Raw genomic sequence first — 72,089 nt, forward strand, 5'->3', positions numbered from 1 at the left:
ATTCCTGTGTGGGAGCTTGTGTGATGATGGTTTAGGGGGGTGTATGGGTATGTGCAGTGGGCATGCTTTAGTGATGGGTGTCCATGCGTTGTTGTTGCATGCAGGGCTTGGTGTTGGGATGTGTGGTTTGTGATATTGGTACATTTGTGAGGAGTTGGAGTGATAGGGGTGGGGCGAGGGTGGGGGTATGTGATAGCATGCAGGTAGGGTGGGGGATGTAATAGTTAAGATTTGACTTACTAGAGTCCATTCCTCCACTGACTCCTGCGAGGCCCTCAGGATGCAGAATCGCCAAGACCTGCTCCTCCCATGTTGTTAGTTGTGGGAGAGGAGGTGGGGGTCCGCCGCCAGTCCGCTGAACCGCCTGGTGGTGTCTTGAGACCACGGAACGCACCTTCCCCTGTAGGTCGTTTCACCTCTTCCTGATGTCCTCCCGATTTCTTGGGTGTTGTCCCACTGCATTGACCCTGACGACTATTCTGCACCATAGCTCCATCTTCCTTGCAATTGAGGTGTGCTGCACCTTTGATCCAAATAGCTGTGGCTCTACCCGGACGATTTCCTCCACCATGACCCTGAACTCCTCCTCCGAGAACCTGGGGTGTCTTTGCTGTGCCATGGGGTGGTGTAGGTGATGTGTGGGGTGGTGTGTGTGGTGATAAGTGTGGTGATATGTAGTGGTGTCTGGTGTTTTGTGCGTGGAAGTTGTGTGGGTGATGGTGTTGTGTGCCTGTGGATGCTAGTTTGTTGATGGTGGTGTCTCTCTCTGGCCTTCTTTCTGTAATTGTGGTCATAGGGGTTTGTGGGTGATGTGGGCGTGTGTTTTATATTGTAATGGGTGTGTGGGAGTGGTGTGTGTATGTATATCAGGTGTGTGTATTTCGAAATGTCCAATGTGGTGGTGTTTTGGAGATGTGTGTGTATTTTGGGTGCGGCGGTGTGTACCGCCAATGGAATACCGCAGTGGATTCGTGTGTCGTGATAGTGTGGGCGTATTTCTGTTGGCGTGACGGTGGAGGTTTTGTTTTCGCCAGTTTATCACTGACCTTTGGTGTGGCGGACTTGTGTGGGTGTCTGAATTTTGTCGGATTCCGAGATGTGGGTCATAATAGCTGTGGCGGAATTCCGCGGCCGCGGTGATGTGTTGGCGGTCTTCTGCACGGCGGTAAGCGGCTTTTACCGCCAATGTTATATTGACCCCCATAGTCTCCAAAGTATTTGTAGCATTGTGTGACTAAATAAAGTACTTTATTTTTGTAACACTGAGTATTGTCTTTCATATGTGTGAGTAATGAGTGACTACAGTGGTATTGCAAGAGCTTTGCATGTCTCCTAGTTTAGCCTTGGCGGCTCTGCCTACAGCTACCTCTAGACAGCCCGGCTTCTAGACACTGACTACATTTCATTAATAAGGGATAACTGGACCTGGTATAAGTATAAGTATCTTTGGTATCCACTACAAACCAGGCCAGCCTCCTACATTGGTGGTGCAGCAGTGGGATAAGTACTTGCAATAGCCTTATCACTCTGTCACCGATGTTTTCCACAGGAAAGTATACTCTGTACTTGGAGCTATACAAAAAGTATACCTAGTATTTTCACTTGCATTCTAAAATTCAAAAAAATAGATAAAGTAGGTTTGTTCTTTCCTTTTACTTTACTAGAACTTTTCTATCAGTATGTCTTCCCCTGGGGCCACCCCTCGGGTTATCGAAACTACTTGTGAGAACCTAAACTTTAAAGGTTTGAGGGGGCCTTGCTTAGAGAGAAGCCTAGGGATTGGGAAGAACCCTCACAAAGATTTCCTTTTAAATCCCCTTCTCCAGGATGACCAAGAACAGTCTGGTCACCAGGTAGAGGAGTTAGAGGGGGATTCTAGCCAGGTAGAATCCGGAGAGGGTCCTGAGGATGCAGGGGAGGGTCCTTTCCAAGAGCTTCTCCCTGGGAACCCATCTAGTGTAGCTGGCAGTGGGAGGGGGTCACACACAAGTAGAGCTCCCTTCACACCTAGAGGCCAGGTTACTAGGGTTACACAAGTCAGGGAAAGATCTGCCTCTGCACCACACATCCAACCCTGAGAACAACTCCCTAGATATGGAACTCAGGAAGCTGAGGTTGGAGGAGGTCAGACTGAGGCTGCAACAGCAACAGTTGGCCTTAGATAGGGAAGCCCTAGCTGTGGAAAGGGAAAGACAGGGTTTGGGGTTAGTTCCCCATGATGGCAGCAGCAATAGAAGTTTCAGGAGCTATGGTGTTAGGGAGAACACATTTGACTCTAGAAACCTGCACAAGAGTGTTCCCCCTTACAAGGAGGGGGGTGATATCTACAAGTGGTTTGCTGCACTTGAAAGGGCCTGTAAAGTTCAGAGGGTCCCTCAAATACAGTGGACTACTATTCTGTGGTTGTCCTTCTCTGGCAGGGGAGAGATAGACTCCTTACTGTCAGGGAAGATGATACAGATAATTACAAAGTTTTGAAGACAGCACTCTTGGATGGATTTGGCATAACCACTGAACAATATAGGATTATGTTCAGAGGAACCAGAAAAGACTCTTCACAAGATTGGATAGACTTTGTGGACTGTTCAGTGAAGGGTTTAGAAGGTTGGTTCATGGCAGCAAATTGTCTGATTATGAGGGTATATATAATCTAATCCCGAGAGAGCATATTCTTAACAATTGTGTGTCTGACTTGTTGCACCAGTACTTGGTAGACTCAGATGTGACCTCTCCCGAAGAATTGGGGAAGAAGGCAGACAAATGGGTCAGAACAAGGGTTAGTAGAAAATCTCATACAGGGGGTGACAAGGACAAGAAGAAGGATGGTAAGTCTATTAATAAGGATGGGGACAAAGATAAAAAGTCAGAGTCTTCATCAGGTCCCCAAAAATCTGCTGGGGGTGGGCCCAAGTCCTCTTCAAACCAACAGAAAAAGCCATGGTGTTACCTGTGTAAAATCAAAGGCCATTGGGCAAGTGATCAAACTTGTCCCAAGAGGAACACCAAAACTCCCACCAACACAACCCCCACTGCTTCCACTAGTGTCCCTGTTAATAGCAGTGGTGGTGGGAAAAACTCTACTAATAGCCAATCTAAGGGTGTAGCTGGGCTCACTTTTGGTAATGTAGTGGGGGTTTGTCTAGTTAGGGAAACCACTGGGGCTGTTTTAGATGGTGGCATTGACCTTGCCACCCTGGTTGATTGTCCCCTAAATATGGATAAGTACAAGTAACTACCCCTAATAAATGGTGTTCAGGTTGAGGCCTACCGGGGCACAGGTGCCAGTCACTACGGTGATGGAAAAACCGGTAACACCTACTTGGTCATCTGTACCAAGTGACTGACGCCTATAACAACACTGTTAGCCACCCCATGGCTGTTGTGAATTTTAACTTGGGGGGGTGGTTACTGGTCCAAAGAAAATTGTGCTATCCACTGACCTACCTATAGAATGTCTACTGGGCAGTGATTTGGAGACTTCATCTTGGCCTGAAGTAGAATTCGAGGCTCATGCAGCAATGCTGGGCATTACTGGGCACATCTTTGCTCTCACCAGGGCTCAGGCCAAGAGACAAAGAGGACAGGGAAACTTGGATCCTGGAACAATGGACCAAGTGCTCCCAAAAACTAGAGGTAGAAAGGGCAAACCCTTGTCCACTATCCCTCCCTCTCCAGAAGATTCCCCTTTTGATGAGGAGGAGTCAATTCCTTGTGCAGAACCTACACCAGAGGAGCTCCAGTCTGACACAGTTGAGCTCTTGGGTGCATGGGGGCCTATCAGGGAGGAACTGAGTGTGGCACAGCAGACCTGTCCCACATTAGAGGGTTTAAGACAGCAAGCTGTCAAACAGGAAGTAGGACATGTCAGTGACTCTCACAGAGTTTACTGGGAGAATAATCTCCTTTATAATGAGGCAAGGGACCCAAAACCTGGTGCTACCAGGAGAATGGTCATTCCCTTTCAGTATAGGGAATTCCTCCTAACAATGGCACGTGACATTCCCCTTGCTGGACATCTGGGGCAAAGTAAGACTTTGGACTGACTGGTCCCTCACTTTCACTGGCCTCACATGTCAGAAGACTTAAAAGAGTTTTGTTGCTCTAGTGTCACTTGCCAGGCTAGTGGCAAGACTGGTGGCACTCCAAAGGCCCCCTTAATCCCACTGTCACTGGTTGGGGTTCCCTTTGAGAGGTTTGGGGTTGACATTGTTGGCCCCCTTGACCCTCCAACTCCTTCTGGAAATAGGTTAATCTTAGGGTAGTGGACCATGACACAAGACACCCAGAAGCCATCCCCTTAAGGACCACTACAGGTCCTGCAGTGGCAAAAGCCCTCCTGGGAATATTTTCCAGTGTGGGCTTCCCTAAAGAGGTAGTATTTGATTGGGGTAGCAACTTCATGTCTGCATACTTAAAAACAATGTGGACGGAATATGGTGTAACCAATAAATTCACCACACCCTATCATCCACAAACAAATGGATTGGTTGAGAGATTTAACAAAACTCTCAAAGGCATGATCATGGGACTCTGAAAATCGCATAAGGAGATGGGATTGCCTACTGCCATACCTCCTTTTTGCCTACAGGGAGGTACCCCAGAAGGGAGTGGGCTGCAGCCCCTTTTTAACTCCTTTTTGGTCACCCTGTTAGGGGTCCACTTGCATTTGTCAAAGAGGGGTGGGAGAAACCCTTGAAGCCCCCTAAATAAGACATTGTGGATTATGTGCTTGGCCGAAGATCAAGAATAGCTGAGTACATGAAAAAGGCCACTAAAAACCTTCAGGCAAGCGAAGAGCTCCAGAAGCAATCGCATGACCAGAAGGCTGTCCTGACTGAGTACCACCCAGGACAGAACTTGTGTGTATTGGAGCCTGTGGCAGCAAGGGCACTCCAGGACAAATGGAGAGGACTGTCAGGGAGACCAGATCCTCAGGGCCTGCGCACTTTCCCAACATGTCCACCACCAGACAGCTCCAAAGCTCCGATAGAAATACCACAGAGCCTGAGAGAGTCCAAGTAGGGGAAAAGGGGATTAGGTAGGGAACAGCTGGGTAGGAGATCTGTAGGAAGCAAGAGGTTAAACAACACAATGTCAAGATATAATCACATTGACTTTCAATAGACTATGGTTCTAAGAGTTCTTATACTGTAATCATGGATAACCTAAGAAATGACTATATCTGGAGCTCAAGAAATCTAGGTACCTGGAAAAAATCAAGAATGGGTTAATACATTGTTTCATATGAGCTTTTCATTAAATATCACATACTGTCTAGAATACAAGAACCTTCTAGAATAATGTTTCAGAACAAACATTGCATTTTTACATGAGGACAAAGGCTATCTGAAACATTCCCTGAAAACAATAGGAATTGTACTAGGGACTTAATATGCACAAAGAATGTCGCACTTTGAATTAAGCATCTTCACAGAAAATCCAAAAGCTCGGGATAAATGTGTGCACCTCAACAAACACAACACACCAAAGTTTTCAATGCCATGAAATGATCGTGTACACTGTCGAACTAAGAGCCAAGCGCTTTATGCCAAGGTTGAATCGCGCACACTGTTGCCGATTCAAACAAGAATATGTAAATGCCATGAAATGATCGCACACACTGTTGCTGATCTGAATGCCAAGGTTTACATTAGAGAAATGAATCGTGCACTCTGCTAATTCGAACAAGAATATGCAAATGCCGTGAAATGATCGCGCACACTGTTGCCGATCTGAACGTCGAGGGTTACATGCTGGAAATGAATCGCACACACTGCTGATTCGAACAAGAATATGTAAATGCCATGAAATGATCGCGCACACTGTTGCCGATCTGAACGTCAAGGTTTACATGCTGGGAATGAATCGTGCACACTGCCGATTCGAACAAGATTATGCAAATGCCACGAAATGATTGTGCGCACTGTTGCCGATCTGAATGTCAAGGTTTACATGAGAGCAGTGAATCGCGCACTCTGCCGATTCGAACAAGAATATGCAAATGCCATGAAATGATCGCGCACACTGCTGCCGATCTGAACGTCAAGGTTTACATGCTGGGAATGAAGCTCGCACATTGCAGATTCGAACAAGAATATGCAAATGCCATGAAATGATCGCGCACATTGTTGTCCATCTGAATGTCAAGGTTTACATGAGAGCAAGGAATCGCGCACTCTGCCGATACGAACAAGAATATGCAAATGCCATGAAATGATCGCGCACACTGCTGCCGATCTGAACGTCAAGGTTTACATGCTAGGAATGAATCGCGTACACCGCCGATTCAAACAAGAATATGCAAATGCCATGAAATGATCGCACACACTGTTGCGATCTGAACATCAAGGTTTACATCCTGGGAATGAATCGCGCACACTGCCGATTCGAACAAGAATATGTAAATGCCATGAAACGATTGCGCACTCTGAAAGTTTCACAAGTAGGCTCAAAACTCGAAAGTCTTTGAGAACGGGGTCGGGGGCCCAGCCCGACCTCCGCCTTACTGCCCTGCTCAAGGATCACCAATATAATAAGGGGCAGGCCTGGAATATCAAGGTAGGCCTCCGGAACAGGAGCTCAGGAAGTTGCTGCTGCTCTGCACATGGAACTCTGAATAGTGAGCATGTGGAGCTGGGCTGGCTCCCTTTTATAGAGTCTATCCCAGCCCACAAACCACACCCAGTCACGCTGCAGGGAAAGCTTCTAGAAGGTCCTAGAAAGGGACCACACCCTAACACACTCAGTAAGCCTGCAGCAATACCTTGCAAATGAACAGTTATTGCCAACATCATTAATAGTGTTCTTCAAGGTTAAACTCTGCAATGCAAAAGGTTAACATACTGCATATAAACACAATGCATGAATTATGCTCTTGCATAAAGCCTGGGTTTTTGCATTTTTGTCGCCCGTACACTGTCCTGATGTTGACATGGACCACATCTCATCGTGGAGAAGAAGGGTGAGGACACCTGTCTGGTGGACCTAGGCAGAAATCCTTGAAGAGTACTTCATGTGAACCGCCTGAAAACCTACTATGATAGGGCAGACTTGACCCTACTCATGGACACTGACGAGGGGCAGGAAGAAGAGAGTGACCCTCTCCCTGACCTCTTCTCCAACACTGCAGCTGATGGCTCAATGGAGGGAGTTATCCTTGCAGACTGCCTTACAGCAAAATGAGGACTGCAGGAACCTCCTAGGCCAATTCTCTGAACTCTTTTCACTTACACCTGGTCAGACCACTTGGTGTGAGCATACCATTGATACTGGAGACAGTATACCTGTCAAAAGTAAGATTTATAGGCAGCCTGACCATGTCAGAGACTGTATTAAGTCTGAGGTTTAGAAGATGTTGCACCTAGGAGTGATTGAGCACTCAGATAGCCCATGGGCCAGCCCAGTGATGCTAGTGACAAAGCCTCATTTTCAGAATGGGAAAAAGGAGATTAGGTTGTGTGAGGATTGTAGAGGGCTCAACACAGTCACCAAGACTGATGCTCACCCTATGTCCAGGGCTGAAGACCTGATAGATACATAGGCATCTGCCAAGTAGTTGAGCACTTTTGACTTGCCTGCAGGGTATTGGCAGATCAAGCTATCAGAAGATGCTAAACCTACAACTGCATTTTCAACCATTGTAGGGCATTACCAATTTACAGTTATACCCTTTGGCCTGTAAAATGCACTTGCCACTTTCCAAAGGCTAGTGAATACAGTCCTCCAAGGTCTGGAAGCTTTCAGTGCAGCATATCTAAATGATATTGCTGTATTTAGCTCCACCTGGGATGGCCACCTGTGGAACATTTTGGAGGCCCTGCAAAAGGCAGGCCTCACTATCAAGACTTCAAAATGCCAGATACGGCAGGGAAAGGTGGTTTATCTGGGACACCTAGTTGGTGGAGAACAGATTGAACCACTACAGGGGAAGATACAGACTATTCTAGACTGGTCTCCCCCTACTACTCAGACCCAGGACAGAGCCTTTCTTGGTCTCACAGGGTATTACAGGAGGTTCATTAAGAACTATGGCTCCATCGTTGCCCCTTTAATGACCTCACTTCAAAGAAAATGCCCAAGAAGGTATTATGGACAGCCAACTATCAAAAAGCTCTTGAGGAGCTTAAGCAGGCTATGTTTACTGCACCTGTCGGGAAAAGCCCAAACTATTCTAAGAAGTTTATTGTCCAGACAGATGCTTCTGAGGTAGGGGTTGGGGAATGTTATCACAACTTAATTCAGAGGGCCAGGATCAACCTGTTGCTTTCATTAGTAGAAGGTTGACTCCAAGAGAAAAGCGTTGGTCAGCCATAGAGAGGGAGGCCTTTGCTGTGGTCTGGGCCCTGAAGAAGCTAAGACCCTACTTGTTTGAGACTCACTTCATAGTTCAGACAGACCATAAACCTCTCTTATGGCTAAAACGGATGAAAGGATGTAGGAGGCTGGCCTGGCTTGTAGTGAGTACCAAGGGGTACTTACACCTTGCACCAGGTATCCCTTATTAGTGTAGAGGGGTGTCTAGCAGCTTAGGCTGATAGAAAATGGTAGCTTAGCAGAGCAGCTTAGGCTGAACTAGGAGACGAGTGAAGCTCCTACAGTACCACTAGTGTCACATGCACAATATCATAAGAAAACACAATACACAGATATACTAAAAATAAAGGTACTTTATTTTTATGAAAATATGCCAAAGTATCTCAGTGAGTACCCTCAGTATGAGGATAGCAAATATACACAAGATATATGTACACAATACCAAAATATGCAGTAAAAGCAATAGAAAACAGTGCAAACAATGTATAGTCACAATAGAATGCAATGGGAGCACATAGGGATGGGGGCAACACAAACCATATACTCTAGAAGTGGAATGCGAACCACGAATGGACCCCAAACCTATGTGAGCTCGTAGAGGGTCGCTGGGACTGTGAGAAAACAGTGAGGGTTAGAAAAATAGCCCACCCCAAGACCCTGAAAAGTGGGTGCAAAGTGCACCTAAGTGCCCCAGAAATCACAGAAGTCGTGATAGGGGAATTCTGCAAGGAAGACCAACACCAGCAATGCAACAATGATGGATTTCCTGACGAGAGTACCTGTGGAACAAGGGGACCAAGTCCAAGAGTCACGATCAAGTCGGGAGTGGGCAGATGCCCAGGAAATGCCAGCTGTGGATGCAAAGAAGCTGCCACTGGATGGTAGAAGCTGTGGATTCTGCAAGAACGACAAGGGCTAGAAACTTCCCCTTTGGAGGATGGATGTCCCACGTCGTGAAGAGTCGTGCAGAGGTGTTTCCATGCAGAAAGACCACAAACAAGCCTTGCTAGCTGCAAGGGTCGCGGTTAGGGTTTTTGGATGCTGCTGTGGCCCAGGAGGGACCAGGATGTCGCCAATTGCGTGAGGAGACAGAGGGGGTGCCCAGCAAAACAAGAAGCCCACTCAGAAGCAAGCAGCACCCGCAGAAGTGCCAGAACAGGCACTACAAAGTGGAGTGAACTGGAGCTCACCCGAAGTCACGAAAGAGGGTCCCACAACGCCGGAGGACAACTCAGGAGGTCGTGCACTGCAGGTTAGAGTGCCGGGGACCCAGGCTTGGCTGTGCACAAAGGAAATCCTGGAAGAGTGCACAGGAGCCGGAGTAGCTGCAAAACACGCGGTTCCCAGCAATGCAGTCTAGCGTGGGGAGGCAAGGACTTACCTCCACCAAACTTGGACTGAAGAGTCACTGGACTGTGGGAGTCACTTGGACAGAGTTGCTGAGTTCAAGGGACCTCGCTCGTTGTGTTGAGAGGAGACCCAGAGGACCGGTGATGCAGTTCTTTGGTGCCTGCGGTTGCAGGGGGAAGATTCCGTCGACCCACTGGAGATTTCTTCGGAGCTTCTAGTGCATAGAGGAGGCAGACTACCCCCACAGCATGCACCACCAGGAAAACAGTCGAGAAGGCAGCAGGATCAGCGTTACAAGGTCGCAGTTGTCGTCTTTGCTACTTTGTTGCAATTTTGCAGGCTTCCAGCACGGTCAGCAGTCGATTCCTTGGCAGAAGGTGAAGAGAGAGATGCAGAGGAACTCTGATGAGCTCTTGCATTCGTTATCTAAAGAATTCCCCAAAGCAGAGACTCTAAATAGCCAGAAAAGGAGGTTTGGCTACTTAGGAGAGAGGATAGGCTAGCAACACCTGGAGGAGCCTATGAGAAGGAGTCTCTGACGTCACCTGCTGGCACTGGCCACTCAGAGCAGTCCAGTGTGCCAGCAGCACCTCTGTTTCCAAGATGGTAGAGGTCTGAAGCACACTGGAGGAGCTCTGGGCACCTCCCAGGGGAGGTGCAGGTCAGGGGAGTGGTCACTCCCCTTTCCTTTGTCCAGTTTCGCGCCAGAACAGGGCTGGGGGATCCCTGAACCGGTGTAGACTGGCTCATGCAGAAATGGGCACCATCTGTGCCCATGAAAGCATTTCCAGAGGCTGGGGGAGGCTACTCCTCCCCTGCCATAACACCTTTTTCCAAAGGGAGAGGGTGTAACACCCTCTCTCTGAGGAAGTCCTTTGTTCTGCCTTCCTGGGCCAAGCCTGGCTGGACCCCAGGAGGGCAGAAACCTGTCTGAGGGGTTGGCAGCAGCAGCAGCTGCAGTGAAACCCCTGAAAAGGCAGTTTGGCAGTACCCGGGTCTGTGCTAGAGACCCGGGGAATCATGGGATTGTCTCCCCAATACCAGGATGGCATTGGGGGGCAATTCCATCATCTTAGACATGTTACATGGCCATGTTCGGAGTTACCATTGTGAAGCTACACATAGGTAGTGACCTATGTGTAGTGCACGCGTGTAATGGTGTCCCCGCACTCACAAAGTCCGGGGAATTTGCCCTGAACAATGTGGGAGCACCTTGGCTAGTGCCAGGGTGCCCACACACTAAGTAACTTAGCACCCAACCTTTACCAGGTAAAGGTTAGACATTTAGGTGACTTATAAGTTACTTAAGTGCAGTGGTAAATGGCTGTGAAATAACGTGGACGTTATTTCACTCAGGCTGCAGTGGCAGGCCTGTGTAAGAATTGTCAGAGCTCCCTATGGGTGGCAAAAGAAATGCTGCAGCCCATAGGGATCTCCTGGAACCCCAATACCCTGGGTACCTCAGTACCATATACTAGGGAATTATAAGGGTGTTCCAGTATGCCAATGTAAATTGATAAAATTGGTCACTAGCCTGTTAGTGACAATTTGGAAAGAAATGAGAGAGCATAACCACTGAGGTTCTGATTAGCAGAGCCTCAGTGAGACAGTTAGTCATAACACAGGTAACACATACAGGGCACACTTATGAGCACTGAGGCCCTGGCTGGCAGGGTCCCAGTGACACATACAACTAAAACAACATATATACATTGAAATATGGGGGTAACCTGCCAGGCAAGATGGTACTTTCCTACACAACCCCCCCCCAAACGAAGGACAATAAGACTAGCCATGACCTGATGAGTCTTCATTGTCTAAGTGGAAATATCTGGAGAGTCCATCTGCATTGGAGTGGGTACTCCCAGGTCTATGTTCCACTGTATAATCCATTCCCTGTAGGGATATGGACCACCTCAACAATTTAGGATTTTCACCTTTCATTTGTTTTAGCCAAAGTAGAGGTTTGTGGTCTGTCTGAACAATGAAGTGAGTGCCAAACAGGTATGGCCTCAACTTCTTCAGTGCCCAGACCACAGCAAAGGCCTCCCTCTCTATGGCAGACCAACGCTTTTCTCTAGGGGTCAACCTCCTGCTGATAAAAGCAACAGGTTGATCCTGGCCCTCAGAATTAAGTTGTGATAAGACTGCCCCTACCCCTAATTCAGATGCATCAGTTTGGGCAATGAATTTTTTGGAGTAACAGGGGCTTTTCAGGACAGGTGCAGAGCACATGGCCTGCTTCAGCTCCTCAAAAGCTTTCTGACAGTTTGCTGTCCATAATTCCTTTTTAGGCATTTTCTTAGATGTGAGGTCATTAAGAGGGGCTGCAATGGAGCCATAGGTCTTTATGAACCTCCTGTAGTATCCAGTGAGGCCTAAGAAGGCTCTCACCTGGGTCTGAGTTGTAGGGGGAACCCAATCTATAATAGTTTGGATTTTCCCCTGAAGTGGTGCAATCTGTTCTCCACCTACAAGGTGTCCCAGATAAACCACTTTCCCCTGCCTTATCTGGCACTTTGAAGCCTTGATAGTGAGGCCTGCCTTTTGCAGGGCCTCCAAAACTTTCCATAGATGGACCAGGTGATCATCCCAGGTGGAGCTAAAGATAGCTATATCATCTAGATATGCTGCACTAAAAGCCTCCAACCCTTGCAGGACGGTATTCAGCAACCTTTGAAAAGTGGCAGGTGTATTTTTCAACCCAAAAGGCATTACTGTGAATTGGTAGTGCCCTCCAATGGTTGAAAATGCAGTTTTTGCTTTGGCATCCTCTGATAACTTGATCTGCTAATACCCTCCAGTCAATTCAAAGGTGCTTAGATACTTGGCAGATGCCAGTGTATCTATTAGCTCATCTGCCCTGGGTATAGGGTGAGCATCAGTTTTGGTTACCTGGTTGAGACCTCTATAGTCTACACAAAACCACATTTCCTTCTTTCCATCTTTGGAATGAGGTTTTGGTACAAGTACCACAGGAGAGGCCCATGGACTTTCAGAGTGCTCAACCACTCCCAGTTCAAGCATTTTCTGCACTTCTTGTTTTATGCAGTCCCTGACATGGTCAGGCTGCCTATAGATCTTAATTTTGACAGGCAAGCTGTCTCCAGTATCTATAGTGTGCTCACACCAAGAAATGGTGCCTGGCACAGTAGAAAAGAGTTCAGAAAACTGACCCAGGAGATTTATGCATTGGTCTTTCTGCTCAGCAGTAAGACAATCTGCCAGTACTACACCTTCCACTAGAGCATCTTGTTCTGTGGAAGAGAAGAGATCAGGGAGAGGGTCACTCTCTTCTTCCTGTCCCTCATCTGTTGCCATGAGCAGGGTGAGATCAGCCCTGTCATAGTAGGGTTTCAGGCGATTGACATGGAGCACCCTAAGGGGACTCCTGGCAGTGCCTAAGTCAACTAAGTAGGTGACTTCACCCTTTTTCTCAACAATAATGTGGGGTCCACTCCATTTGTCTTGGAGTGTTCTTGGGGCTACAGGCTCCAAGACCCACACTTTCTGCCCTGGTTGGTACTGAACCAAAACAGCCTTCTGGTCATGCCATTGCTTTTGGAGCTCTTGGCTGGCCTGAAGGTTTTTACTGGCCTTTTTCATGTACTCAGCCATCCTAGATATTAGGCCAAGTACATAGTCCACTATGTCTTGCTTAGGAGCTTTTAAAGGTTGTTCCCAACCCTCCTTCACAAGTGTTAGAGGACCTCTTACAGGGTGTCCAAATAGGAGTTCAAAGGGGCTGAAGCCCACTACTTTTTGGGGTACCTCCCTGTAAGCAAAAAGGAGGCAAGGTAACAGGATATCCCATCTCCTGCGGAGTTTTTCAGGGAGTCCCATTATCATTCCTTTGAGAGTTTTATTAAACCTCTCAACCAGTCCATTTGTTTGTGGATGATAGGGTGTGGTGAACTTGTATGTCACACCACATTCCTTCCACATGACCTTTAAGTAAGCAGACATGAAATTGGTTCCCCTGTCTGATACCACCTCTTTTGGGAAGCCCACCCTGGAAAAGATTCCCAGGAGGGCCTTTGCCACTGCAGGAGCTGTGGTGGTCCTTAGAGGAATTGCTTCAGGATATCTGGTGGCATGGTCCACTCCCACCAAGATAAACCTATTGCCTGAAGCAGTAGGAGGGTCAAGGGGGACAACTATGTCAACCCCTACCCTTTCAAAGGGAACCCCAACCACAGGCAGTGGAATAAGGGGTGCCTTTGGAGTGCCACCTGTTTTGCCACTGGCTTGACAGGTTTCACAGGACTTACAAAATTCCTTTGTGTCCTCTGACATTCTAGGCCAATGAAACAAGGGGACAAGCCTGTCCCAAGTTTTCATTTGCCCTAAATGTCCAGCTAAGGGAATGTCGTGGGCTAGAGTTAGGAGGAACTTTCTGTATTGCTGAGGAATCACCAATCTCCTGGCAGCTCCAGGTTTTGGATCCCTTGCCTCAGTATACAAAAGGTTGTCCTCCCAGTAAACTCTGGGAGAGTCACTGACATCCCCATTTGCTTGTTTGACAGCTTGCTGTCTTAGACCCTCTAGTGTGGGACAGGTATGCTGTGCCACACTCAGCTCCTCCCTGGCAGGCCCCCCTTCACCCAAAAGCTCAGCAGTGTCTGCTTCTAGCTCCTCTGGTGTAGGTTCTGCACAGGGTGGAAATTCTTCTTCCTCAGAAGTTGAATCCACTGTAGAGGGAGGGATAGTAGGTAGTGTTTTACCTTTACTAACCCTAGCTTTAGGGAGCACTTGGTCCATTCTTCCAGGATCCAAGTCACCCTGTCCTTTTTGCTTTTTGGCCTGTGCCCTTGTCAAATCAAAAATATGCCCTGGAATGTCCAGCATTGCTGCATGAGCCTCCAACTCCACTTCTGCCCAAGCTGATGTCTCTAAATCGTTCCCTAGTAGACAGTCTACAGGTAAATCTGAGGCAACCACAACTTTCTTTGGACCAGTAACCCCCCCCCCAGTTGAGATTCACAACAGCCATGGGGTGGCTAAGAGTGTTGTTATGAGCATCAGTCACTTGGTACTGGTGACCAAGTAGGTGTTGTTCAGGGTGGACCAGTTTCTCTATTACCATGGTAACACTGGCACCTGTGTCCCTGTAGGCCTGAACCTCAACACCATTTATTAGGGGAAGTTGCTTGTACTTATCCATATTAAGGGGACAAGCAACCAAGGTGGCCAAATCAATGGCCCCCTCAGAGACTAACACAGCCTCTGTGGTCTCCCTAACAAGACCAACCCCAACTAAATTACCAAAAGTGAGCCCAGCTACTCCCTTGGATTGGCTATTAGTAGGTTTGCTCCCACCACCACTGCTATTACTAGGGGCACTAGGTGTAGCAGTAGGGGTTGTGGTAGTGGGAGGCTTGGCGCTTTTCTTTGGACAACTGGGATCTGTTGTCCAATGGCCTTTTATTTTACATAAATAGCACCATGGTTTCTTTTCTTTGTTTTGATTTGAAGAGGATTTGGGCCCACCACCCCCACCAGAGTGTTTTTGTGGGCCTGATGAAGACTCATTTTTAGATTTGTCCCCACCCTTGTCAGAAGACTTACCATCCTTCTTCTTGCCATCCTTGTCACCCCCTGTATGAACTTTTCTGTTCACCCTTGTTCTGACCCATTTGTCTGCCTTCTTTCCCAATTCTTGGGGAGAGGTCAGATCAGAGTCTACCAGGTACTGGTGTAACAAATCAGACACACAATTATTAAGAATATGTTCTCTCAGGATTAAGTTATACAGGTTTTCATAGTCATAAACTTTACTGCCATGTAACCACCCCTCCAAGGCCTTCACTGAATGGTCAACAAAGTCTACCCAATCTTGTGAAGACTCCTTTTTGGTTTCTCTGAACTTGTTCCTGTACTGTTCAGTGGTTAAGCCATAACCATCTAGGAGTGCATTCTTAAGAACTGTAAAATTATTGGCATCACTTTCCTTTACAGTAAGGAGCCTATCCCTACCCTTTCCACTGAAAGATAGCCATAGGATAGCAGCCCACTGCCTTTGAGGGACCTCCTGTACAACACAGGCCCTCTCAAGTGCATCAAACCACTTGTTAATGTCATCCCCCTCCTTGTAAGGGGGAACTATCTTGTGCAGATTCCTAGAATCATGCTCTTTTACAGGATGACTATTTGGAATACTGCTTCTGCCACCATGGGGTCCTAACCCCAACCTCTGTCTTTCTTTTTCTAAGTCAAATGCTTGTCTATCTAAATCCAGCTGTTGCTTCTTGAGCTTCAGCCTGGATTCTTCCACTCTCAATCTATTGAGCTCCCTTTCTAACACTCTGTCTTCAGGGAGGGTGGGTTGGGCATGCCTTGACACAGAAGAATAGTGTGAATGAACAGAGGGAGACCTGTCCCTAACAGATGGCACTCTAACACTCTGGCCTACAGAAGTAACACTCCTACTGTGATGGGAACTCACATTAGTACCAGCCATGCTAGGTGGCTTGCTAGGGGGCAGGCTGGGAAGGTTCCCTTCTAACACTCTTACTTGGGGATTCCCAGAATCAGAGTGTGAACCATCAGCTAATTTCTCTACAGATGTGCCAACTAAGGTCTCATCCTGTTCAATGAGCATATTAACTAATAGTTCTCTTGAGGGATTCTTCCCTACCCCTAAACCTCTTTCAATGCAGAGACTCCTTGCTCCTTTCCAGCTAAGGTAATCATATGCAAGTTTAGTCAGATCAACAGTTTGACCTGTACCAGACATTACAGAAAAGGTTTAAGGGACAGAAAAAGAAAGAAAAAGTTTCAGAACTTTTTAAAGAACAGAAAAAAAAACTTTTAAAAACTTTTTAAGAACTTTTTGAAAGTTTTAGAGGTACTTTTCAGCACTTAGCAAAGGAGTAAGAGAAGAAAAGCAAAACTTTTTGGTTAGGTGTACATACACTGAACTTGTTTTGTATATTTTTCTCTTATGAAAAGTACAATATGACAAAGTGGTAAGTAGTTGCAAGTACTTATCCCACCGCTGCACAACCAATGTAGGAGCCTGGCCTGGCTTGTAGTGAGTACCAAGGGGTACTTACACCTTGCACCAGGTCCAGGTATCCCTTATTAGTGTAGAGGGGTGTCTAGCAGCTTAGGCTGATAGAAAATGGTAGCTTAGCAGAGCAGCTTAGGCTGAACTAGGAGACGAGTGAAGCTCCTACAGTACCACTAGTGTCACATGCACAATATCATAAGAAAACACAATACACAGATATACTAAAAATAAAGGTACTTTATTTTTATGACAATATGCCAAAGTATCTCAGTGAGTACCCTCAGTATGAGGATAGCAAATATACACAAGATATATGTACACAATACCAAAATATGCAGTAATAGCAATAGAAAACAGTGCAAACAATGTATAGTCACAATAGAATGCAATGGGAGCACATAGGGATAGGGGCAACACAAACCATATACTCTAGAAGTGGAATGCGAACCACGAATGAACCCCAAACCTATGTGAGCTCGTAGAGGGTCGCTGGGACTGTAAGAAAACAGTGAGGGTTAGAAAAATAGCCCACCCCAAGACCCTGAAAAGTGGGTGCAAAGTGCACCTAAGTTCCCCAGAGAGCACAGAAGTCGTGATAGGGGAATTCTGCAAGGAAGACCAACACCAGCAATGCAACAACAATGGATTTCCTGACGAGAGTACCTGTGGAACAAGGGGACAAAGTCCAAGAGTCTCGATCAAGTCGGGAGTGGGCAGATGCCCAGGAAAAGCCAGCTGTGGGTGCAAAGAAGCTGCCACTGGATGGTTGAAGCTGTGGATTCTGCAGGAACGACAAGGGCTAGAAACTTCCCCTTTGGAGGATGGATGTCCCACATCGTGAAGAGTTGTGCAGAGGTGTTTCCGTGCAGAAAGACCGCAAACAAGCCTTGCTAGCTGCAAGGGTTGCGGTTAGCGTTTTTGGATGCTGCTGTGGCCCAGGAGGGACCAGGATGTCGCCAATTGTGTGAGGAGACAGAGGGGGCGCCCAGCAAGACAAGGAGCCCACTCAGAAGCAAGCAGCGCCCGCAGACGTGCCAGAACAGGCACTACGAAGTGGAGTGAACCGGAGCTCACCCGAAGTCACGAAAGAGGGTCCCACGACGCCGGAGGACAACTCAGGAGGTCGTGCACTGCAGGTTAGAGTGCCGGGAACCCAGGCTTGGCTGTGCACAAAGGAAATCCTGGAAGAGTGTACAGGAGCCGGAGTAGCTGCAAAACACGCGGTTCCCAGCAATGCAGTCTAGCTTGGGGAGGCAAGGACTTACCTCCACCAAACTTGGACTGAAGAGTCACTAGCCTGTGGGAGTCACTTGGACAGAGTTGCTGAGTTCAAGGGACCTCGCTCGTCATGCTGAGAGGAGACCCAGAGGACCGGTGATGCAGTTCTTTGGTGCCTGCGGTTGCAGGGGGAAGATTCCGTCGACCCACGGGAGATTTCTTCGGAGCTTCTAGTGCAGAGAGGAGGCAGACTACCCCCACAGCATGCACCACCAGGAAAACAGTCGAGAAGGCGGCAGGATCAGCGTTACAAGGTCGCAGTAGTCGTCTTTGCTACTTTGTTGCAGTTTTGCAGGCTTCCAGCGCGGTCAGCAGTCGATTCCTTGGCAGAAGGTGAAGAGAGAGATGCAGAGGAACTCTGATGAGCTCTTGCATTCGTTATCTAAAGAATTCCCCAAAGCAGAGACCCTAAATAGCCAGAAAAGGAGGTTTGGCTACTTAGGAGAGAGGATAGGCTAGCAACACCTGGAGGAGCCTATGAGAAGGAGTCTCTGATGTCACCTGCTGGCACTGGCCACTCAGAGCAGTCCAGTGTGCCAGCAGCACCTCTGTTTCCAAGATGGCAGAGGTCTGGAGCACACTGGAGGAGCTCTGGGCACCAACCAGGGGAGGTGCAGGTCAGGGGAGTGGTCACTCCCCTTTCCTTTGTCCAGTTTCGCGCCAGAGCAGGGCTGGGGGATCCCTGAACTGGTGTAGACTGGCTTATGCAGAAATGGGCACCATCTGTGCCCATGAAAGCATTTCCAGAGGCTGGGGGAGGCTACTACTCCCCTGCCTTAACACCTTTTTCCAAAGGGAGAGGGTGTAACACCCTCTCTCTGAGGAAGTCCTTTGTTCTGCCTTCCTGGGCCAAGCCTGGCTGGACCCCAGGATGGCAGAAACCTGTCTGAGGGGTTGGCAGCAGCAGCAGCTGCAGTGAAACCCCTGAAAAGGCAGTTTGGCAGTACCCGGGTCTGTGCTAGAGACCCGGGGAATCATGGGATTGTCTCCCCAATACCAGGATGGCATTGGGGGGGCAATTCCATGATCTTAGACATGTTACATGGCCATGTTCGGAGTTACCATTCTGAAGCTACACATCGGTAGTGACCTATGTGTAGTGCACGCGTGTAATGGTGTCCCCGCACTCACAAAGTCTGGGGAATTTGCCCTGAACAATGTGGGAGCACCTTGGCTAGTGCCAGGGTGCCCACACACTAAGAAACTTAGCGCCCAACCTTTACCAGGTAAAGGTTAGACATATAGGTGACTTATAAGTTACTTAAGTGCAGTGGTAAATGGCTGTGAAATAACGTGGACGTTATTTCACTCAGGCTGCAGTGGCAGGCCTGTGTAAGAATTGTCAGAGCTCCCTATGGGTGGCAAAAGAAATGCTGCAGCCCATAGGGATCTCCTGGAACCCCAATACCCTGGGTACCTCAGTACCATATACTAGGGAATTATAAGGGTGTTCCAGTATGCCAATGTAAATTGGTAAAATTGGTCACTAGCCTGTTAGTGACAATTTGGAAAGAAATGAGAGAGCATAACCACTGAGGTTCTGATTAGCAGAGCCTCAGTGAGACAGTTAGTCATAACACAGGTAACACGTACAGGGCACACTTATGAGCACTGGGGCCCTGGCTGGCAGGGTCCCAGTGACACATACAACTAAAACAACATATATACAGTGAAATATGGGGGTAACATGCCAGGCAAGATGGTACTTTCCTACAAAGGAGAAAACCCTAAATTGTTGAGGTGGTCCATTTCCCTACAGGGTATGGACTTTACAGTGCAACTTAGATCTGGGAGTAACCACTCCAATGCAGATGGACTCTCCAGATATTTCCACTTAGACAATGAAGACTCATCTGGGCATGGTTAGCCTTAGTGTCCCTCGTTTGGGGGGTTGTGTAGGAAAGTACCCCCTTTTGGGCATATTACCCCCATTTTCTGCCTGATGTCAGTGTGTTTTTGACTGTGTCACTGGGATCCTGCTAGTCAGGACCCCAGAGATTATGGTTTATGGCCTGCTTGTCAGTGTGTTTCACTGTTTTCTAAATTGTCACTGGAGTCCTGTTAATCAGAACTCCAGTGCTTATGCTCTCTCTGTTTCCAAATTTGTCACTACATACTAGTGACACTGTGGGCCATATTCATACTTTTTGACGCACAACTGCGCTAACGCAGTTGTGCGTCAAAAAATCTAACGCCGGCTAACGCCATTCTGAAGGGCCATGCGGGTGCCGTATTTATTCGTTAGCCGGCGGCGCTGCCTGGTGTGCGTAAAAAAAAATGACGTACACCAGGCAGCGCCGGCGTAGGGGAATATGGAGCTTGGGCGCCAAAAAATGGGGCAAGTCAGGCTGAGGCAAAATTATCGCCTCAACCCGATTTGCGCCATTTTTTTCGACTCCCAACCCCCATTGAAATGACTCCTGTCTTAGCAAAGACAGGAGTCATGCCTCCTTGCCCAATGGCCATGCCCAGGGGACTTCTGTCCCCTGGGCATGGTCATTGGGCATAGTGGCATGTAGGGGGGCACAAATCAGGCCCCCCTATGCCACAAAAAAACAAAATTAATACTTACCTGAACTTACCTTATGTTCCCTGGGATGGGTCCCTCCATCCTTAGGCGTCCTCCTGGGGTGGGCAAGGGTGACAGGGGGGGTCTCTGGGGGCATGGGAGGGCACCTCTGGGCTCCTTCCGAGCCCACAGGTCCCTTAACGTTTGCCCTGACCAGGCGCTAAAAAACGACGCAAAAACGGCTGGACGTCATTTTTTTTGACCCGCCCACTCCCGGGCAACATTTTTGCCCGGGAGTGTAAATACGGCGCACATGCCTCGGAGTCACTTTTTTAGACGGGAACGCCTACCTTGCATATCATTAACGCAAAGTAGGTGTCCACGCTAAAAAATGACGCAAACTCCATGGACTTTGGCTCTAGACGCGTCTAACACCATTCCGGCGCAAACAGAGTTTAAATATGCCCCTGTATTTCACACCAAATTGGCAGCTAGATACAATCAAAATAAAAAATCAAATAAAAATTTTTAGAACAGATGCAGTTTTTGGTAAATAGTGGAAAGTGAACGGAAGAAAGGTAGGATTTTTAGCCTGTTGCACCCTCGGTGTCCATTAGACTAAGATGCATGCCTTGGTGTCAAAATGAATATATAAGTGGTGATAGGTTCGGTACTACCATTAGTTTGAGTGGGCACACACATTAGATTACGGTGGTAATATAGATTTGCTCTGATAAGGATCCCCAATGTTGGGATTTGGTTGTATTTTGGGTTGACTCTGATATTGATACACACTATGTTTGTAGATGAATGATGGTGAAACCATGTTAAGTGGTATGATTTTAATTGTTGTGTTAATTTTTGTAGAGGTACCAGTGCCCCCTGGCAGTCCTGATGAGGCCATGACTGACGAGGCCGAAACGCGAAGACATTTTTCTAGTGGGATCAAGGGTTTGGAAGCCAATTAACTTATATGCAGAAGTGTTCTTGCACCATCTAATGCCTTTAAAAGACATTTAGGTATCTTCCAGCTGGGTGCAGTTTATACCCTGGATCACCACAACCTAGCGGATCACATCTATAGTTGTGTAAATAGTGACCACAATGCAAAGAAACGATGGTGGGCATATCTCTCCTTTTGTATATTCTGTTACATATATTTGTGAAGTGATCGTTATATTTATGTCTATACTATGTTATATTTATGTTTGTACTATGTGTGATGGAGTGTTTTATGACGAGCTTCTGTTGCCCTTTGTTAAAAGATCTAAATAAATAAGGGAAAGGAATTGTCCCAGAAATCAGGAGTGAGTACTGGTTTTCTAAAATAATAATTGGATTTGTCCCTGACTGCCCACATCATCAAGGCCCATTTTCCCGGACTTTGTGAGTGCGGGGACGCCATTTTAAGTGTGCACTGTACATAAGTCAATACCTATGCAGAGCTTCACAATGGTAAGTCCGAATATGGCCAAGTAAGGTGCCTATCAACTGGGAATTGTACCCCAATACAGTTTCCAGTATTAGTTGCACTGTCCCATGCACTCTGGGGGCTCCACAGTGAACCCCTAGTACTGCCATACCAGCCTTCTAAGGATTCCACTGCAGCCCCAGCTGCTGTCACCTCACAGACAGGCTTCTGCCCTCCTAGGGCTTGAGCAGCTCAATCCCAGGAAGGCAGCACAATGCATTTCCTTTAGGAGAGGGGTGTCACACCCTCTCCCTTTGGAAATAGGTGTTACAGGCATGGGAGGGGTATCCTCCCAGTGCCTCTGGAAATGCTTTGAAGGGCACAGATGGTGCCCTCCTTGCACAATCCAGCCTACACCAGTTCAGGGACCCCCAGTCCCTGCTCTGGCATGAAACTGGACAAAGGAAAGGGGAGTGGCCACTCCCCTGTCCATCACCACCCCGGGGGTGGTGCCCAGGGCTCCTCCAGAGTGTCCCTGGGTTTTGCCATCTTTGATTCCAAGGTGGTGGGGCACTCTGGAAGCATATGAGTGGCCAGTGCCAGCAGGTGATGTCTGAGACCCCTTCTGGTAGGTGCTTACCTGGTTAGGTGACCAATCCCCCTCTCAGGGCTGTTTAGGGTCTCTTCTCTGGGTGTTTATTCAGATTCGGATTGCAAGACTCCAGCAGGAGTCCTCTGCATCCTTTACTTCATCTTCTACCGATGGATCAACCACTTACTGCTCCAGGAGCTTACAAAACTGCAACAAATAAGCAAAGACGACTTCTGCAGCATTGTAACTTCAGCTCCTGCCAACAATTGCAACAGTTTCCAGGTTGTGCATCCTCTGAGGACTGCCTGTCTTCAGCCTGCACCAGAAGAACCAAAGGAATCTCCCGTGGAGTGACGGACTCACTTCCTGCTTCAGCAGGTACCTCTTTGCAGCGACGACCTGTGCTGTGGGTCACCTCCCCTAACAACGGGACCCTGACTGTCGAAGGGCCCAGCAGTCCAAATTTGGTTAAGGTAAGAGCTTGCCTCCCTGTGCCAGACAGTACGCCCGTGCACTGCATGTTTTCCAGCTGCTAGGGCTTGTGTGCGACTTTCCAAGAAGTTCTTCATGCACAGCACAGCCGAGGTCCCCAGCACTCTCTCCTGCGACGCACAGCTCCTGAGTTGTTCTCCAGCGGTGTGGGATCTCTTTGTGTAGTGCTGCATGGACCGCCATTTAAACCTCCTTTTACCCCATGCTGTGGGACTCCTGTGGGTGCTGTCTGGTCTTCTGAGGGCTCCCCAGGTTGCTGAGAGCCCCCTCTGTCTCCTCATCCTGAGTTGAGACCTCCAGGTCCCTCCTGGGCCCGGGCAATGCCATTTCCCACCAAACGCGTATCTTGCAGGAGCCAACACTTGTTGGCGGAATCCAGCAATGCCAACCAGCCTGCATTCATCCATTCAACATGGGACATCTCCTGCACCAACCAGAACCCTGTAGTTGTCTTATGTGGTGCATTGATGACTTTGTCTTCCAACCGGAGGTTCCACTTTTGCACCTTAATCCAGTTTAGCAGGGGCTCCAGTTCTCCCTGGACTCTTCAGTGCTTCTTGGACTTGGTCCCCTTCTTCCACAGGTCTTCAGGTCCAGGAATCCATTGTTGGTGTCTTACAGTCTCTTCTGGTTCTTGCATTATCTTTTATCACGACTTCTAGTTTGTTTTAGGAAACTTGCTGTGTTTTACTCCTGCTTTCCTGGGCTCTGGGGTGGGGTATTTTACTTACCTTTGGTGTTTTCTTACACTCCCTGTGCCCCTCTACACACTACACTTGCCTTGGTGGGAAACCACTGTTCGCATTCCACTATTTTAGTATCTGGTTTCTGTTCCCCCTAGGCCCGTTGCAACCTATTGTGATTTTCACTATTTGCACTGTTTTCCTGCTGTGTACTTACCTGTTTTTGGTTACTGGTGTATATATTGTATAATTTACTTACCTCCTAAGGGAGTATAGTCTCAAAAGTATTTATAGTATTGTGTTACTAAAATAAAGTACCTTTATTTTTGTAACACTAACTATTGTCTTTCGTGTGTGTGAGTACTGTGTGACTACAGTGGTATTGCAAGAGCTTTGCATGTCTACTAGTTCAGCCTTGGCTGCTCTGCCTACAGCTGCCTCTAGACAGCCTGGCTTCTAGATACTGACTACATTTCACTAATAAGGGATAACTGGACCTGGTATAAGGTATAAGTAAATACCTTTGGTACCCACTACAAATCAGGCCCACGTCCTACAATGGAAAGTGAACATTGAACCATTTGTGAGAGCTTTTTAGTTAACTCTTGAAGAACTTTCTTGAAGATCAAGAGTTGCTGTAAACAGTGCAAAGACTTCGAGATCGTTTTGTTTTTTATTTTGCTCGCTTTTGCTTTATATTTCTATATTTTTCTTTTTTTTCCTCCTCTGATTCAATAGAAGCCATGAATTCAGAACAGGGCTAATGGTAAATGTAAATATGTGTGCATTAGTTTAATTATAGTATGTATGAGTGCATGTATTTTATTGATTGTTGGAAAGAGTGTTTCAATGAAAGGAGAGGTGACAGCAACTCCAGTGCAGAGAATGACAACATCCAAACAGGATAAGTTCTATAAGGATGAGGGATTGCATCTTTTAGATGGTACAAATGGAAATTTGTCTTCCAATGTTTATTATAGTTTGCTGTATGAGTGAGTACGTGTATACAATGAATGTGTGCCATTGTTAGGTGTGTACACAAATTCTCGTCAGTACGAGAAGGAATCACTTATCACAGTTTGCCATTGACGTATGGCATTAGTTGCAGTTTATTATTAACACATTTGTGCAACCAAGAGTACATTCAGTACTTCTATTCTAATTATGATTTTTTTCTTTTGTTCCCATTAATCAGCATTTGAGCAGTTTTGCAAAGGTTAGAAACATAGATATAGTAGGAGGATTTTTTGAACCTGCACTGACTTGTGGCACAGCATATGCACAGTGGAATAACTTAACATGTCTTCTTACACAGGTAGAAAAGGAGGTCATTAATCTAGTAGATGACAGAAGGAAGGCAATTAAAGAAAAGATAGAAAATGGTATTGTTACCAAGAAGAAAATAGTTCACAACACACCTGAGACACAGGGACGCTTAGCTTTAGATTGGCAACATGTAGGGGAGCTTTACATATGTAGGCCACAATCAAAGGCTGAGAATACGTTTGTAGGAACAAGTGAAATGCTGATGTGTTTTTGCTTAAAAGTGTATGGGATTTTATGCTAAATGGACAAGACCCAACTGTACCTTGTGTCTATTATATCTGTGGTAAGACTGCCTATTACAAGTTGCCAAAAGGCTGGTATGGTACATGCTATTTAGAAGTGTTTTTTCTGAAAATCTTTCAAGTAGACAACATTGCCAATCCAGCAGCCATTGAAAAACTTAAAATTAGACTTAAAATAGGAGCAAGTGGTTCAGAAATTACTGAAGACATTTTTGGAGCTTTCATTCCATCAGTAGGTGTGATCTTGAATGACATAAAAATAAGGAAGTTATCAACGATTGTAGATAAGATGTCATCAGATTTTTCAGGTGCGATGCTCCTAATGGACACGGAAATGGTTGCAGCAAGGTATATGATTTTGCAGAATAACCATTGCTGCACTTATATTCCCTATAACAGCAGAGAGATAAGGAGATACCTATATAATTTGACAAGTCTGAAAAATAACTTGAATGACTTAAAGCAGACATATTTTTGGGAGACAATAGGTGAAGGATTCTCAAAGATAGGATCTTGTTTTGGAAACTTGAGAAATGGTTTTGTGAAAATTATCCTGAAACCTTTATTGATTGTGGCAGTGTGCCTAATTTGTGTACTTGGATTTTACATGGCTTGCAATTTCATGAAAAGGCAAAGAGTAAAGAATAAAAATAAGAGGGAAGAAATGGAAATGGAGAATATGAGAAACAGATATTATCAGACGATGAAGTGAATTGGCAATTGCTGCAAACCTAGATCCATGCATTATCAAACTGCAAGGTTTTGATTTTGTCTCATTGTGAATGAGAAACATTATTTTTTGACGGCATAGATTGTTGTCAGAGGAGGGACTGATAGAGACCAAATATTATTAATATATTGGTGGCATAGAAGTTAGCCTATGGTGACTAATTAACCTACATTTAAAAGCTTAACAGAGAAAATAACATAAGTTGTAAAATATGCATGTTTGACATATGGTGGGCTATGTGGCCCACATTCGTATTAAACACTACGTTTTAGCATTAAAGATTTTGCATTCATATTAAATGAAGTATTATTGTGAATTAATGTAAAGAATGTTATTGAAAGTATTAAATGAACATGAATTAATAGTACTTACATTGATTTAAATTAATTTTACTAATGCAAGTCACATGTGTGCAGAAAAATAAATGCACATTTAATACTATTCTAACTCTACAATAATGTTTGTAGCTAAATAATTTGCTTTGCATATTTGAATTGAATTGTAAGGTGTGAAATAGGTTTATTGATACATTAAGTTTATTAATCTGCATTAAGGCTTTTTTTTAGCTTGGCTAGGCCTGGTAGATTCATTTTGCTGCAGTAATGGAAAATCACTTGTTTATTCTGTTCCTCTGAACTGAATTCTCATTCCTAGGTTGCTGATGTGATGTTGAATGTCCTATTGTATTAACAATGTTGCATTATTTGTGCTAGCTGTCGAACAAGACAGGAAACATATGATTTTCATGAGAAATTGTATTAGTTCATTTAGTGTATCGTGAGAGAAGATCCTGAAATTTTCAAAAATTAGATAATGTAAAATGTTGTCAGAACTCTGTGAAATTATTGAATTGACAATGCACTTTTGATGAGAAAATCCAGAATAGTTGCGGATTTGATGGTGCCGCTTACAGCCATTGGACGCTGAATCTGTCACCTGAAATGAGCCCACCTAAAGGACCAATGAATGGATCATGCACATTTCCAATGATTGAGGAACTTTGAAAATCTGAAGTTTATCCTAAAGATTTTCGAGTTGCTGTGAGTTTGAGTCGGTCCTGATGTGATGAAGATGCCAAGCTGCTCTCTGCTTCTTCTGAATCCCTTTAACCCTTCATTGCCTTCTGATTACTAAAGCCTTAGTTTTAACTGCCCTATTCTGTTATGCGGTTTCAGTACTAATAAGCCCAACTAATTCTGAACTGCTGATCTGTTCTATGTGCAGCCCGTGTTCTGCACTGTCCTGATGCTGCTGAAAACTGACGCCAGAAGAAAGTGACCATTCTGCCCGACGAAGCATTGCTGTCTGCTGTCCCATGAGGAGAGGTTTACTCAATTGTGGTTTCTTGTTTCCTTTTCAGTTTAGATAATTACACCAGCATATTTTTATAAAGAGATGCCCTAGTTAGATGATTTTCCAAATTATGTTTGCCTTTCTTTTTCTTTTGCCCGCATGTGTTAGCCTTTCCCATACATGCAAGTCTACATTTGTGTTAGTGACAGGGATGGCCCAGCCCTGGAACCTGAATGTTAATCCTGTATTTGATGATTTACTGATGTCACCATCATCTGCTTTGAAATCTGAAAATATGTGCATATTGTGTTGTTGCTAAGCTATATTATTCTTTTGGAATGCTTAAGAGTGTTGATGTTTAGTAGGTTAATTTTTTTAGGCATTTTGGTCAGTCTATGGTTTTCATGTATGCTCATAACTTATTTTTGCGCACCATATATGACATTGTTTTTGGGATTGTAATAAAGCTTTGAAACTTTATTCAGTTTGGGGTTTGATTTAGAGTTAAATTGTTCATGGTGTCTAGAATTGTGTATGGTATAATGTCATTGATTTGTGATTGAATGATTCTGACTACTACACTCTTCACCAAATCCAAAGGTCTAGTCAACCTCGATTGGTGAGAATAGTGATGGTGTCTCACCAGCGCGTTTGTGGTTTCTGCACCTAAGGCGGGGAGAAAATCATCCCAGCACAAAGCGCCAACATATTACAGTATCTGGGGCTCTGAGCACATGTTCTTGACATGCAAATACCTATCTCTACACTGGACTGAGGTTCACAAATGGCTAGTGTTTTCAAAGTGAACTTCCCACTAGCTCTGACTCTTGCACTGTTAGGCTCACATGCACTCAGCCCTTCTCTAGACCTACCTGATAAAGATCTGGCGTTATTGAAAATATTGGTGACAGTGGCAATTAAGGTCATCTTATTTCAGTAGAAAGTGATAAGTAGCATTTCATTTCACAAGTGATGGGCATAGGTCACGTATCTCAGAAGCACACATAAAAACGTCACCCTCTCATCGGAAACGCTGTCCCTACCCAGTTTCTTTAGATACAATTGATAAATTTATATCCACCGTCTAACGGCCTTTTGTTTCACCAAGTGCCTTCCTTAGACTCAAGCTGGCTTAGTCACTCTTATCATATCACTTGTCCCCCCCATGGCATACAATGCCCCCTCTACTCTCTCTCATCTTTCTCTCCTCTTGCTACTGTTTCACTAGTCTCATTAACTTGTCCCTCCCCCCCGAACCTTTACTGACACCCATATATGACAGGGAGTCTTTTCCTGTCACCCTCTACTGTTTTTAAGGGGGAGCGCAAAGCGCTCTTCCCCTGCAGTAATCTTTCTTTGGGCTTCTATCCACGCCCATGTCACTCCAGTCACTTTCATTGGTTTGTGGGCTTGCCTTTTAAAATCTGCTTGCTTTCATTCCTGAAAAGCATGCATACGTCATGCCTTTTCCAGTGTTTAGCCCACCTACACAGCACCGTAAACTACTGAAAATATAAGAGGTTCGATGTTTTCAGCATGATTTCCGTACACTCTATCTTTTTATTTTCGACATAGCGCGATTGCACTCGGTTTTTCCGTTTTCATTTTCAGAGTGATCACGCTGCATTTTATGAACCGGGATCGCGCTTCGTGTTTTTCTTTTAATTTGTGTGGCAAGAAACGTCCGGTTAGGAGTTTACAACGCTAATAGCTCTAAAGCTTGCAAATGCGATACCCGTTGCATTGCAAGTGCTTGTTTAGTTCGTAGTTGTACTATTTGATAGGAATCATTATTATTCTGTCTATCGCACACGGTAATATGTTACTCGCCAAATATTCTATGGCTGATTGTGTTGGTAACATATTTTCCCTGTCACACCGGTATTATATAGAGCCTCAGAAATGTATGCTAATTGTGCATGCTAACTGTCTTGCTTAATCTTTAAGAAAATAATACAATATTTAGAAAAAAAAGACTTTGTTCTACCCTGAAATCCTCCAAATCCCACTTCGTATTTACGTTGATATCAACCGCGGGTCGGGACAACCTATTTCAGACTTTACTTACTTCGGAATTTGTCAAAAGACCACGCACAGACGAGAGTATGGTTTATGGATTAAGCGCGTGCCACGCTCAACAATGTTTTACTGTCGTCTCCATTTTTGTCATACTGAGGAAATCCGAGAAAGGGGGTCCTCGGCTTGTGACTAAAAATAGTGACAATATTTCATGCTCTGCTTCTAGATCCCTAAGGCGCCACAAGATGTCTGTGTTCCAAAATACAAAACTACCCTAAACTGTCACGAATTATATTTTTAAACCTGAGTATTTCGAGCCGCGTGAGCTGCATTGATAACCGATGCGAACAGCACACGCGCGTTGCTCTTTCATTGCACTCCATGGTGGTTACAGTGGTACAATTTGTCAGGCGGGCCGTTCTCCCAGCGTATGAAAAAATCTCCCATTTTGGTAACATCTCATACAACCCCTCACAATTCTCCCTAAAATAGAAACACCTTTCAGGTCAGGTCTAATATTACATATTGGGCGAACTCTCCCTGTCCCTGTCCCTGTCTCTGGTGTTGGCCCGGTGACGATGGAAGCAATACGCTCAACTCCTTAATCATGTGCTGTCCTCAGCTCAGGAGTGAACTCCGACAGCTTGCGCCTGAACGGGGACCACCATTAGTGAAAGAGCTGCAGATATAAGCGGTGGTTCCAACTTTTACTGGAGGTAGACTGCTCCTGAGAGGGGCACCTGTCTCCAGAGGGGTGCCCGGGGGTCCTTCTTACATGTATGCGCCCCTCCTCAGGGTCCCCTCTGGGGGCGGACTGTGTGTGCCCCGTCTATGTGGAGTACAGTCATAACTGTCTCTCCGTAACTGCCAAGTTCTCATTGGCCTTGTGTGTGGGATTTCAGTATTTCCAGTGTGAATATACGTGGTTTCAGTGACTGGATACGCATTATTATGAATAGCACAACTCAGTCACGTTCACAAAAGACCCCTCTTAGTACACTCTAGTGGTTTATGAATGGCATTAAAATGATTGTAACGCCCCTGTAGTGCGCATGGGAAAACTAATGTCAACGTATATTCAAACCAAGAATATATACCTGAACTTAATTACATAACCCTGCCCTCCGCGGTCTATTGGTGCCCACTCCACAGGGTATTTCATCACAAGAGCTCTCTTGGCAGGAAGAAAGATGACACACTTTATGGTAATAGTATCATTGGGAAAGTTCACCTCCCCCCACTCCTGCCAAGATTCCCAGGCCAGCGTGTGACTAGCTGCTGCAGTCCGGTGTTTTAAACCTTTAATTCTCAGATTTGCATTTGTGTTCATCGAGTCCTGGGGAAGTCAGCAGGTCTTCCCATGCCTCCATCTTTACTTGTCTGTCTCGACTACTCCAAGTCTGCCCTTTCGTTCTAGCCACATTCTTTGTCCTTTAGAAACGGGTTTTCTCACCCCACCCTCACATCCCCTCTCTCGGACATGCGTTTTACTATTCCTGTCTGAGAAACTGTCCCCGATTGCTCTCATGGATTGACCTGACTACTTCCCAGTGACAAGTCTCTGCGCTATTTCCGAGGTTATTTGAGTGCCTTGAGCTAGGCTTGGGATAAGAGATTATCATCGCTGGATCAAGTATCACACATCTACAGGTTGAGACTGTGCCCCTCGAAAACGGCCTCTGACTCAAATATGGTATTATTTCAAAACTATTTTAGTGTTTTGTGGATTTTATGCTGACACCAAGGGGCATATTTACGAGTTGGTTTGCTTTGCGTATGCACAGCACAACGTGGTGCATGCGCGACGCAGAACTTAGATGTGATTCATGAAGCCATGCAACTGGCTCCATAAATCGGGAGTAAGGCAAAGTTGCACAAATCGCTGCGTTGCCTTACTCTGCCCTGGGAAGGCATTCCATGGGCGCTGTGTGGGTGTTCCCATGCAACTACCATGGTTTTTGATGCATTCCCTGATTTACCAGGAGTGGTAGGCCTGGGAATGCGGCAAAAAGATACACCTTCTCAGGGGAGGTGTAGCAAGGAGAAATATTTTAGGATTATTTTTGTGCAGGAAGGGAAACCTTCCTGCACAAAACAATCCTGCATGCAACGCAGGCAGCCTTGCACCATGGTGCAAGGGTGTCTGCGTTGGTGCAATGTAGCCCATTGTGAACTGGCATTGGAGAATGAATAGGAATGCACCATATTGCCTTAAGTTCATTGCATTCCTGTCCTTTCTCTGTGAGGCAGTGCAGCGTAGCAAGGTGACTTGCTTCCCTGCACTGTCACATCCTGATAAATAGGCCCCTAAGTGCTTTGAGTGAAGAACCAGTCGCTGCACGGGGCTCAGTAAAGGGGCAGAGCGGCATGCAGCAAGGGGACTGGCAGGGGAGATAAAACATAGGAAGAAAAAAAAAAACGTACCTGACTCCATGCCGCCGCACCACTATTCTGGCTCCACTTGAAAGCACAGTCTCCCAGCCTTCCCTGCAGCCGATCCTAAGGCTGTTCTCATGCTCGTGGCAGCTTGAAAGCAGCATTAGGTTTGGCCAGAGCGCCCTGGCTTTGCGTTCCCAGGCAGACTGTGAGCTTGGGCCTGCTGTCTCCAACCCGAGAGAGCTCAGTGCACATGTGTGTTTGGCTAGCCTGAGACGGCCGGCCAAACACACATGCACCCTGAGGGGAGTGCACAGCACTCCCCCTCCATCCGTGTCATCCCCCATGGCCCGCCCTTTAAAAATAAAATGATAATTAACATTGTTTATTATCTTTGTATTTTTAAAGGTTTGCAGCTGCTGCTGCTGGCTGGAGGTGGAGGGGGCGATGCTCCTCTGCCATAGCAGAGGAGCCGCCGCTGTGAGGAACATGACCAAGTAAACCTGTCATGTTAAGCAAAGTAGGACCAAGGAGTCAGGTTGAAAAAAAATAGTTCAACACAGGAAAGGTGAAATGTTTCACATTGCAAACCTAGATTTACTGTTAGAGGAAACTTGTACTTTCAAATGAGAGCTTCAAATGCTAATTCAGGTTATTTTTCACCAGCTGCATGCCAGGCGGCCTCCCAGAAAATACAAGTGCACTGATTTGCTTAATTGTCATGCCACCCGATATTCTGTTACCTTGGCCAAAGTATTACTTTTTATATGGTAAGGAAATCTGGAGCAGAAGATCACCCTCTACAAGGAAGGGCGCGCACGGATTAAATTAATTTACACATCCTGGTCAGCCTTGCAAAGTCCTACATTGCATGACAATGTCGGGTCTTTGCAGGGTTGCGAGAAAATTACAAATGTGTGTCTAACCCGAGAAGCGTGGCAGTTGGCAGTGGCTTTGTCTTGGCTTGGGCACAATGGTCAAAGTGTACCTAATTTTATTACAAGACCAGAGGCTCCTATTATGCATTTATTTGCTTACTTTATTAAACAGCAGCCAAGAACTACAAATCCCAAAAACCCTGGGAGAAAATCTACCAGATAGCATCACAATGGGACGACCAATCCAACATCGAGTACACACATTGAAATCTTGACTAAGAGCAACAAGCCCTCTTTTCTTGCTGCTCGCAGTCAAGATAAATACTCTGCTCGAATTATTTTTAAAACATTACTGAGTTATTGTATTTTCGGTATAATGTTACTTGTTATAATTTTACTATCATTTATATTGTTTATTTAACTGCACACGCGCGTTCCTTACGGTCTTTTTCCTCTTTTGGCCTCGCACTCACGATGCTCCTGAACGTTCTATAATGTTCATTAGGCAGTTCTGAGGCATTATTCCCTCTTCAAGTGCGTCGCGTGTTGCTCCGGTGAAGCGCTGCCACCTTTCATCCGAAGCTGCCCTCCCCTAATGAGCTTCTCTGCTCGTTCTCAAACGGCTGGTGAGGGCTTTCCTTATCGTTGCAGGGACCGCCTCTAGGCACGCCCCCTCCCTCCTCCTTTCATTAAGGCTCTCCCATCGGGGTTTTCCACAGAATTAACCCTTTTCAGTCAGGTTGTTCTGCTTTTCAACAGCTTTTCTGGCATTCCTTTAGTTTTTGGTTAACCCTTTGCTTTATATATGTTTTTTCAGGGTTTTTTCTTTAATAAACCGCATTTATATTTCTGTAAATATGTCAGGTGATGAGCAAACTCAGTCTATGAAGGAAAATTTGAAACCCTTAATTAAAGACTCTGTTCAGCATGCAGTCTCTGTGTCCATGCTGGACATTTAAAAACATTTGGAAGCCTCTCTTTCAAAGATGTTACTGAACCCCAAAGATGCTCCTCCTAAAAGAGGGACGAAACGTGCGCCAACCCCTTATGTGCCTTCCAAAGGCATTTCTGTTTAAATTTGGGCATCCCACCCGAGATGCGAATTCTTCAGGGCTCCTTTCCTCTCCCCTTAATATACTCAATCTTAGAGACACGGACAGTGATGGGGATGACAATTTTGATGCCACACAAGCAAATAATGATGCTTATGATGATGGGCCTTTGGAGAAAATGTGTAAAATTTCTCCCTCTGTGCTCTCCCCTCATCTAGTGTCTGACGAGCTTGTTGATCATTTTGATGAACCCATGTTTGACCCTATGTCAATCCACCACCCACATTTTTCTGAGTGGTTTCCGTTTGGTCATGATTTGGATTATGTATCCTTTTATTAAAGGCATGCACTGGAGAAGTCCTCTAGGAATAAGTTGAAGTCCAAGTGTCCTAGGCCTTCCCTTCCCTTTAATGTGGCTGATACCCCCACAATTGACCCCAGCATGCTATTATTTTTTACTAAGTTTGGGAAGGAACCCAAGAAGGGGGTCGATAGGGCCTGGTCTTATTGCCAGGATCGACTTTTGGACCTAGTTGGACTTTTAACTAGGATTCTTGATTTAGCTGAAGAGGCAAAGATGGAGGGCAATCATATGGACCCTGAGGCGCTCTCGAACTGGGCTCAGAGAGCTATATGTATGCTGGGCAATGCCAATGCCTATATCTCCCAGGAGCAACGGAAAAGCCTGTTGTTAAAAATTGACCCCAAGCTTAGTTAATTGGCAACCAAAGAGGGAGGCCCTAATGCGGATGGCCTTCTTTTTGGAGACTCATTTATAAAAGAAATGAGCAGATATGTTTCTATGTTTACTTTCTTGGATAAGGCTCATTCTTCAATGAAGATTTTTTTTTCCCATCGGGTTTTTGGAAGGGCCGGCAAAGGAAGGGGTTGATTTGCTGGTCGTTATTCTTCAAGAGGGCAATCCCTCGGCAGAGGCTCCTTCAAGCAGGGCACACAGCAGGAATTCTGCCAGGGGTCCAAACCTCAATTCTATCCCTGACGTTTCAGTGGAGGCCGTAACAGAGGACACAGATCCAAAGGAGATCAGCTTGCAGGTAAGAACTTCCAATTCTGGCCTTCCTCCTGTAGGAGCAGAGTGGGATCTTGTCTACATGCTTGGTTATCTCTAACCTCGGATCCTTGGGTTAGCCAAACAGTTCAAGGTTTCTGTATAGAGCTTTATGAGGTTCCTGTTCAAACTCACTTACCTCAACCTCTTAATTTTTCCCAAGATCAGTTCCTTCTGGTTCAGGAGGAAGTGCAGTTCTTACTGACAAAACAGGCCATAGAAAATGTTTCCTTTGACCCTTCGGGGTTCCTCAGTACCATCTTTTTGGTTCAGAAAAAGAACAACAAACATCAACCAGTTATAAACCTGAAGCTCGTCAACAATTTTGTGGTATGCCATCATTTCAAGATGGAGGCTATTCTCCTTCTGAGAGATCTTCTGCTTCAAAATGATTGGTTGGTCCGTCTGGACCTCCAAGACGCGTATCGCTTAGTACCAATTCATCCTTCCTACAGGAAATTTCTTCAGTTCCAATGGGGGACCTCTTTCTTTCAGTTCAAAACTCTCCCTTTCTGTCTTTCATCAGCTCATTGGTGCTTCACCAAGATCCTCAAATTGGTAATAGCCTTCCTCAGAGGTCAAGGGATAAGATTCATAGTCTATCTGAACGATGTCCTCATCATGGCACAAGAAAAGTCTTGTCTGCTGAATCAATTAAACCTTTGCAGGGACCTTTTGTCAAGGCTGGAGTTTCTTATAAATCTCCCAAAGTCTGTTCTAATTCCGTCCCAACGTCTCAAATTTCTCGGTTTCATAGCAAACACTGTTGATTTGGTGCTTCAACTCCCTCAACAGAAGGTGACTCTAATAAAGAAAGAGATACTTCACACCTTATCTATCCCTCTCTGTTCCCTCAGATACATAACTCGTTTAGTAGGTCTTCTTTCCTCCTCCATTCAGGCAAACTTTCCCGGGCCCCTTCACTACAGGGCTCTTAAAAAATTGACGATCCGTTACCTTCGAAAGGGTCTGGCCTAGTCAGACCCCATCGTGCTGGATTCCAAGTCCAGAGAAGAGCTTTGCTGGTGGACGAGTCACTTTGTTCTCCCGTTCCAAGCATCTATTTTCTCTGCCACCCCAGATCTTGTCTTAGAGTCAGATGGAAGTCTGACTTGTCTTAGAGTCAGATGCAAGTCTGACTGGTCAACTCTCGACTGGGAGTGCATGGTCCTTTCGGGAGTCCTCTTTGCACATCAATTGTTTAGAGATGCTTGCAGGTTCCTTTGCCATCCAGTCCTTTATAAAAGACAGAGTAAAATGCTCAGTTCTTCTGAGAACGGACAACCTGGCTGCTGTCACGTACCTAAATTGTCTGGGCAGAACAAGATCCAAACCACTGGCTCTTTTGGCCAGGAGCCTATGGGAATTCTGTCTCCCAAAGAATATCTCGGTCAAGGCGGAGTATCTCCCAAGCAAGCTGAACGTGGTGGCAGGTTGGTTTTCCAGGCATACCTACGACTCAAGCGATTGGAGACTTCATCCTTCCGTATTCAGTCATCTTTCTTCGGTCCCATGTCCTTAGACCTCTTTGCCTCCTGGATTAACACTCAACTTCCTTCCTTCTTCAGCTGGAGGCCGGATCCGTTAACTATTGCTACGGATGCTTTCCATCAGCCATGGCCTTCTTCTTCTCTCCTCTATGCCTTTCCCCCTTTCCTCTTTATTGCTCGAGTGTTAGCTCAAGCCCGCAAGCAACACGCATCCCTTGTTCTGATCACTCCTTTTTGGCAGTCCCAAGCTTGGTACCCAACCCTGTTGGAGCTTTCTTCAGGTCTTCCAGTATTGATCCCTCTGTTTCCCGATCTGCTCTTGAACCCCCGCGGTCTTCCTCACAGTCTAGTCTTAGAAGACTCCCTGCATCTCATAGCATAGAGAATTTCGGGGCTTCCTGGAGAACCCCAGGAATTTTGAACAAAGCTGTCCAGTTCATCCAGCAATATTGGGCTCTGGGTACAACAACGGTTTACAAATCTGCCTGGTTGGTTTGGTGTAGCTGGTGCTTGGACAGGGATTCAGATCCCTTTTCAGCAGATGTAACCTTGGTGGTGAATTTTCTGGCTTCTTTAGCTTCACAAGGTAAGGCTTATCGTACCGTCAGTACTTACAGGTCTGCGATCTCTTCAGAACATGTCAGGGTGGATGGAAGGCCTGTTGGAGAACATCCATTGGTTTGTCGACTTTTAAAGGGAGTACGTTTTGCTAAACCTCCTGTTCCTAAATACAACGTTATGTGGGATGTTGACTCAGTACTTCAGTTATTTCTCATATGGCCGGATAATGCTGATTTATTGCTGAAACGTTTGTCTGCCAAATTGACTATGCTCTTGTGTTTAGTTTCTATTAAATGGGTGTCAGATGTTAAGGCCCTGGATGTTTCCTCCTTCCTTTATTTCTCTCCAGTTGTTTCTCTCTAGTTGTTTATTTTCAAGTCAGTAGGCATACCAAAACCAACTTATCTACTGTACATTACCCCTTTTTTCCCTCTCAACCTAAATTGTGTGTTGGTAATTGTTTGAAAACTCACGTTTCCTGAACTGCAGATCTCAGATCTTCCTCCTCTTCCCAATTACATATTTCCTTTCAGAAACCCCACAAACCAGTCTCGGCTCCCACCTTGGCTCATTGGGTTAGATGGCTCATGTCCCTGGCTGGTGTCTCTACCCTTTCCTATGGCGCTCATTCAGTGAGAGGGGCTGCGGCCTCTCTGGCCTTTTGGGCACGCGCTTGTTTACATGACATTCTCAGATCTGCAGATTGGTCAAATGTTAGTACGTTTAGAACTTTTTATTGTAAACCTGCGGATCATCCATTGGACCCTGTTATTTCATTGCTTTAAACAAGCATAATAAGAGCTTCCGGTCTTGTAATAAAATTGAGATTTTCCTAGCCTTGGTGTCTGAAAGGCTAGATTTTATTAAGGACACAGAGGCAAGGATTATCCCACCGCATTTGTTTTAACTCTCCCTGTTGCTTCTTCTGCAGGTGCCATGCCTTCAACTAGCTCCGCTGTGTCCGGCTGATCCACATCCAGTTTCCCTTGTCTGATGCCTCCGTATCAAAGTTCTGGATCGTCACTTCTTCCTCCCCGGCTCCTGATGGACTTCTTTAAGGATTTCTTCTCAGCTCTAATGACTCTGTACATAGTTTTATTTTTGCTATCTGAACCTATTTTTGACTGACTCTCGCAAGAAAAGAGGACTTGTTGCTCTCAGTCAAGATGTTTATGCGTGCAGTCGATGTTGGATTGGTCACCCGATTGTGACGCTATCTGGTAGTTTTTCTCCCAGGGTTTCTGGGATTTGTAGTTCTTGGTTGCTGTTTAATAAAGTAAGAAAAGAAATGCATATTACTCGCCTCTGTGTCTTTAATAAAATCTAGCCTTTCAGACACCAAGGCTAGGAAAATCTCAGTTTGCTATGCAGATATATTGAAGAGGTGCTGACGTTGCTATGAAATGTTTAAACTTTTGCTTTCATTTATTGTAATGATATTATTAATCAAATAATGAACGTTTTCGCTGTCACTGTGCTGGACTAAATCATTTGCTGCAACAATGCTTGGCAGGTGTATTGAAAATCCTTCGCCTGTAGTATTGCACTAAGGCTGTCATTAGGAAAGGCCCATCATTTCCGATGGGAGGTGTAACAGTTTTAACAAAACATGATGTACAACCTTGACCAACCCTGAAAAACTCCAGTGCTGGATTAAACCCTCTGGAGGCCCCTAGGCAGTCAAAATGTCGCCCCCCCCCCCTCACAAATTAGCTCCTAATACGTTTTTAATTTTACCAACCAACAATTTTAATAAAACAGTTTTATTACACAAAATTAAAAATTACACGTACATAGAACAAAATACCAGAGCACACCGAAAGGTAGTCCAAACAATAAATGGCAAAGTCCATAAAGAGATTCTTCTTCTTCTTCCAACGAATGATCTTTATTTCTGGTGAGTATAAAAATACACAAAACAGCCAACACGTGTTTCGTCCAAAGGACTTTTTCAAGGCTGTAAATTAAAGATTGAAAGCCAAATGTAATAGTGTGGGTACAATACATAACATTGACACAAAGAGCTCAAGAAGTACTTAGAAAATGTATATATGGTATGGTAAAAGTATGGAAGAAAGAACAAAATGACGAGAGGTGGTGGGAAAATAGGAAAGAGAAAAGGCAAGCCAGCAGGATCCACTAAGTGAATCGGAAGACCCTTCATGTAGAGGAGATTGTCTCTATCACGTTAATAGATACCCATGTGTGTCAAGTGAACTGTAGACCTACATGCAAAATAGTTGCCCAAACATAGATACCGTAGTTCAGTGCACGTATAACCATTAATACTAATAGAGTGCAGCGCTACCGATAGTTCATATATTGATACATGCGTGAAAGTGAAGGCAAAAAAGGATGATAAAAATAACAAGAAGAAACAAACATACCGAATTATAATGCATGTGGATGAAATCATATGTATAAGGGTTGAAATGTCAAAGTCCAGCAAAGAGAAAGTGGCGTTCACAAATAGAAATGGAACAGCAAATCACTGTAAGGTGGTTTCACAAGAAGAGTCTCAGGGCATCAATATAAGAAGAAATATGATTGAATGTGGAAGGCCATGATAAGACCACAGGGAGCTAGGAGATAAAAATTCTCATTACTTCTTAGACAGAAAGTGGCCAATGCTAAGGTGATAAACGTAAAGATAAGTACGAAGAAGTATCTGGTCCAAAGGAGTGATCCCATAAGTACGGAGCCAGCAACCCATTTTGTTAAAGGGGATAAAGATACTTGTAAAATTAGCAAAACTCTATATATACGGATATGGTGCTAATAGCCCAGCCATACAACGTTATGAAAAAAGTAAATAAAGGCTAAATAGGCATATGGTATTGAAGAATATAACTCGTAGTAGAGTAAAACCGGGAAGAGTAGCGTCCCGTAATTACCATTAGAAACCTGCAGAATGGGGAAATAATAATAGGAGGTAATCAGGTAGTACGTGACTGCTAGGTAATTAGTTGTAAAAATACATCGGGGCTACGAGGTAGCCAAGGTGCAGCATAATTGTTCCGGATTCGCCGATATTTCAAAGCGTATATCTTGTAGACGAGCAAACGCCGGTTAGCGTAAATCGGTTGCCGGTAGGTAAAAGCAGATTGTAGACTAGAATCAAAAAATGGCCAGGCAGCAAGCAATTTAAGATAAGTAAATAGTGGAAGAGCATTGGGACTACAGGCTTACCGTAGTGAGAACAAGTCGGTCTGAATAATCCAACGTTAATCCGCGAATGACTCGTGAGCGATCTAGCCGAAACCATTTTAAAGTGAAATGCGACGGAAATAGACAGAGGACAGAGGTAAGAATCGAAAGCTCCATAAGACTGAATAAACGAGCGCCATATTGGAAAGGAAAATAGTGAGAGTGTCAAAATGTAATGTGAAGCAGAGACAGGTTGCTAAAAGGCACTTAAAAAAGGTAGCTATATAACAAAACAAAGGAAAAAGAGAGAAAAAAAGAAGAAAAATAAAGGCGAGAGCAATGAGTACAAATTATTTCTGTTAAGAATCAAGGTCAGAAAAATAGTAAACCAAATAATAACAGTAAAGCTATTCTTATAAACATTGTTGCTAGTATCTAAAATCCCAGTGCAGTGGGTATGCAATGGGATTCAGTAAGTGGCGAATGTCATGGATAGATTATTACTAGGGGGAGAAAAGATAAAATGACCAGAGTGTATAACGAAAGCATATAAATACAGAATGCATGTTCACAGAATATGTCATATTAACACATTTGACAGTACAACAGAATCTCTAATGAGACATAAATAATCATACATACACTGTATTTATAAAAATACATGAAGGTCCTTGTCTGTATTCAGGCCTTTCTCCACGGCCCTAAGTTTCAGGATCCAACAACTTTCTAGACGTCTGAGAGATGCGGTCTTATTGCCTCCCCTAGGGAGGTTGCTTATTGTATTTATACCATGTACAGAGATACCTAAGACTTCCCTTTGCCCATGAATGTTATTATAATGTGTGGCAAAGGGATAGTTAATATTGTTGGAGCGAATGGCCCTAATATGTTCTTGTATCCTTTCTTTTAATGGCCTGATCGTGCTTCCCACATTTATAAATCCACTTATGCATATAACACAGTAAAAAACAAAGGTAGGATTGCAATTGATGAAGTGTTTAATCCTATGAACAAAATTAGTGTTATATTGAAAAGAAAGTAATTTATCTTTGACGTAACAACAGATATTACAATGGCTGCACTTGAAGGAACCATGTGGTGGTTTGGGTAACCAAGTGTGGTCAATCACAGGTGGTAAGAAACTGTGACAAAGATGGTCTTGTAGTGTGCAGCCTCTTCTAAATGTGATGCTAGGTTTTTCAGTCAAACCCCCTTGTAGGGTACTATCGACTAGAAGCAAAGGCCAATGTTTTCGTATGATTTTAGAAATTTGGGTACTTAAACCACTGTGTGTTAAAATCAAGGACAATTTCTTCTGACTTTTAGCATTCTTATGGTTTATCAGTAAATCAGCTTGTTTCATTTTTTTGATCCTATTATTAGCCTGTACACGGGTATTGGGATGGTAGCCTCTTTGTCTGAAACATTGGTTCATATTTTGAAGTTCTTACACAAAGATATCATCCTTGCTACAATTGCGTCTGATCCTTGTACTTTCTCCATATGGGATCGATTTGATCTGTGAATGAGGGTGTGAACTGGTAGCATGTAGAATAGCATTACAGGCAGTAGGTTTTCTAAAGAGTTTGGTACACAATGTAGTTTGTTTAATGTATAGTGACAAGTCAAGAAAATTAACTGTTGTAGAACTTGACTCAAAAGTAAACTTGATGTTGTATATATTGAGATTTAGGTATTGAAAAAAAGAGTTCAAAGAGAGAGTATCACCTGACCAAAAGAGGAGGATGTCATCAATATATCTCCCCCAATATAAGATGCATTGTGTAAATTCAGGTGGGCAGTTTTTCCACAGGTGTATTTTCTCAAAGTATCCCATGTATAGATTGGCGAAGGATGGAGAAAATTTAGCCCCCATGGCAACTCCCTGGGTTTGACGATACCAACTACCATTATGCAGAACATTTTTGTTGTCCAAAACTGTACGGATGAAGTCCATTAACATATTAGAATGTGAGAGAAGGGTAGCCTCTCGTGTGTCTAAATAATGTTGGATAGTCATCAATCCTTCCGTTCTGGGGATGCTAGTGTAGAGGGAGGCTACATCCAAGGTGACAAGTAAGTGACCCTTTGTCCATTCAAAATCAGCTGGCTTACAGAGAAGATCCTTGGTGTCCTTAATATGGGACGGTAGATTTTGTGCAAAGGGTTGGAGGAAAATGTCGATATATTCTGAAAGTTTTTCTGTTGGTGAGCCTATTCCAGAGATTATAGGTCTACCTGGAGGGAAATTCCTGTCTTATGGATCTTGGGTAGAATGCATATGCATGGCGAAATAGGTGTAGGGTTATAGATATACAGATACTCCATGTCTGAAATCAAATCTTGTTTGTGCCAGAACTGTAATATTTTGTGTACACAGTTGTTTACCTCCTGCATGGGATTGTGATTAAGTTTCTGGTAAGCAATATTGTCCTGGAGTTGTCGATCTAACTCAGAGATGTAATCCACCTTATTCATAACAACAATGTTTCCACCCTTATCCGCTTCTTTGATATTGATATCTTGTAATTTTGTCAAAGATATAGTGCTTGTCTTTCAGCTTTAGTGATGTTATGTGTAATGTTATTGCGGCCTGTATGGCATTGATCCTCTAAATGATATAAATCAGCAGTTACCTTTCTATAGAAAACATCAATCACATTGTCAGATGGTATAACAAGGCCACTAGGCGCCCTCATATCGGAGACAATTTCAAGATCTTTTACAATCTCAGTGAGTGTCGGAAGGCAGCCTTCTATGTGACCAATAGAAAGAAGAGTTTGTACATCTTTAATGTCTTTAAAAGACATAGAACATGATGCAGTGCAGAGAGTATTGGCAGCCTCAACAGGGGTATCTTTACCTTGAAAATACTTAAAAAGTTTGAATTTTCGTATGAATTTGTAAAGACTCACATGTAGTTGTGTAAAGTCAGGTAAAGAGGTCGGGATGAAGCCCAGACCTTTTCTCAGTAGTGTATGTTTGTTTGTTCTGTGCTTAGAATGAGATCTGATAGATTGACCTATTTGGTAATCCAGCACTGAAAAACTCTGAAAAAATATCAAACATTTTAGAATAAAATCTCCATTATGTATGTTACCCCTCACTCAGGAATTATCAGTGGTAGGTGGCACAATAAATATCAGAAAGTTACTGATTTATAATGACCTAGAGCCTCATTTGAAGTTTGGAGGAACTAAAAATCCTCCAATTCCTGGAGAAACCTCTAAATACTGCCCAAATTTCTTGTATAACAACGTCTCTATATTGGAGGAAATTCTGCTGGTGGATTGTACTCCATATTTAGAGTTTCTCCCAGTAAAGAGAGGAGTTTAATATTCCAAGAAACTCTAAATGAAGCCCTTTGCTTCCAAAGAAAGTTGTGAAATTGAAAACCAGAGCTGCATCTTTATTATTCTCAAAGACCTCATCCATATCGTAGAATGACTGGCACTTTTCAATAATCTCTTCCACTGCAATTGGGACTCATAAAAGCAATCCCTTAATCTGTTGTTAGCGTGTCAGACCTTTATAAGTAAACTTACAAGGGGAGGCGAATAGGTCGATTAACCTTTGGGCTCGCAATTAAAATGATCCCACCATAATCCCAGTACATACAGATCAATAATCAAAAATCAATAAAAATCAATGACACTACTAATCAATTGGAGTCAGTAACTGTCACAAACCATGACTTTTAAGTCATGAATAACCACACCTTTTAGAATATTTATTTCCCTTTATTAACAATGCTAACCTCATGTAAATTAATCTCAAAATCAAATGATACACATACAGAAACAACACTGGCTTTCCAAAGCGACAGAAGAAGCATAATCTAATTAAAGCTTGAACTACTACACATTCTAAGGTTACAGTGCAAATTAATAACAAGAACAATTGTGCAAACAATATCACATACATTTAGATTCAGCAGAGAAATTCATCAAACATTATTCCCTATGAGCAGACTTTCATTAGTGAGGATCCTTATCTAACATCAGATTAGCATCAGCATGTTGGGCTTCATGCAAAACAATTTAGTAACACCAATTTGGAAAACATCTAACTATGGCTCTATCAAAACAGTGCGGCTGGTACCTAGAAAGAAAATGCAAATAGGCACAGAGGGACAATAACACCTCTCCTCAATAGGATCGGCAAGCTAAGATAGTCTTCGTCATCAGGACATCAGTTCAATCAGCAAGGCATCAGGATTCAGCATCAGAGTTCAGAAAATGCAAAGTCTTTAAGCATTAAAGTTAAGCATGTCTCTTATCAAGACACACAAGAAAATAATGACCTTTCAGCCAGCAAGAAAATGGGCAATGGGCTGTCTTCCCTCAGTACAGTCCCGTTAAGTTAAATCTCCTAAAACTACTTCCCAAATCCCTATTGGTCAAGGGATCGCATGTTCACACTTTGTCCAATAAAACGAAAACTTTAAATCTATGAATTCTACCACTACCCCGTTCACATTTCGTTGATTGGCTTCTCCTGTAATGGTCTCATCATCCGGCTAATCAGGTAACAATATTGTTGCAGCTTCTACTCCAGTCAGTGTCTCCATTGTTCTCCTCCTGAGAAAGTCAGTTTAACACACATTATACACATATTGTTACATTTAGCAAGAACAGCATCTTCTAGCAGTCAGTTCTCATGAGAATTTTTTTTTGCTACAAGCACATTTAAACAATACAATGAAAAATCACATTTTAACTCTCTAGGACAGCCATTTTATTAAACGATAAGAAATACAGCTTGACATGAAGCCGTACAACTAGGCCAAGACCTCCGCTAAGTTAAGGTCTACAATTAATAAAGCTAATACATAATATATAACCCTTAATATGACATATTGCTAAATTAATCAAACATATGTTCAACATTTCATATTATCAAGCCATTGATTAGTACACTTTGTGAACATTGGTGGCCACTCATCCTGATCACATTTTCAAATGCGTGCATTAATTTTCTACGTTATTATATTTTCTACGCAATTCCATCACTCAAAATATATAAACACTCATTAATAATTTTTATTAAAACTCCTGCACTAGCAGTCCCTCCTCTGATGACTAAATGTGTCATCACACTAACCATCACCCACAGATTTTTGCATCAGCTAAAGTTCTGTCAATTCAATCCCTTCATACTTTTGTTTCCTTTTCAAATTTTCCCTAAACAATTTTTCCCTTTTATTTTCTTCCCTCCTTTGATCTTTCTTTGAAGTTTTCAATTTAATCCTTTTGCATAATTTATATATTCCCCATATTCCAATTAGGCAAACCACAATAATTAATATCCCCTGCAATATTTTCAATAGACTCCCATTCCAACTGTTGCTGAGTCAATTTCCCACTGAAGCAAAACCTTTGCCAATCTTTTCCCAAACACCTGGTTCTTTCAATTCTTTCAAATCAGCACTTTCATTAGTCAGATTAGTAATTAAGACCCACATCACAACCCTGGTGGTCGGTGTTAAAGCAGCTGTACTACCGGCAACAGGCCGGCTGTAAAAAAAATGGGATCACGACCATGGCGGAAACCGCCAACACAGACAGCCATTTAACACTCCGACCGCCACGGTGGTAGCAACAAATACCGCAGGGGTAACCGCCAACAGACAGGTGGAAGCCAATGTACCACCCTCACTATTACAAGGCACCAATCTGCCAGCTTTTCCGGGGCGGTACCAACTCCATCAAAGGCACAGCGGAAACAGTACTTGAAAGGGAAACCACTCACCTCTCGACACCCAAGAAAGAACTAGGACGCCATGGAGCTCGAATTGCAGATCCTACCCACGTTGCTGTATCTATTAATACACCACAAAGTGGAAAGAAGGCAGCAGCGGCGATGACGACGGTGAGTACTGCACCTAGCACACAGGGGAGGGGAGGAGGGAAAAGAGAGTGACACACACATGCGATATGTTACACCCCCACCCACAACAACATACACACACACATATCCAATAACATCACAGATACACCCCGTCACCCCCTGGAAGAACACAAGGACCAAACAAAATGAGTTTAATTAGTGTAATATTGGAACAATCAGATAGATCAAGAGAACAGCAAATAATCAGTATACACAAATATTTACACAAGTCCGTACACTGTCCCATGAAATGTCCGTGGACCAATGGTCCCAAAATGCATGGGGAAGCCCACACAAGACAACTGCCTCAAAACGGAGAGAACACTGCAGGGGCATCAGGTCGAAATAAAACAGGCACCTCAGGGGGAGGGGGGTGGCACCTCAGCCGGATGATGGTACGACGCCACTGCTCCTTGAGGGGGCTCCATGCCCATTGCCTGGTCCTGGGGAGTGCAAAGCCAGTCTCACAAGTCTCTCAAGTGGGTGGTTTGCCCACTGCTTGGTCCTGGGGAGTGCAAAGCCACAGTCTCTCAAGTCTCTCAAGTGGGTTCACTGCCCACTGCTTGGTCCTGGGGAGTGCAAAGCCACAGACTCTCAAATGGATGCCTTTCTCCACTGTTTCTGGAGGGGGCTTTGGGCCCAGAGTGCTTCATCCTGCCAAGGACTGGGTGAGTGGATGCCTTTCTCCACTGGTTAGGAGGGGGCTTTGTGCCCAGAGTGCTTCATGCTGCCAGGGACTGGGTGAGTGGATGCCTTTCTCCACTGGTTCTGGAGGGGGCTTTGTGCCCAGAGTGCTTTATCCTGCCAGGGACTGGGTGAGTGGATGCCTTTCTCCAATGGTTCTGGAGGGGGCTTTGCGCCCAGAGTGCTTCATCCTGCCAGGGACTGGGTGAGTGGATGTCTTTCTCCACTGGTTCTGGAGGGGGCTTTGTGCCCAGTGATGCTGCACCTGGGGTGTGGCAGTTGACTTTGTCTCACCTGGGTGTCTTAGCCTCGTGATGTACCTCGAACAGGTAGCATGATACTCCATGGAGGCAGAGCCACACAACATCCTGCGTCGACTTAGGCTGCCAATTGCTGGTTTGTGTCAGTGCTGTAGGTGGTGTCTCAAGTGGTGTGTCCAGGGTCCAGGACGTCACCTGCAGACTCTGACGGCTGCCCACTTGGGATGGGGCTGACGTCCGACAGAGTGGCATCGGCTGTACTCGTGGCAGTGCTGATGGTGGTGCAGGTGGCGGTGTCTGCGGCGGAGATGCTGCCAGTGCTGGCCATGGTGCAAGTGACTGTTGTGGTGGATGGAGACACCATACCGTCTCCGGCAGCCTCGGATGGCTGATCCTTGGGGAGGATGCTGCAGACTGACGTTGTGGCAGCGGCACTGCAGGTGGCAGTCGGAGCGGCGGTGGTGACTGTGGTGCATGTGGCTGCCATCCCTGATGATATGGTGGTCACCAGCCCCACACCAGGAGACATTGTGCCCAGAGGTGATGTGCCCTTTGGCTTGTGGCCCTTCCCCATCTTGACATTCGCTGCAGGGACCTTGGCACTGTCCGTGTTTGGGCGAGGCCTTACTGGGTGGGTGGTGTGACTGTCCCCTTCTGGAAGCTGGCCCCTTTTTGACCTTTGCAGGTGGTGGAATAGGGTGGTCCTTCTTTTCTGTTGGTGGCACACTGGCAGCTCTGACGGGTGCCCCCTTAGACCATACTGGCGTAGCAGGGAACACAGCGGATGCAGTTTGGTGGCTGAGGTGCTGGGCTGGGATCTAGACATCCTGGCCCTAGGGGAAGGACGGGGGGAAGGTGTAGGGAAGAGGTTAATGTTAGCTAGGAAAAGGTTTTTTGACATACTGGGATGGGAAGATGGAGGGGGTGTGGGAGTGGAGGAAGAGGTAGTGGTTGTAGGAGGTGTACGTCTGCTGAGTTTGGGTGAAGGTGCATGGGTTGGAGGCTGTTGTGAGGTGGATGGCTGTTTAGTGGGTGTGTGCCTGCGTTTGTGTGCTTTGGGAGGAGGGCTTACAGACACACTGGGAGAGGACACAGGGGACGTGTGAATGGTAGTGGGGGTGGTGATTGCACGTGAGCGGTGTGTAGTGATGGGCGTGCTGGTGATGGAGGCAGTGGCTGATGATGTAGTGCATGCAGGGGTGAGTGGAGACGAGACTGGGAGGGAGGGAGGTGGAGGACGTGGAGGAGCGGGACACAGAGGAGGAAGTGGATGTTGGTATGTGTGCATGGGTATGGTGCTTGTGTGAGTGCCTGTGGGATGTGTGGTGCTTAGGTTTGCCTGAGCCACTTTTGTGTGTTGATGTGTGTGCATGTGGTCTGATGGTGTGCTTGGGATAGGCTGAGGTAGAGGGGATTGGGTCTGGGTAGTGGAAGTTGGAGGGGGAGGCTGGACACAGGGACAATGGCTGCCATCAGTGCTGAGGCCAGAGCCTGAAATGCTCTCTGTTGGACTGCCACGCCAGAATGAATGCCCTCCAGGTATGCATTTGTTTGCTACAAATGCCTCTCGACACCCTGGATGGCATTCAGAATGGTTGACTGCCCAACAGTGAGGGATCTCAGGAGGTCAAGAGCATCGTCACTGAGGGCAGCAGGGCTGACTGGGGCGGGGCCTGAGGTGCCTGGGGCCAAGGAGAGGCCCACCCTCCTGGGTGAGCGGGCACGGGAAACATGCTGAGGGGCTGCTTGGAGGGCAGTGCTGGTAGGGGGGGTGGCAGCTGTACCTGTTGTTGGGGTGGGCACAGAGGTGTCCGCCACCGCCAGGGAGCTTCCATCAGAGGAGGAGTCGCTGTCGCTGGTATCCCCTCCTGTCCCCGTCGTGGAGCTCCCCTCGCCCTCCGTCCCATTGGTGCCTTCACCCTCCGTGGATTCACCTTACAGGGCCATGTGGGATGCAGCTCCCTCCGTCAGCAGTGCCTCTGCTCCTCTGCCAGATGATGCTAATGCACACAAGGACAGGGTGACAAAACAAGAAGGGGGGGAAAGACAGAAAACACACATGGTCAATGCCAGAAACACCACTATCGTTGGCGGACACAACACACCTGGAGCAGCCCTATGCACCAGGCCATGCACTAGCAGTTAGTAGGATATTCACCAGGCCATGGGGTACAATGCCTAACACCATTTGCTGCACACCTGGAACCCACAGGAGCCTGCCCAATTGTAGATGTCCACTAAAAATATTGGGGTTGGAATGCCTCAGAGCCTGCCCAACAAGGGACCTACCCTACCAAGTTCACCCTGGCCTAGGGGAACCCACAGCCCACATCCCCCACCCAGACACTTCGTAAAGCGCAAAGAGTCAGCTTAATGACACTGTACTCACCCCCTTGTGGCTGCTGTGATAGCCTCAAGCGCCCACCCATCTCTGGATATGCCACCGCTAAGATCCGGATCATCAGGGGGGTCATGGTGCGATGGGCACCCCTTCCACGTTGGGAGGCCAGCCCCAGCTGGGTCTCTGCCGTCTTCTTGCTCCAGCGGCTCAGGTCCTCCGATCTCTTGCGGCAGTGGGTGCTCCGTCTATGATAGACCCCCAGGGCCTGCACTTCCTTGGCGATGGCACTCCAAATACCCTTCTGGTGGGCGCTGACATACAGGAAAGGTACAGGAGGAAAGGAAATTACTCACCCGTCCGAACCGTCATACTCATTGCCCACCAGTTCCTACCCATGCCCTGACGCACATACACTCACCATCCTCACATGCAGGCCTCAGCCCCCCCATGTATCTTCCATCCACACCACTCCAAACAGGCATTGCCCACGCATCATGCTCACAGTGTACTCACCTGTTTGTCTGGAGGACCGTAGAGTAGCGTGTACTGGGGGAGGACCCCATCCACCAGTTTGTCCAACTCCTCCACAGTGAAGGCAGGGGCCCTTTCCCCAGACACTCGAGCCATTGTCGCTTCCAGACTCAGGTCACAGCAGCACTTGCAGTGTAGGTCCTCTCTTGTTGAAGGTCAGGTATCAAGTGAGTGAACATATAGAAAGTGGTGGTCACGTCCACAGTGGTGTTTACCTGCACCGCCGGCGTACATCGCCATTGGCTCCTGGAACCCATAGGGCCAATGATAACCAATGCTTAATTGCGTGGCGGTCTTTGACTGCCTACCGTGATGCTGCACAACGCCAGAGCAGTTACCTCATTTCCCCTTGTCCCTCCTCACAAGTCAGGCAGCCGCCATTTCAGGGGGGCACATGGCATGGCACCTAACTGCGTCACAGCACAATTTGGCAGATGTACAGACAAACTACGCCACACACGGATTTACTCACATTACTGCAAACACACTTGTGCAACCTATGTGGTACATGACCCTCTGCTCACCATTCTCCTCCATAGGGCACATCCACTGGGGCAGATGATGAGATGGCATCATCCTCCGGTGTACAGACCCCTGGTGGACCTGTGGACAATGGAAGACAGACACATCATTATCACCTACAGACTTGATCGTGCCACAATCCAAGATCTGCGTGCCCAATTGGAGCCAGACCTGATGTCAACTATCCGCCATCCCACAGGAATCCCCCCTCTAGTGCAGGTCCTGTCAGTGCTCCATTTCCTGGCAAGTGGCTCCTTTCAAACTACAGTGGCCATGGCATCTGTGATGTCTCAGCCAATGTTTTCTAACGTGTTGACCAGAGTGTTGTCTGCCCTGCTGAAATACATGTGCAGCTACATCGTGTTTCCCCAGGTGGAGGATTTGCCCACAGTGAAAGCTGACTTTTATGCCCTGAGACATATCCCCAACATCATTGGTGCCATTGATGGTGCACATGTGGCATTTGTCCCCCCCGCAGAAATGAACAAGTGTACAGAAATAAAAAAAGCTACCATTCGATGAATGTGCAGATGGTGTGTGCAGATGGTGTGTTTGGCGGACCAGTACATCTCTCATATGAATGCCAAGTATCCTGGCTTTGTGCATGATGCCTACATTTTGAGGAATAGCAGTATCCCTTATGTGATGGGCCAGCTCCAGAGGCACCGTGGGTGAGCCCAAGGTCCCCACACAGTATGAGTAGGTGTCTGGGTATGGGGTAGTCCCTAAGGGTTGGTGTGTGTCTAACAGTTATCCCTCAACATTTGCAGGTGACTCTGGTTACCCCAACCTCTCATGGTTACTGACCCCAGTGAGGAATGCCAGGGCAAGGGCAGAGGAACGCTACAATGAGGCACATGGGCGAACTAGGCGTATTATTGAGAGGACGTTCAGCCTCCTGAAGGCCAGATTCCAGTGCCTCCATCTAACAGGTGACTCCCTATACTACTCACCGAAGAAGGTGTGCCAGATAATCGTGGCCTGCTGCATGTTGCACAACCTGCCATTGCAACGCCAGGTGCCTTTTGTGCATGAGGATGGGCCTGATGATGGTCTTGTGGCAGCGGTGGAGCCTGTGGACAGTGAGGAAGAGGATGCAGAGGAAGAAGATATTGACAACCGAACGAACATCATCATGCAGTACTTTCAGTGACACACAGGTAAGAGACTGTAACTGCTCCGCACATTTCTGAGTGCTGTAGGACATTGTATAAGTGAGCCTCTTCACCTCTGTCTATGGACACTGACAGTTCACTTTGGCTTTCAATTTTTCAGATCTGGGTACCTCATTCTGCCTTCTGCTATGTGTACTGCTGCCCAACAACTGTCATACATTGGTATGAGCAAATGAACATTTACATTGATATTTGTTGGTGATGTTGTAATAATACATTTGTGAAAGATCAGACTGACTCCAGATTGGTTTGTGATTCAAGGGTGTTTATTTAGGGGCTGTGTATAGGGGTATGTGGAAGGGGCTGGGGTGATGGTGGAGGAAGGTCCATAGTAGAATCCAGTCTCTTGGTATCACAGGTGCATTGTTCAATGGGGCATAGGAAGGGGAGTAATGGCAGTTCAAGGTGGACAGGGTGACATAGTGGGACAGAAGGGTGACAATCAGGACGGTCCTATTTCCTGGCGGGGGTCTTGGCAATGTTCTCTGTCTTCTGCCTGGATCGCAGGGACCGTTTGCGGGGTGGTTCTCCTTCTGCAGGGGGTAGGCTGCTAGTGGTCTGTTGTTCCTGTGGCGGGTCCTCCTATCCAATAGCGCCGGCGGAGGTGGAGGGCTGTTCCTCGATTTGGCTAGTGTCAGGGGCCCTTTGTTGTGCCACTGCCTCCCTCATGCCTCATGGAAGGTCAGTTCTCTGAGCCTGTCCTCCCCCTGTCACACAGCAGTCCTCCCAGCTTCCCTGTTGTCCTGTGCCTCCGTCCCCTGTACCGTGTGCCCACTGCCACTGACCCGTTCCCTGATCATCCTGTGTTAGTGGGGTTGCCTGGGGTCCCTGTAGTGGTGGACTCACTGCTGATTGACGTGTCCTGGGGACAGTGGCATGGGCCCGCTGGGTGGGTGCTGTGGTGGTGTTTCCTGAGCGGGGGAGGTTCTGTGGTGGGTTGGGACTGTGGCAGGGGAACCAACTGTCTCTGATGGGCCAGGCTGGTCATCTTGATCCAGGCATGCAGAGATGCTGTCGTCACTGGGGGCCTCTTCTGTGGGGGGACTGGATATGGCTGGCACCTCCTCTCCGGTAACGTTGGGAAGGGGTCCTGTTGGGGTGTAAATGCATTGTTATTTTATCTGTGTGTGCCATCTTGTGCAGTGGGTGTGTTTCCCTCTATTACTGTGCTTGCACTATCGCCTTGGCCCTTGTGTGAGTGGTGATTGTGTGCCCTGGGTGAGTCTCTCTATTGGACATGCTTTGGTGATGGGTGTCTATGCATGTCTGTGATGGGTGTCCATGCATTGTTGTTGCGTACAGGGCTTGGTTGTGGGAGTGGTGGGGAGTGATGGTGGGATGTGTGGGAGATGGTGGAGTTAAGGGAGTGAGGGTGAGGGTGGGAGTATGTGATGGCATGCAGGTAGGGTGGGGGAGATATAATAGTAAAGATATGACTTACCAAAGTCCAGTCCTCCTGCTACCCCTGCGAGGCCCTCAGGATGCATTATTGCCAAGACTTGCTCCTCCCATGTTGTTAGTTGTGGGGGAAGGGGTCCACCGCCAGTCCTCTGTACGGCTACCTGGTGTCTGGATTCCACGGAACACACCTTCCCCCGTAGGTCGTTCCACCTCTTCCTGATGTCATCCCTTGTTCTTGGATGCTGTCCTCTGCGTTGACCCTGTCGACAATTCTCTGCCATAGCTCCATCTTCCTTGCAATGGATGTCTGCTGCACCTGTGATTCAAATAGCTGTGGCTCTACCCGGATGATTTCCTCCACCATGACCTTGAGCTCCTCCTCAGAAAACCTGGGGTGTCTTTGAGGTGCCATGATGTGGTGTGAGTGATGTGTGAGGTGATGGCTGATGTGATGTGTGGGGTGATGTGTTGGGGTGTGTGGTGTGATTTTTGTGGATGGTGTATGGGTGATGGTGTTGTGTGTCTCTGGATGCTGGTGTGATCTTTGCTTTTCTCTCTCTCTGCTTCTTCAAAATTTTTCGATGTAAGGGGTTGTGAGTAATGTGGGTGTGTGTTTGATAGTGGTGTGGGTGTGTATGTGTGGTGTGTGTATGTGTGTCAGGTGTGTGTAGTTTGAATTGTCCAATGTGGTGTAGTTTTGTACAGTTGAGTGTATTTTGAGCGCAGCGGTGTGTACCGCCAATGGATTACCGCGGTTGACCGCCGGTTGATTCGTGAGTCATGATACTGTGGGCGTATTCCTGTTGGCGTAACGGTGTGGGTTTTCCTATTGCCAGTTTATCACTGAACTTTGGTCTGGCGGACTTGTGTGGGTGTCTGTATTGTGGCGGTATTCTATGTGTGGGTCATAATACCCGTTGCGGATTTCTGCCGTGGAAACGGTATGTTGGCGCCCGTCGGCACGGCGGTCAGCAGGATTTACCGGCAGGGTTGTAATGAGGGCCTAAGTCTCTTATCCTTCTACTATTATTAGGAATATATGAACAACAATGCCTAGCGTTAATCATTCTACAAACTCCGCCATCCTTCGCTAGAAGGATGTCTAAAGCAAGTCTATTCTGAAGAGTCATAGCTCTTTCGCAGCTAATTTAGCATCTATCAGGACTATGGCTCCTGAAAAACTTGTCAGCATGATATCCACAATAGTAGACAACTTTTGAATCTTTATCGCATTCAGAAAAACTCCTACTGAAGGAATCATTGTTCCAAATATATTTCCCACTATACCAGAAGGAGACTCCCTCCTTTGTCTCTCATGATGTAATTCAGTCATTTTCGGAAATTTCTTTAAGTCATTCATTTGAAAAATCTTTGGGAAAACTCTTCTCAAATAACATGTCCCATACCATCCTCTTGGAAGACGGTAATAAGCATTTGGACCACAGATGTAATATATCCTAGGAATAGCTGGGTCCTGTCCATTCAACATAAAAGTCAATTTTCTCTGAAACAAAAACACGTTTACATTCACTCCTTCCAACAAAGTATCAGCGTGTGATTTAGGCCGATATATACAAAGTTTCCCTACGTGTTGCGCATCTAAAGCTAATTTCCCTTGTGTTTTAATTGCACTATAAGCATAATCATTCTTGTAAGTCCTCCATTCTAAGCCTTTTTCTAACTTCTCGTTCATGCCTTTCTCCTGTCATCTGTGTGATCTAAGAAGCTTTTCTCTAAAGGTGTAAGCAAGCATGTCAGTTTATTGCGGTGGTCATAAACCATGCCAAATGTCAACGTAGGTTCAAAGAAACCTGTAACTATTACTATGTCTTTATCCTTGGCTACTCTACTCCAATACCTAATTATAGGGACAAACAAAAACACCAAGTCATAATTAGAGTAAAAGTACTGAATGTACTCCTGGCTATAGAATCTTGTTAGTAGCTGACTACAACTTATTCCGTACGTTAATTGCAGACTATGATACGTAACTCCTTCCTCAACTGATGAAGGAATCTGTGTACAGCCATAACAATTGCTCGCATCCATAGCCTCAACGTACTCACTCAGCAAGCGATAGAAGACATTAGAAGAAAGTTTTCCTTGCACATTAGTACCTTCATGCAAATATTTCTCATCTAAACTAAACTTCTCTATTAGTGTTAGTACAGTAGTTTCCTCAAAAGTAGAAGTATGGTTGGCTTTACTCTTATCAAGAACAGACATACCCACAATCAATACCATACACAATATCCCACACATAGTTGCCAAACCAATACTCATATATTTACAGCGCTTAGTATTCCTACCCTGCTGGCCCCACAGGAGTGACTGAACCATCCTCAAAGGCCTCAGATCCAGTCTCAGTTCCTTTGTTCTTTTTCCGGCCCTGAGACTTGTTTCGCTGTTGTTGGTATTCTCAACAACTCTTCTTCCTCCTGATCCAGTGGACATGCCACTTTCTTCGTGTGACTGGCATGGATCCAATTCGCAATTCCAGTGCACTTCACAGCTGTGCTAGTTGTCAGAACTACCTGAAATGGTCCTTTCCAATGAGGTTCCAAACACATTTTCCTCACGTGTTTCAGGACCACATCCAAGTCTCTGGCTCTCAGGTTGTGCCCTGGGTCATGGATCGGTGGCACTGTGGTAGCCTCCACCTGCTGAGAGAAAGAGCGAACCACATCAGCCAGACCTTTGCAGTAGCCCAACACCTTATCATCTGTAATGTTGACAAGTGCATTTGCAGGCCCCGCTGGCAACCTCATGGCTTGGTCCATAAGGATCTCATTCCGCGACAATCCTGTCTTCCTGTCGGGTGTGTTTCTCATTGACATCAAAACTAAAGGCTAGGTGTTAGGCTATTTCAAATTTGTGGACGCACACATCTTTGCAACTCTTGACTTCAAGGTACCATTAATTTGTCCCCTTAGTCCTGATGCTTCAGGGCGGTAACTACAATGCAACTTCTGCTCAATGTTCAATGCTACACACAGTAATTTAATTACTACAATGTTGAAGTGACTTTCCCTATCTGATTCTAAAGAGATTGGAAACCCAAAACAGGGTACCAGTTCCCTAAGCAGTAGTTTCGCTACTGTGAGGCTGTCATTTCTCCATGTAGGGTAAGCTTCAATCCAGTGACTAAAAATGCAAACAATCAACACATATTGCAAACCTCCGCACACAGGCATCTCAATAAAGTCCGTCTGCATTCTGCTGAATGGACCTCCTGCTCTTCCAATACGTCTCAAATTAACCACTCTCCCATTCATCACATTCAATTGTTGGCAAATGACACAATGGCAAACTGCTTCAGCAACCTGTCTAAACTTTGGGTTGAACCAATCATATTTGAGTAACCGAATCATGGCATCCCTCCCAACATGTGCTTGGCCATGATAATACCTAGTCATTTGAGACAACAGACAATTTGGCAAAACCAATTGACCCTCTTCTGAAACCCACAATTCATCTTGTCTGCACGCATATAATTTTAGTCCATAAACATTTTTCCTCCCAGTCAGCATTATTCTGCAACATTTTCAATTCCTACAAGGTGTCAATTCATTTCAATGCAAAACTTGGACATGTTTCGTCTTCTTCAGTCAACAGTTCCCATTCATCCTTGAACGATATACAGTTCAATGCGCAAAACCTCGCGACTTAATCTACATATCCATTTCCCAATGATACAAAGTCCTGCAACTTCAGATGCACTGCATTTCACCACGGCAATCTTTTCAGGCTTTTGAATAGCAAGTAACAGTTGTTTAATCCTTTCACCATTTCTCACTGATGAACTAGACGAGGTCATGAAACCACTCTGTGACCACAACTGGCCAAAATCATGGACTATTCCAAATCCATATTGGCTATCCACATAGATTGTAACTTTCAGCTGAGCAGAAACATGGCATGCTCTAGTAAGGGCTACCAGTTCTGCTACTTGGTCACAATACAATCCTCGAAGCCAAGAAGCTTCCAGAATACCAATAATTGTGCACATGGCATATCCTGCTCTCAGTGCCCCTGCATTGTCTCTCAGACAAGAACCATCAACAAAGAAAATGTGGTCATTCTCTTCCAATCGGATATCTCTAATGTCAGGTCTCGGTTTTGTGCACAAGTCAGTTACTTCAAGACAATCATGCTCAACGTCTTCCACCTTTTCAATTTCAACATTTTCATTTGAGAGTAAGGTTGCCGGGTTCAGCCCTGTACATCTTTTCAATGACATATTTGGTGAACCAAGAATACTCGTTTCATATCTGGTCAATCTCGCACCAGTCAAAAATTGGCTTTTCGTCCTTGTAAGTAGAATCTCAATAGAGTGAAGGACTATTATAGTCAAAGGATGTCCCATCACAATGCCCTCACATTGTGTGAGGCTTTGACCAACCGCTGCAACTGCGCACAAGCAACCTAGTAAGGCTGCTGCGACTGGGTCCAAAGTAACTAAAAAAAATGTGCTACTGGGCGGTTTACACCTCCATGGACCTGTTTCAAAATGGACAAAGAACATGCATCACGCTCATGTGAAAGGTTTTGTGTAGGCATGCATACCTAAAGCTGGAGCCTTGCACAGACTCTCTCAATTCAGTGATCGCTCTCATTCCAGCCTGGTCTAACACTATGGGATCAGTGACTTCCTTGTGAGTCAGCTTCTGCAGAGGTCTTGAAATGACTGAAATATTTGGAATCCATTGGCGACAGTAGCCTACCATCCCAAGAAACATTCTGACATCTCTCTGTGCGGTTGAAGGATTTATCTGCAATATGGTTGTAACCCTTTCTCTGGATATCTTTCTCAATCCTTTCTCAATCTGGTGACCCAAGTATTTCACTTTTTGACAGTATTGCAATTTAAGTGGAGACACTTTATGACCATTCCTTACCAAATTGTTCAACAGAGCAATCGTGTCATACTTGCACTCGTCCCTTGTCTTGGACGCGATCAGCAATTCATCAATGTACTGTACCAAGGTCGATTGGAAAGGCAATTCCAACTACTCCAAATTATTTTTCAAGAGCTGATTGAATATGGAAGGTGACTCTGAAAACCCTTGAGGAATTCTGCACCAACAATAAACTTGATCCAGAAATTTGAAACAAAAGAGAAATTGGCTGTCCTCATGAAGAGGCACAGAAAAGAAAATAATGACAATGAACCTTTCAGCATTACATGGAAGCTGAAACATTATCGCAGCTGGATTTCGCACCACAGGACAACATTTAACCACAATCTCATTTACTTTTCTCACATCCTGGACAATTGAAACTTTCCCATAGGGCTTCTGCAAACCCATTATTGGTGAATTATATGGGCTGCTCAACACTTCCTTTAAAACCCCTTGTTTCACAAAGTCTGCAATTATCTGGGAGACCTTCATAAAAACATCTTGTGGCTTGTGATACTGTGGAATTTGAAGAAAAACTGCATTCAGTTTTACAGTAACTTTAACTGGCCCAACTTCCTTTCTCAGACCTATTTCTTTTCCTGTCAAATCCCACACTTTTTCTTTAACCATCCCCTGCAAATCAGGATGAAGCTCCTTCACTGTAATCATTGGGAAAACTTCAATCAGAGGATATTCTTCATTTGTAGTTTCACACTCTGTTCCTGGGGCTTGATCATCTTCATCATCACTATTTGTCTAAATCTCAATTCCCTCATTTGAACAAGTAATCAAATATTTGGTCTTACACAACAAGTTTCTTCCCAGTAGGGATACTGGACTTGAATCGCAAATTACGAATTTGTGCAATCCCTGAAAGTTGCCAATTTTAACCTGAACTGGTTCTATAATTGGGTTGGTCAAATACTGATTCACTACTCCTACAATCTGAACTGTTTTACCTGAAAGGGGCAAATCGAGAACTTCTGCACTTCTCATTGTAGAATGTGTATCTCCTGTGTCAACCAAAAATGAAACTCTGCGACCTATAACCTTTCCCTTCATATAGGGACCTCTCTGATCTACTTTAAAAAAAGTTGAAAGCACACATGGCTCCTCATCTGAACTGTCGCTCATCTAATCATCATTTATTTCATTCTTACTGTGTAACGGGAATTGCTGTACTGTGTTATTACTTTGGTTAAGCCTCTGACCTGTGACCTGTTGAGAAACCATCATCTGTTGCTGTTCCATTGGGGCCTAGGTATTTGAATTTGCTGTTTAGGTACCATGGGAATCTGCTGCTGCATTGGCTGCAAGAGTGCCATTTCTACACGTGGCATTTGCACCTGCTGTATGGGTTGAAAGTTCTGCACTTGATTCACATTATTCTGAAAATTTGGATTAGGACCTCTCACTCTCAGCCCTCACATGTTCTGGAACAAATTGATGTAATTACTTTGCTGAACAACACCTTCCTGCACCATCATCGATCCATCCCATTTCCAATGTCCAATGGCTCCGCAAACGTGAAATGGCAATACTTTCTTAAATCCATGTACATCATTCTGTGCCCCTACAATGCTCAATTCTGGACCACGATTCATATTACCTCCGCGACCTCTACTTCTCATCAGGGGCTGAAACATCATATTTCCCTGCTGCTGCTGCGATAACTGTTGTGGAAAATTCCCTTGCATGCATCTCTGAGCAGATTTAATCTGCATCACCATTGTCTTCTCTTTCAGCTTTCTCTGCTTCAATTCAATCTCATCATTACAGTATTTTGCATACTGCAACACCTCATCAATCGGCTTTGCTTGCCAGCAAATCAAATTACTCTTAATCATCTGGCTAATTTCAGGTCTCAATCCTTCCACAAATCTGAACACAAAATGAATCATGTTTTTCACTTCAATTGTCTCTGTACCACTGTAATGCTTGAACGCCTGCAACAACCTTTCTTCCTGAGCTGTCCTGTCAATCCTTTGCCAATCAATATTCTTGGGAGAAATTCTTGTTTTCAGAAATTCAACCACCTTATAGTAATATTTCATTACCTCAGTATACGGTGCACCTGTAATTCTGTCTCTCTCTGGTTCGCTTGTTGGCCAATTTACACTCCTCTTGCATTCTATCCACAGATCAGCTGGAAGGTGTTCAAATCCTCCCACAGGCACTTTGCGAGTTTCACAAACTTGTCTGTCTGCTAATACCACTCTACTGGCTTCTCTTTCAGCTTTGGATAACCATTTGTAAATGATAAAATATCACTTCTAGTCCAAGGGACATGAACAACATTCCCTCCTGGAATCTCTCTCATGGGTAAAATCTTCACTGGGTCTTTATCCTGCTGCACATTCGCAGCCAGCTCCGCAGAATTCCTTTTTCTTTTGTCTCTTTTCTTTACCCATCGGCCTTCCCATTTGTCTAATGCTCCCCAAATCGGAGCACTTTGGAGCAATTCTCTAAGGCGGGCCTTCATTCAGGCAGATCTTATGCTTTCAAAATCTTTAATCTCAAAATCTAATCTGTAACTCCTTTTCAAATGCTCCAACTTCTCTATTTCTATGCTGTACTTCTCAGCCAGGTCTGCTAGTTTCTGATGCACATTGCTCACCTCCCTTGTAATCTTCGGGCACAAATATCTCAACTCTGCTTCTGTGTATGATTCTAACCTGTTCACGCCCATAGATCCCTCAACGAGTTCACCCACTTCTGTGCTTAGCCTAGTGTAATTCAAGTATTCCTCTCCCTTCGGAGCACTCTGCTGGGTAGTCAGCTGGTCCAACCATTCAGTCAACTGCTGGGCTGTCAACCGTTGCAACAAAATGTTACTGGTTTGAACTGGTGGCACCTGCTGTGCAGCTGCAGTCAGTGTCTGAGGTGACAACAATTTCAAACTCTGGCTAACGTTTGACCCTACCATAGTAGCTGGAAGTGCTACAAATGGACTGAGGGCTAACAATGATCTTGATCTGTCAAAAGTCTGTCCTACAGGAGAGACTACTCAAGCATTTTCATTATGTCCTCCCCCATCATGTTCTGTCTTACAACACCCTGTTCACCTACACTAGGTTTTTTATGCGCAAATAAGGGTACGGCTGGACCAACAGTAATAGGTAGCGAAATAGCACCTGGGGTTGTTCTGGCACTTACGCTGTGTGGGAGAGTAACTCCCATGTTCTGACTCATCATTGAAGACATATCTGACTGTGTCCCTGTTACTGGAGTGAATTTCGGCATGACTTTTGGCTGTACCTGAGGTAGTAAAAGTGGAGTTGGTTCAGTCTCAACCAACATCGGTCTCGGGTAAACCTGTTCCATAGGCACCATTAAATTTGAAGTTGTTTCCATAATGGGAACATCAGGGTACATTCTCTGAACCTGGGGCAGTTGCACCTGGCTTTGTACTACAGGAGTAGTAGGTGCATTAAGACGACTCTGCATCGCATTCTGTATCAGGCTAGCATTAACTTGCATCGGACTCACTGTCCCATTAAACTGTGTTGGAGCTGTGGGATCAGCACTGGTGCTGGGACCACTCTCATGTGCTGCATATGGCGGTGGGCGATTTCTCAATAACTCTGTAAGAAACTCATTCTTGTCTGACTCTTCCTCCACTGTTGAAGACTTCCTAGCCTTTCTACTCTCAGCCGGGCTTCTATTCTTCTTTCTATTAGCTTTCCTTCCTTCCTTCTCATTATCCTGCGTAATCACCGGAAACAGCTTAACTCCGTGTAAGGTCTCACTCCTCCACACTCTCTTGACACTGTCCCACCTAGCCTCTGCTAATGTCTTTTTTACCCTTCTACTTCTCCTCTCTAATTTTTGTTGCTGTTGCTGTCTAGCTACTAGCTCCCAAATCGCTAATGCTTCAAACTGTGCTGGTCTAAGAAGGGGCTTCATATAGCACCATCCTTAAATGCTCTAAAACCCCCAAATTGAATGTCTCATTTGTAGGAAATGCTCAGTTCCGATCCTTCTCTGTCACTTTGCACCATTGCTCTAGCCAAAGACATGGCGCAACACCCTTCTCTTCCATTACAATTAAGCTGGTGTACCTTCTGGCAGTGTAGCCTCGCCTATACTCATTGTAATATACGTATCTCCCCTTAAAGCACTCTTTAAAGCTTTGAAAAATGTAATCTTTTTGACCTTTTTGCAATTCAAAATCAAATCAGGAAGTGAATTTTAATCCCAGAGTTCCTTTCAACTACTTTTTCAACCAATTGCCTCTCACTCATTAATAATTTGTATTAAAACAACTGTGCTAGCACTGTCTGTAGAAATGGCAGTTTGGGAAACAACTTTGATATTCAATCCAGCCTCATGGTCTGCACTGACAAAGGAATGGAATGTGCAGAGCAGGAGGTGACGTGAAAGCAGATGAATTCACGCCCTGTTTTGCAGTCAGTCTTCTCGTGTCATTCTATAGGTGGATTATAGGCAGATCGCTTTACTCTTAATAACATTCAATAAACATCTTTATGAATAAATGTACTATTTATACACTCCCTTAGAATACAATTATTTGAGAAGGGGTGCTTTTCTCTAAACCTTGAAAAAGGCTTCAATCAGAAAAATATGATCAGGAAAAGAAATAATTGTACAGGGATAATAACATTTACATCTTATGTATTGTATTGTAATTGCCTTCATATCTCTAGTTAGGCTCTTTATATAGTACGAAACAAACCCTGATGGTAGCAGCATCGCTGTGGATTGTTAGTCAAACAGTTCTATAGAGAGAGAAAGTGCCTTCTGCACCCCAAGCAAGCTAACCCCCATACTATAACTGAAAACATACATACTTCATTTTGTAGTATGGTTGCCAGTACTAGAATAAAACTACTCACATACTACAAAATGATACTCACATATTACAAAATGCTACTCACCAGCCTATGATGTAGCCTATGTGCAGTGGTCTCAGCCTCGACCTGGCCTATATATTTTCTGTGCGGTGATCTCTGCACTGACTGTGAACATCTCCACACATGTATGTCTAGGTTTTAGAAGTAAATGTGAGAGTGACAAGGTGAGCAACTGGAAAATGAGGAATACTTACCAGGGGTGGCTCCTTCCCAGTGGCAAAGGAGCATCGCTCAACTGGCTGAGACAGCAGCTGAAAAATAAAACAATATTTCAATATTGTTTTATTTTTCAGCTGCTTGCTCAGTCAGCATGTGTAGGGAGTGGTGGGGATGGTCCATGGGAGTGGGGAGGTGAAGCAGTGGAATCAGTGCTCTAAGTGCACATGTCAATTCATCCGGCTGTCTTAGGACAGCAAAACTTACATGTGCACTTAGGTTTCTCTAACCGAGCAGTACAACACAGCCGGGTTGGAGAAACTGCACAGAACTCAGTGTAGCCGCTCAGACCAATCCTGATGCTGCTCTCATGCTAGGTATAGCATGAGAGCCACACCAGGATTGCGTGGGAAGCCTGTGTTGGTATTCCAGCGACTGCTGGGACATCAACACCATAAAGGGGAGAGGATTGAGGTGGTCAGCGGCGCCTGCAGAAACAGGTACATTTTTTTTATTTATTATTATTTTGTTTCCCTCTGTACCCCAAACCCACCCTTTCCCCCACCCACCCCTTCCCTTGAGATTTGTGGCAGCCACAGTTGATACTTACTACTAAATAAAAGGGTGTTCGGAGGAGTGAGAAGTGGTTAAGAGAGAAATAGGGAGAAGTTTAGGAAGGGACATGACCATCCCACAAAAGAGTAAGCCCACTGTTGTCTGCAAAATGCACTTTTAAGGTTATTACTGACAAAATAACACAATAATAGTAATAAATGTTAGTGAGAAAGTAGCCTCTTTCTAGCATGGTCACCCCCATTTTTGGCCTGTTTGTGAGTGTTTGTCAGTGTGTTTTTACTGTCTCTCTTGGATCCTGCTAGCCAGGACCCCAGTGCTCATAGTTAAAACCCTATTTGTTAGTGTGTTTTGCCTGTCTCACTGTGATCTTGCTAGCCAGGGCCCAGTGATCATAGTTTGTGGCCTATGTGTGTTGTCAGTATGCCTAACTATGTCACTGAAGTTCTGCTAACCAGAACTCCAGTGCTTATGCTCTCTCTACTTACCAAATTTGTCACTATAGTTTACTGACTCCATATTCCAATTCCAATTGGCACACTGGACCCCCTTTATAAGTCCCTAGGATATGGTACTTAGGTACCCAGGGCATTGGAGTTCCAGGAGATCCTTATGGGCTGCAGCATTTCTGCCCAGTACTGCCAAACCAGCTCTCTGAAGTTTCCACTGCAGTCCCAGCTGCTGCCATCTCACAGACAGGTTCCTGCCCTCCTCGGGACTGAGCAGCTCAATCCCAGGAAGGCAGAAAAATGCATTTCTTTTGGAAGGAGGGTGTTACACCCTCTCCCTTTGGAAATAGGTGTTACAGGCTTGGGAGGGGTAGCCTCCCAAAGCCTCTGGAAATGCTTTGAAGGGTAAAGATGGTGCCCTCCTTGCATAAGCCAGTCTACACGGGTTCAGGGATCCCTAGTCACTGCTCTGGTGCAAACTGGACAAAGGAAAGGGGAGTGACCGTTCCTCTGTCCATCACCACCCCAGGGGTGGTGCCCAGACCTTCTCCAGTGTGTAACTGGCATTAGCCATCTTCGATTTCAAGGCGTGGTGACACTCTGGAGGCCTCTGAGTGGCCAGTGCCAGCAGTTGACATCAGAGACCCCTGCTGGTAGCTGCATACCTGAGTAGGTAGCCAATCCCCCTCTCAGGCTATTTAGGGTCTCTCCTCTGGGTGTTCCTCAGAATCAGCTTTCAAGACTCCTCCAGGAATCCTATGCATCCTCTGCTTCAGGATCGACCACAGACTGCTCCAGGAACCGCTGTAACTGCAACAAAGTATCCAGGACGACACCTGTGACCTGCAACTTCAGCTCCAGCCAGCATTTGCAACAGTTTCCAAGGTGTGCACGCTCTGAGGGCTACCTGTCTTCATCCTTCACCAGAAGAACCGAAGGAACTGAAGGAATCTGCAATGATGAGCGGTACTCTGGGACTCCTCTCCTGACTTCGAGCATGCTCCATGGAACATAGATGGTGGATCGATGTGACCCAGACTGTCCTAAGTTCCAGCTGTCCAAATTTGGTGGAGGTAAGCGTTTGCCTCCTATGCTGAACAGTACCCCTGTGCACCACGTCTTCTCCACCTACTTGGGCTTCTGTGCACTTCTTCCAAGATTCCTTTGTGTACCGTGTAGCCCAGGTCCCCAGCTCTCCATCCTGCGACGCACAACTCACTGAGTTGTTCTCCGTCGGCGTGGGACCTTCCTTAGAAGTGCCATGATGACTGCACTTTGCATCTTCATTGTCCCCGTGTCCTGGGACTCCCGTGGGTGCTGCCTGGACTTCTGTGGGCTTTCTGAAGTGCTCAGAGTGCCCTCTCTCTCCTCAGTCCGGGTTGAGACCCCGAGGTCCATCCCGGGTCCAGGCATCTCCATTTTGACACAAATCACTTTCTTGCGTGAACTAAGGCTTGTTGGCCGATCCAGGGATGCAAACAGACTGCATCCAACAACTCGACGTGGGACATCACCTGCACCAAGCAGGAACCCGCAGCCATCTTCCTTGGTGCTCTTCTGTACTCTTCTTCTTACTGGGGAATCCACTTTTGCACCATCTTCTAGGTTGGCTGGGGCTCCTGTCCTTCCTGGACTCTTCTTTGACTTCTGGACTTGGTCCCCTCTCTCCATAGGTATTCAGATCCAGGAATCCATTGTTTGTTGATTGCAGTCTTGCTTGGTTCTTTCAAAATCTCTTCTCATGACTTGTAGTGTATCCTGGGGAAACTTGCTGTACTTTACTCCTGCTTTCCTGGGCTCTGGGGTGGGGTACTTTACTGACCTTTGCTGTTTTTATACTCTTCCAGTGCCCCTCTACACACTACACTTGCCTATGGGGGAATTCATGATTCACATTCCACTATTTTAGTATGTGGTTTGTATTGCCCCTAGGCCCATTGCATGTTCTTGTATTTTCTACTGTTTGCATTATTCTATGACTGTTTACTTACCTGATTTTGGTTACTAGTGTATATATTGTGTATAATACTTACCTCCAGAACGAGTATTGCGTCTAAGATAGTTGTAGCCTTGTGTCACTAAAATAAAGTACCTTTATTTTTGGTAACACTGAGTATTGTCTTTTATTGTGTATAAGTACTGTGTAAATATAGTGGTATTGCAGGAGCTTTGCATGTCTCCTAGTTCAGCCTAAGCTGCTCTGCTACAGCTACCTCTAGACAGCCTAAGGTGCTAGAACCCTGCCTACATTTCACTACTAAGGGATAATTGGACCTGTAAGTACCTTGGGTACCCACTACAAACTAGGCCAACCTCCTACATGTGTGGTGCAGCGGTGGGATAAGTACCTGCAATTGCTTTACCACTTTGTTACTAGTGCTTTTCACAAGAAAAGTGTACTCTAATACTTGAAGCTATATACAATTGTACCTAGCAGACATTTTTCACTTTCTAAAAAGTTTTCAAAAAGTTCTGAAAAGGTTTTTCTTTTCTCTAAAAAGTTAGGCCAAATAGTTTGCTAACTGTTTACTCGTCTCCCAAAACTCTTTCCTTCACTATGGCTGTTGTAGAGGCTACCCCCAGAGTTGTAAATCCACTTATGAAAGCTTGACTTTCAAAAGTTTGAGGGGTCTCTGCTTAGAAAGAAGTTTAGGGATTGGGAAGAACCCAACAAGGAATTTCTCTTGAGTCTCCTCTTGGAAGATGATCAGGAACATCCTACTGGGCAGGTACAGTCAGAGGGGGAGGTGGAGGGAGATTCCACCCAGGTAGATTCAGGAGACCATTCTGAAGATCCAGGGGAGGGTCCTTCCACAGATCTTTCCCTTAATAAACCTCCTAGTGTAGCTGATAGTGGGAAGGGATCACACACAGGTAGGGCACCCTTCACACCTAGAGGCCAGGTCACTAGGGTTACTCAAGTTAGGGAAAGGTCTTCCTCTGCTCATTCCTGTGTCACTTCTGTATCAGAAGTGTCCAACAAATCCATCCCTGAGGATCAGTCCCTAGATAGGGAACTCAGAAAGCTGAGGTTGGAGGAGGTCAGACTGAGGCTACAGCAGCAATAATTGGCCTCAAACAGGGAATCCCTCGCTGTGGAAAGGGAAAGACAGGGGTTGGAGTTAGTTCCCCATGGTGGCAGCAGCAGCAGTAGTTTTAGAAACTCCAGTGTTAGAGAACACACATTTGATTCCAGAAGCCTGCACAAGGTTGTCCCCTCTTACAAGGAAGGGGATGACATTTACCAGTGGTTTGCTGCACTTGAGAGGGCCTGTACAGTTCAGAGGGTCCCTCAGCCACAGTGGGCTGCTATCCTGAGGTTGTCTTTCACTGGCAAGGGGAGAGACAGACTCCTTATTGTAGGTGAAGATGACTCAGACAACTACCATGTTTTGAAAGGTGCACTCTTGGATGGATTAGGCTTAAACTCTGAACAATATAGAATCAAGTTCAGAGAAACCAGAAAAGAGTCTTCACAGGATTGAATAGACTTTGTAGACTGTTCAGTGAAGGCTGGTTAAATGGCAGCAAGGTGACTGACTATGAAAGCTAATACAATCTGATTTTAAGAGAGCATATTCTTAACAATTATGTGTCTGATATGTTGCACCAATATCTTGTGGACTCAGATCTGACCTCTCCCCACGAATTGGGAAAGAAGGCAGACAAATGTGTCAGAACAAGGGTGAGCAGAAAAGCTCATACAGGGGGTGACAAGGACAGCAAAAAGAAAGATGGTGAAAAATCTCAGGACAAGCATGGGGATAAAAGTAAGCACAAAGATCCTTCTTCAGGTGCAAAACACTCATCTGGGGGAGGGGATAAATCATCTTCCTCTTCTTCTCACTCTGCACACAATAAAAAGCACTGGTGCTATGTGTACAGAGGTAAAGGCCGTAGGCCAGGGGATAAGTCCTGCCCAGGTAAAGACCCTGAGCCTACCACCACTGATACATCAAGCTCTAGTGCCCCTAGCAGTAGTGGTAATAATGGTGGGACTACTGGCAATATTCAAACAAAGGGTGTAGTTGGGTTCACTTTTGGGTCCATCATAGAAACTGGGGTAGACAATCCCAAGACAGTTTCTGCCACACCTGGTGGCATTGGCCTTGCCACCTTGGCTGCTTGTCCCCTTAACATGGACAAGTACAAGCAGTCAATTTTAATAAATGGTGTTGAGGCCCAAGCCTACAGGGACACAGGTGTCAGTATCACTTTGGTGACTGAAAACTTGGTGTCACCTGCACAACACCTACATTGACAGACGTAGCAGGTTACTGATGTCAGCAGCTTCAATCAGTCTCTCCCCTTAGCTGTAGCTTAGTTGGGGTGGAGTTACTGGCCCAAAGCAGGTGGTGGAATCACTTAGCTTACCTGTAGACTGTCTCGTAGGGAATGTCCCAGAGGCCTCTGGTTGGGCTGAGGTGGAGTTTAGGACCCATGCATCCATGCTGGCTATCCCTGAAGAATTGCTTCAAATGGAGCAACCACTCTATTGCAGATCTACTCTCCACTTATCACCACTTAGACAATAAAGTCTCAGCTGGCCAAGGTTAGCCTTATTGTCCTTCGTTTGGGGGGGTCGTTATGTGAGAAAGTAGCCTCTTTCTAGCATGGTCACCCCCATTTTTGGCCTCCTTGTGAGTGTTTGTCAGTGTGTTTTTAGTGTCTCACTGGGATCCTGCTAGCCAGGACCCCAGTGCTCAGAGTTAAAACCCTATTTGTCAGTGTGTTTTGCCTGTCTCTCTGGGATCCTGCTAGCCAGGGCCCAGTGCTCATAGTTTGTGGCCTATGTGTGTTGTCCGCATGCTTAATTGTGTCACTGAAGTTCTGCTAACCAGAACTCCAGTGCTTATGCTCTCTCTACTTACCAAATTTGCCACTATAGTTTAGTGACTCCATATTCCAATTCCAATTGGCACACTATACCCCATTTATAAGTCCCTAGGATATGGTACTTAGGTACCCAGGGCACTGGAGTTTCGGGAGATCCTTATGGGCTGCAGCATTTCTTTTGCCACCCATAAGGAGCTCAGACAAACCTCTCTTCAGGACTGCCACTGCAGCCTGAATGAAATAATGCACACACTTTTTCACAGCCATTTTCACTGCAATTAAGTAACTTATAAGTCACCTATATGTCTAAACTCCATTTACTGAAAGCTAGGTGCAGTTACTATGTGTGAGAGCACCTTGCACTAGTAAAGGTGCTTCCAAATTGTCCAGGGCCAATTACCCGGAATTCGTGAGTGTGGGGACACCATTACACACGTGCACTACATATATGTCAATACATATATGTAGCTTCACAATGTTAACTCCGAATATGGCCATGTGAGGTGTCTAAGATCATGGAATTGTCCCCCGTTCCAAATCCCTGTGGGCTCCACCATGGACCCCCAGTATTGCCAAACCAGCTCTCTGAGGTTTCCACTGCAGCCCCAGCTGCTGCCACCTCACAGACAGCTTTCTGCCCTCCTGGGGACTGAGCAGCTCAATCCCAGGCAGGCAGAACAATGCATTATCTTTGGGAAGAGGGTGTTACACACTCTCCCTTTGGAAATAGGTGTTACAGGCTTAGGAGGGGTAGCCTCCCAAAGCCTTTGGAAATCTTTGAAGGGCACAGATGGTGCCCTCCTTGTATAAGTCAGTGTACACCGGTTCAGGGACACCCAGTCCCTGCTCTGACATGAAGGAAAGAGGAGTGGCCACTCCCCTGTCCATCACCACCCCAGGGCTGGTGCCCAGAGCTCCTTCAGTGTTACCCTGGCACTGGCCATCTTGGATTCCAAGGTGTGGGGACACTCTGGAGGCCTCTGAGTGGCCAGTGCCAGTAGGTGATGTCAAAGACTTCTCCTGATAGGTGCATACCTGGGTAGGTAGCCAATCCCCCTCTCAGGGCTAATTAGGGTTTCTCTGGGTGTTCCTCAGATTCAGCTTGCAAGACTCCTCCAGGAATCCTCTGCATCCTCTGCTTCAGCTTCTGACCGTCAGATCAACCGCAGACTGCGCCAGAAACCACTGTAACTGCAACAAAGTATCCAGGACGACTCCTGTGACCTGAAACTTCAGCTCCAGCTAGCATTTGCAACAGTTTCCAAGGGGTGCACGCTTGGAGGACTGCCTGTCTTCATCCTGCACCAGAAGAACCGAAGGAATCTCCTGTGGAGTGACAGAGTCACCCCCCTGCTTCTGCAGGCACCCTTCTGCGATGACAACCAGTACTCTGGGACTCCTCTCCTGATGACGAGTATGCTCCCTGGCATACAGGTGGTGGACCAACGTGACCCAGACTGTCCTAAGGTCCAGATGTCCAAATTTGGTGGAGGTAAGAGCTTGCCTCCCCATGCTGCAACAGTACTCCTGTGCACCACGTCTTCTCCACCTCCTTGGGCTTCTGTGCACTTGTTCCAAGATTCCTTTGTGCACCATGTAGCCCAGGTCCCAAGCACTCCATCCTGTGACGCACAACTCAATGAATTGTTCTCCGGCGGCGTGGGACCTTCCTTTGTAGTGATGCGATGACTGCACTTTGCATCTTTGTTGTCCCCATGTCCTGGGACTCCCATGGGTGCTGCCTGGTCTTCCGTAGGCTCTCTGAAGTGCTGAGAGCCCCTTCTGTCTCCTCAGTCCGAGTTGAGACACCCAGGTCCCTCCTGGGTCCAGGCAGCTCCATTTTGACGCAAACCGTGTACTTGCGTGAACCATAGCTTGTTGGTGGAATCCTTCTACGTAAACAGCCTGCATCCAACAACTCGACGTGGGACATCACCTGCACCAAGCAGAAACCTACAGCCATCTTCTTTGGTGCTCTTCTGTACTCTTCTTCTTACCGGAGAATCCACTTTTGAACCATCTTCTAGGTTGGCAGGGGCTCCTGTCCTTCCTGGACTCTTTTTTGACTTCTTGTTTAGCCATTTTAGTTATAGCTCCATGCATGTTATTTTAACCCACTAGGCCGCTGTCCACTTTAACCTAGATATATTTTACTCAGCTTCGCTGTATTATTATTACAATAACCATTTGTACGGTCTTGTTTATTTTCACCTATCTAACTGTTTTTGCCAAGGCCAGCACTCTGTTCTTAAACAAGACATTCTTGATCACTCTGTGCTTCATTCAAGGCTGCAATTCAGTACATTGTCGGTGAACGTGGTAGAAGTTTAGTCTCCAACATTCGTAGAAAATACACATCCTTACATAGGGACATTTTCTCAGAACATCAGCTGTGTTATTATAGAAACACTTAGTTGCCCCTTACACATTAGAGGGAGATTCCAGCCAGGGAAGCACGACTGTATGCTGGTTGCTGAATGCCTCGCAACAGATGCTAACGCAGACCACAGGCCTTTGCTCAGGTATGGGGGTTGATGTCTTCCCAGGGGAACCTGAAAGGCAGAATTAGAGCTTAACATGCTGTGCTCAAATTATACCTTAGATAGGAAACAGTCCTTCGATTATAGTGACAATATGATAGCGCTGTTTTTATGCTACACTCTTTTCGTCACAATTTTAATACAGTTATGTTGTGTCGTCGTGGTTATTGCACCTCACGCTTTGCTATCTAAGATGCAGTTGTTTTATTAAACTAATCATTGAAACATATAGTGCTTCTGTTTGTCATTTATATATGAGACTAAGTTGTAAATGGGAGAGAACCGGATGTGACCTGAGAGGCCACGACTTCCCAGCCCAGTATGTCACGCGCTCGGCTGCCCAGTCATCACTATCCTGTGGTACTGCTAGTTGGCCGGATCAAAACCCGGATTAGAGCAACAGGTGTCACCCGCAGTGGGTTAGACTCAGTCTCCCACAACACAGACGATTCTGCTGCTCAAAATCTAGTAGTCTCATTAGGATAATGAGAGCCTACGCAACAACTTCTGGACTTGGTCCCCTCTGCCCACAGGTCTTCAGGTCCAGGAATCCATAGTTTGTCGATTGCAGTCTTGCTTGGTTCTTGAAAAATCTCTTATCACGACTTGTAGTATGTCCTAAGGAAACTTGCTGTACTTTACTCCTGCTTTCCTGGGCTCTGGGGTGGGGTACTTTACTTACCTTTGCTGTTTTCATACACTCCCAGAGCCCCTCTACACACTACACTTGCCTAGAGTGGAGTTTGTGATTCACCTTCCACTATTTTAGTATATGGTTTGTGTTGCCCCTAGGCCCATTGCATTCTATTGTATTTTCTACTGTTTGCACTATTTTCTGAGTATTTACTCACCTGAGTTTGATTACTAGTGTATATTTTGTGTATAATGCATACCTCCTAAGCTAAGGGAGTATAGCCTCTAAGATATATTTGGCATTGTGTTACTAAAATAAAGTACCTTTATTTTTGGTAACACTGAGTATTGTCTTTCATGTGTGTGAGGACTGTGTGACTACAGTGGTATTGCAAGAGCTTTGCATGTCTCCTAGTTCAGCCTTGGCTGCTCTACTACAGCTACTTCTAGACTGCCTAAGCTGCTAGAACACTGCCTACATTTCACTAATAAGGGATAACT

The sequence above is a fragment of the Pleurodeles waltl genome, chromosome 8 (assembly GCF_031143425.1).
Source record: "Pleurodeles waltl isolate 20211129_DDA chromosome 8, aPleWal1.hap1.20221129, whole genome shotgun sequence".
NCBI classification, from domain to species: Eukaryota; Metazoa; Chordata; class Amphibia; order Caudata; family Salamandridae; genus Pleurodeles; species Pleurodeles waltl.